The 69,272-nt window shown below is 60.2% G+C and overlaps 4 non-coding genes across 4 annotated transcripts; all 4 read left to right on the plus strand.

Annotated features, from left to right (window-relative positions):
• Positions 1-10,236: 10,236 nt before the first annotated feature.
• TRNAA-CGC (transfer RNA alanine (anticodon CGC)) lies at positions 10,237-10,308 on the plus strand. The gene has a single exon. It is a non-coding gene; the product is annotated as a tRNA-Ala (tRNA).
• Positions 10,309-24,426: 14,118 nt separating this feature from the next.
• TRNAA-CGC (transfer RNA alanine (anticodon CGC)) lies at positions 24,427-24,498 on the plus strand. The gene has a single exon. It is a non-coding gene; the product is annotated as a tRNA-Ala (tRNA).
• A 13,799-nt stretch (positions 24,499-38,297) lies between these two features.
• Positions 38,298-38,369, plus strand: TRNAA-CGC (transfer RNA alanine (anticodon CGC)). Its single transcript has one exon. It is a non-coding gene; the product is annotated as a tRNA-Ala (tRNA).
• Positions 38,370-52,181: 13,812 nt separating this feature from the next.
• On the plus strand, positions 52,182-52,253 carry TRNAA-CGC (transfer RNA alanine (anticodon CGC)). The gene has a single exon. It is a non-coding gene; the product is annotated as a tRNA-Ala (tRNA).
• Positions 52,254-69,272: the final 17,019 nt, after the last annotated feature.

Raw genomic sequence — 69,272 nt, forward strand, 5'->3', positions numbered from 1 at the left:
TGCACTGCTCAAGGAAACGTCCTCTCTCATCATTGCCTGCTCCCATCCCCTGCACCCTGCACGCAGATATTCCCCTGCACTGACCCAAACTGGTGGCCCAGGTGAGGCAGCTCCTTCTTGTGTCCCTGCAGCCCAGAAGCGGGAGGGCAGAGGGGTGGGGGTGGATGGGAGGCAGGAGGAGGGGGGGGGTCCCCGCGCTGCCCAGGGCCCTGCTGCCTCACAGCCCCTGCCGGGAAGGAGCCAGCTCTGGGCTGTGCCAGGAGTGCTCGGGGCTCTGTGAGTACCATGGCAGCCAGGAGCAGCCCCCAGGAAGGGGAGAGCCTGTGGAGGTGGAGGAGGGGAAATCCCAGGCCCTGCACCCGAGCAAGCTGCTCTGTGCCATGCACTGGGGCAGCAGGAAGCAGAGCTCCCTCCCAGCCACTCTGGGGAGGTGATCCCCAGGCAATGAGCCCCTCCCTCTGGGGCTGGCTGGGGTGTTCAGGGCCCTGCTCTCACCTCTGGCTCCCGCCTGTGCGACTACAGCCCAGGGCTAAACCTGTCACTGCACTTCTGCGGTGGTCTCTGTGCCTTGGGACCAGGGTGGCCCAGGCAGAGCCCCCGGGAAAGGAGCAAGCAGGGCCACTCCTAGGCTGTGGACGCTGGCCCTCCCTTCCCAGAGGGGCGTTACGGGACCCTACAGAGAGACCCATTTTGGCTGGAAACTGTGTGTGTGGTTTCCAGGATGGAAATGTCTCCGCCAGCAGGAATACTCTCCAGCTGGGCTGGTCACCAGTATCCCACTCCAGGGACCACGGACACTTGCAGGTGCCCAGCCTGTCCCCGAGCCTGCTGCTCCTGAGACGTGCCCCTTCCCCACTGCCGGGTCTTGGTGCTTTGCTCTCCCTGATCAGCCTCAGGGAGACACCCTGACCCCTGGGAAGGGAAGCACCACATCTGGCTCAAAACCCCAAAGGCTTTCATAAGAACAAATAGCAACGAGCAGTGTAAAAGTAGAGAATTAAAAATAGAGGGAACACAGAGCTCTTTCTGCTACCGCTGTGAGAAGGGAGACTGGTCTCTGGCACTGCAGACGGGCCCTGCAGATGCCCCCAGCAGGGGAGAGGGGTTTTGGAAGGGTCCATCGCCAGGGGGTGCTGCATGCTTTGTGGGTGTTGGTGCTGCACCTGGCTGTGGGCATGACAGGAGGAGCCATGGGGGACCCCAGAGGAGGAGACACCGAGGAACTTGTGGGGGGACCCAGAGGAAGCATCGTGCACCTCGCCAAGGACCCCATGCCCCAGAAGAGCTGTGGGGGACCCCTACGTCCTAGAGGAGGAGGAAGAGGAGGCACCGGTCTGGAGGCAACACTGCTGGAGACATCCAGAGCCCTGTATGGATTGTGGGTGTCTGGGGAGATGCTGGAGGTGCTGGGCATGGGACGCAGCGCCACATGCAGGATTGGGGAGCCCTGTGGCTCAGGGGCAACTGTATGGGGGAGGGGGGGGAGCAGGGCTTGAGGAGGCTCTGTGGGGATTCAGACCAGCCATTCTTGGGGTACTAAGGAGCGCCAAAAGGTGCACAGAGGGACCTGGGGCGTACCAAAAGGGGCACAGATGTGCCCTGATGGGACTGCAGGGCGACTCACATGCCTTCAGATGCCCCAGAGGTGGTGGTGAGTGCAGCAGCTTGCTTGCTTTGCCTTTGGGTTTGCCGCAGGGCCCCACAAGCACGCACACTCCCATGCCCTCCGTCCCCTCCTGCTCTCCAGCTGTATCCGCCTGCTCTCCATGGCATCTGTGCTCCTCCTCCCACACTCACCCTGCAGCCCTCACCAGCCCCATCTGCCCCAGCCTTCCAGGTGAGCACAAGACAAAGCTTTTTAATACGGGCATGGGCAAACACAGGAACAGGACTTCCCAGGCAGACTGTGGTGTCTTCATCCTTGTGCAAGCCCAGTGGGACGTGGCCCGGAGGCACCTGCTCTGCTGAATGTGCTCTGCACAGGGGGCGGGCTGGCAATTGGGGGACGCCGAATTATGGGATGCTCAGTCCGCGCCGGCCCCTGGGCCTGGGTGCCACCGCTGCCAGGCTCTCCGCAGACGGGCGCGCAGGGCTTGGAAGGGGAAGCCTGGTGGCGGTGCTTTCCTGGGCGCTCGGAGGACGAAGACTGTGGATATTGCCAGGCAGCGGACTGTGGGGCTGCTGTCCTTGTCCAAGCGCTGAAGGACTGAGATGGGAGGAAAGAGAGCAGCGATCAAGCCCTGTATCAGCAGAGACCCCAGGCCCCTCCTCAAGAGAGGGCCAAGAGAGAGCAGGGCACAAGGGGATCTGTCTGTGCTCAGTGATCCCCCAGATGCCCCCCAGATTCCCTTCAGGAAAGGTATGCAAGAGCCCTCCGGCCTGGCGCAGGCCATGGGTGCCCTCTGCATAGTCAAAAACACCGGCCCTCAAATACGCCGGACATTCCCTCCGTCTCCAGCCCCGGCCTCCTCCCGCCAGCCCCGGCCGACCCCGCGTGCCCTACGCACGGCTGCACATCTCCTCCAGCTCCTCTTCGCGCCAGTCCAGGAGCTGAGCAGCAAGCCCTAGGCACACACAGCCCATCACAAGGTGAGACCCAGCCAGGGGAGAGGGATTTGGGGCTGGGGAGAGAGACGTGGGCAGTGGGGAGACGGACCTGGGCACTGGGAGAGGAACCTAGCGCTGGGGAGAGAGACGTGGGCAGTGGGGAGATGGACCTGGGCACTGGGACAGGAACCTAGCGCTTGGGAGAGGGACTCAGGGGCAGTGGGGAGACGGATCTAGAGAGTGGGAAGAGGGTCCCACATGTTGGGGAGAAGGATCCAAGCATTAAGGAGTGGGTCCTGGGGGGTTGGGGAGGGGGAGCCAGGGGCTGGGGAGAGGGAGCCAGGGGCTGGGGAGAGGGACATGGGGCCTGAGGAGAAGGACCTTGGGGCTGGGGAGAGGGTTGTGGGTGTCCGGAGGGGTCTCACCGATGAAGCGCACAGCCTGCTCGCGCAGAGTGGCCCGGGGGTCCTCCAGGTACCGGCAGCTGCAGCTGACATACTCGCTGGCTATTGGCCCAGCCTTCCGCAGCTGCAGAGACCCCCCAGTACAGGTGTTGGCACTGCCAGGCCTGTCCCCCTCCCTGGGACACCCGCCCCCCTCTCTAGGACAGGCGTTGGCAACTTTGGGCCCATCCCCCCTCCCAGGACAGGCGCGGGCACAACCGGGACAGGGGCTAACACAGCTGGGACACGTGCTGTCACTGCTGGAAAAGGTGTTGGCACAGAAGGGACAGTGGCTGGCACCAGCAGCACTGCCAGGAGAGGTGCTGGCACCTCCAGGACATTCCCAGCGGGTACAGCTGGGAGAGAGGCTGGCTCCACCAGGAAAGATGCTGGCACGGGGGCTGGCTCCACCAGGAGAGGTGCTGGCACCGTTGGGACGGGGGCCAGCACCACCAGGTCAGGCCTGCCACTGCTTGGGCCTCCTCACCAGGCATTCGCCGATGTGCCAGGTCTGCACCGTCTTGGCCAGCTTCCGGAGCTGCTTCCAGCTGAGGAGCTTTGCGGCCTCCACGAGGGCTGTCTGGGCAGCCTGGGGAGGAGTGGGGAGATGGGCGATGGCACCGTGGCCAGGCCGGAGCCACCCCATGGCCACTGCCTGGGGTGCCTACCACGGTGGCCTCATGGCCCGCCACGGTGCCCTGTACCTGTGCCACACCGAGGTGTGGGTCACTCAGATGGAAGAAGAGGGGCAGCAGCCCCTGGCGTGCCAGCTGCTTCATCTGCTGCCTCTCGCTGCCTACTGTCCGGCCCAGCAGCTCCCCAAAGAGCCGCATGGCCAGTTCCCGCACCGTGCTGATCTCCTGCGGGGGCAAGCACAGCAACCTCAGCCGCGGTGGGCGGGGGGAGAACCACAAAGGGCCTCCTACCAGCTCCCCACCACCATCCTCACGTTGGGAAAGAGGGGCAGGAGGTCGTGGGCCAGCTGCACAGCCAGGGGGCTGATTTGCCGCGGCTCGGCGTGGTGCAGCACGTTGCGCAGCACGGCCAGGGCCTTGGCGTCCATCTCCCCATCGGCATCCTGCAGCCGCTCCACCACATCTGGGATCACCTTCAGCATCTTCCTTGCCTGCAGGGAGACATGCAGCATTTTCCTCATTCCACTGGTGGCAGAAGTGCTCGGGACACAGGCACCGGCGGCGAGAGCTCACTCACTGTGGAGGGTCTTCCAGAGAGGGTGAGGAGGCCACGGAGTGCCAGCCAGCGCATGACCTGGCGCTCATTGCCCAGCCGCACCTGGCAGAGGCTCAGCGCCACCTCATCGGCCAGCACACACAGATCGGGACACCGCAGCAGCTGCAACGGCAAAGGGCCGGGGTGGCACAGGGACTCATGGCCACCCCCAGGACTAGGACCCCAGTGCGTGATATGGCATCCCTGCTGCCACCTCCCACTTGGCCCAGCCCCAGCCCCAGCCCCAGCAGCAGCGCTGCATCCCCAGCCCCACGCCCTACCCCTTGTCCTCATCCTCACCCCCCGGCCCTAGCCCCGGCCCCACGTCCCCAGCCTGGGCCACAGCCCCTCTTCTCCAGCCCCATCTGAATCCCCTCAGCCATGACCCCCACCCCACCCCCCGTCCCTATCCCCACATCCTACCTCGATGAGGAAGGCCATAGAGGGGATCTCCAGGCACTTGTCCTTGTCCCTCAGAGCCAGGCTGAGGTTCAGGAAGATCTTGGCACGCTCCTCCAGAGGGTTCCCCTGCATCTGCCTGGCAATGGACAGGAGAGGCAGCATGGCAGCCAAGACAGATGGGCAAACTGCACCAGGAGCCCGTGGGGCCACCAGAGTGGGATGAGGGGCCAGGGAGGGCAGGGGGCTCACCTGGCCAGCAAGGCAACCCCTGTCAGGTGGGTCCCGGGCCGACTGATCATCTCCCAGCCGCCCTGCCCTTCCATGGCAGTGACCTGCTCCCCGTAGCCAGTGCAGCACAGCAGGGCCTGCATGGCTTGCACGGCCACCCTGCCCGGGGAAAAGAGCACTGGTTTATCACTCCGTACTCTGGCATGGGCAGCAGGGGACGGGCCTGGGGGACTGGGTACCTGACAGGCCTGGGAGGCATGAGTTTGCCCTCGTGGTTGAAGGCAGGGATGTCCTCTTGCGCCTCGATGAGGGCAAAGGACAGCTGGAAGAGGAGGGCCAGGAAGAGGCGGGGGAAGAGCGCCTTCACCTCCTGTTTGCAAGTGTGCTGCAGGAGGATGATGTTCAGTGCCCGGGTCACCTGCAAAAAAAAGTCAATGACAGCCCTTGCTAGTACCACAGCTACATGCACGACGAGGCCTCCCTCTGGGGCAACTCACAGTCAGCGGGAGGATGCGGGTGAGGTCCTGCGCGGTGGTGCCTGGCTTGCAGAGGGGCCGGTGCTGCAGCATGCAGAGCAGCTCCTGCAGCACCCTCTCAGCTGCCAGCGACTGGGAGACCATCAGCACCCACATGGCCACGGCAACACTGTGAACCCGAGCCAGAAAGGCTTGGCTCAGCATCCCACGATCCCGCTCACCCGTTCCGGGGCTGGCCGACCCGGTGGCTCTACGAGGCCTGGAGGGAGCCCAGCTCCAGCCCTGGGGCTGCTGCACTCAGGCTGGCAACGTGGCAGGCGTACCTGTCACAGGCTGGGGAGCAGCTCAGCAGGCCAGTGACCACTTCACTCGGGTAGCGGCATGCCAGGTGGAGAAGGAAGGGCTTGAGGATGTCCTGGGCTGCGGCCTCACGGATGCACGGCAGGTTCTCATAGATATGCACCACAGCCAGCTGCACCTGCAAGGGACACGGGTTGGCAGCAGCTTGCTGCCACAGGGAAACTGCTGCCAGATTCACGCTCTGCTTGAGAGCCCTGGGTTTGAGGACCATTGCCAGCGGGCTGGAGGCTTACGTGCTCTGGCTTGGCGGCGCAGTATCCCATCATATCCTCGAGCATACGGGTTGCCGCTGCGGTGTCATAGGCACTCGTGCTTTTCATGCCCTCGAGGGCCACGAGGACCGCATCTGTCTGCGAGGCCTCCTGCGAGGCCTCCGTGGAGCAGCTGCGGGGTCCGTCCTCCTTCTTGACCCAGGCCTCCATGGGGCGGCTGGGGGGACGGTCCTCATCCCCAGCCCATACCGCCGTGGGGCAGCGAGGGGGTCTCTGCACCATGCTGGGGCCGGGGCCCAGGCGAGACACAAAGACACAGTGGGGAAGGCGAGGTCCTTCACGGGGCCGTGGGGCCACGCCGGGGGGTGGCTGAGGGAGCTCCCTGGGGAGATCCCAGCCGTCTCCTCCCCACGCACTGAGGTGACACCGTGGGGCACCAGGTGACACCGTGGAGACCATGGGGGTCACAATGGGGGGGGGGTGGCAGGAGTCACAAAGGGCCCCGACATCACCCTTGGCTGGTCTCTGCTGCAGCTCCCGGCAGCAATGTGTCCCCAGGGGCTGGCTGGGGGGTGGGTTGGCGGCGGGGGCGGGCGCTGCTCGTTCGCTAATCACACAAGTGTCCCCTGTGAAGGGCCACCTCTGAGCCGCAGGTTGCCGTGTGGTTCTGAAAAGGGGAGGTTGGTGAGGGGTCCCCAGGTCCCCAGGGGCAGCCAGGGGGCTGGGGCACCTGAGGGCAGCTGGGGCAGGGGCAGCCATGGGGCAAACTGGCGGGGGGAGGAGGCCTAGGTGACCCTGACCCAGGGCAAGCAGGTGCCCCCCGTTGCTGCCCTAAAGCTCCCACTGACACCCCAAATAGCTCCAAACCATTCCCAAACCTTCCTAAAAGCCTCAAATACCCCCAGACTGCTCAAGTGCCCCCCCTCCAAGACCCAGAAAGACACACTGAAACCTGCCACAGAGGCTCCAAAATGCCTTCAGACTTTGCTTCCGAGGGCCAAAATCCGCCCAATAGCCCACACTGCTGCCTAAACACCCCCAAAACTTCCACAGGGCCCCCAGACATGCAAATCCTGCCCCGGGGCTGGTACTGGCAGCAGACAGGAGGGCTCCCCGCCACCTACTTCCCTCCAGGTCTTGCTGCCCTGAGAGGGAGACCACGATTGAGGGTTCCCCCCTTTCCCTAGCACTGGCAATTCCCCTCCATCCCTCCCTCCTCTTTTGCCCTTCTGCCCCTCTGCATGCCCCGTACCTCTCCATGCCTGCCCACCTCTCCGTCTGTCCCTGCCTTCAGCTACCACACTGCTCTTCCCCCCTCTCTTCACGTGGCCATCTCTCCCCCTCTTCATCACCCACCTCCATCCCTCTTCACCTTCCTCCATCCTACTGTTTGTGCATCCTGCCTGTCTGACTCTCCAGCCCTCTTCTCCTCTCTTCCACGCCCCATCCCTCTCTCTCCAGCCTCCATCCATCTCGTGGGCTCTCCAGCCTTCCAGTTCTCTTTCACACCCTCTGTCCAGTTCCCCCTCCTCTAGTCTTCTGGCCACCTCTACATCCCTCTTGTCCACCCTTCTGCTCCCCATTCCTCTGCCCAGCCCTCTGGCCCTCTCTTTCTGGCCTTCCGTCCTCCTCTCAAGCTCTCTTTCAACCTTTGCAGCCATCTGTCTGCCTCTCCATGCCCCTCTTTCCTCTTTTCTCTCTCTCTGTCCAACTCCCCCCTCCATCTTTTCTCTCTCTCTATTCCTCTGTCCACCTCTACATCCCTCTTCTCTTCTCTTCTGCTCCCCATTCTCTGTGCGGTCCTGCATCCTTCCCTCAGCTCCCCCTCTCCCTCTTTTTCTCTGGGCCTCCATCCTTCTCTTTCTTTCCCCATCCCTCCTCCCAGCTCTCTCTCCCTCTCCCTCTGTCCAGCTCTGGCAGGCCCTGGCACCATGGGGCACACACCCACCTCGGCTGGGATGGAGGAAGAGTCTGGGCAGGGTGAGTGGGGCCTTCAGCACTCACAAGGATATACCCTGTCTCTTCCTTTCTCTTCCTCTTGTAAAGCAGAGGAGCGGAGGTTGAACCTCGAGTATCATTACATGAAGAGCACACAACCAGCCTGCGCCTGTAGCCAAGCAGTACTTGAGATGCCCTACTCCAAGGCACTATTTCCCGTGAGATATTTACCTGGCAATTTAAAACGTTCAGCAGGACTACAAGTACATTTTTGGAAAGAGGGTCTCAAGTGAAAACATTTAAAATAAAGTTTGTTTCTTAGGATAATTCTGAACACAAATGTGAAGAACCACTTATGATTGGTTTGAATGTTATTGTTTTGATAATAGATTTTCCAGTGTTAATGGTTAGCATTGTTTTGGCGATGGTTGGTGTTTTGATGATGGTAAATTGCATCCGATGGTAGGTATAGTCCGAGCACTGAAGGCTTCTCTCAGTAAGCTCTGCATCTGAAAGACCAAAAGGAAGCAATGTCATTCCCTGTCATGATATGCAGCATAAAACTATCTGGCTGAGGGTTTGATTTCTAAGCAGCAAAGGCTTGAACCTCCAAGCACCTTGATCTGCTCGGTGTCTGCAGGGATGAACTGACTCGAGAGGAAGGCTTCCAAAAGCCTTCCCCTCACTGAAAACTGACTGCATTCCGGTCAGTGCACTGCACTGAGGATTACGGTAAAACTAGCTGCTTTGATAGCAGCACATGGTAGACCTTAGCTAAGTGAAATTTGGTGGAAGTTTTGCCTAGAGGCTAAACGTGATGGCACCCTTGTTTTACCAGTGATTTTGCAGTCCAGCTGAAAAGAGGGGGAGACATGAGAAACACCTAGTTAAGAATCATGGGGAAATGGTTGATTATGCTGTAATCCTTGCTAATTTGTAACCCTTCTCTTGATATTTATCTTTGGCCTTCTTCTCCTTCTTGACTTTCTTGTCTTTTTTTCATTTCTGATGACCTGAAAGCTCTTTGTCCCTCTTTCTGTGAGTTTTTCCCCTATTTGGCCAGATTTGTTTTCTTTTGCTGGGAGAGGACGGAGCTGTCCATCCAAGCAAAGTGTTTGTCTTACCGGCTTTGAGCATGAGCTTGAAAACGCTTGTCTGTAGGGACGCTGACTGCAGGACAGTCACTGCTCCAGAAGACTCCTTCCAGCCTGGTTTTGATCCAGGAGCAGGGAGAGTCTTGGACGAGGATGGGATTTGAGCCCATGTGCACAGCGTAGAATAGATTAGCAGTGCATCACGGTAACGTCTTGGCCACCTCTTTGCCAACAACTTTGTTGTTGTCAGTTTGTGCCTTTCAGCTTTGGATAAAACAAATCCAGCTAGGCTGTGTTCTTTGGGACTTGTGGTTTTGTTTTGGAGCATCAGGGCCGACCCTGCAGGGGTGGCTTCTCGACCGCAGGGGGAAGTCTGAATGACGTGTCCTGTGTTCTTGTAGGCAAGCACTGCATCACACAGACCCACGCGCTCTCGTCTGGTGTGGGGATGGGAATTTCCCCTTTTCCTCCTGGGTTTCCCAGATCAGTTTGTGCGAGTGGAAAAGAGCATTCCCTGGTGAGCAGGGCAGGCGCGGGAAGGCTCCCAGCACATCAAGGGGCTGGTGAAGACACGGCCACGAGATGCTTTTGGGAAAGCATTTGGGATTCATTTGTGACTGCTCATGCTTCCCTTCCTTCTCCTCTTTGGAGGATGACACAGGGCAGAATGGCATGCCTTCACTAAAGCCTGATTTGTTATGCTTTGGCTGTAATAAAGCGTGTGCCTTGTGCTTGGTGCTGATCCCTGTCCTGTTGATCCTCCTCCCCGTTCCCTCCCAGTGTAACACCCCTGAGCATGACCCATCTCTGCACACCCAGAGGTGTGAGCAGGAAGGGCAGTGGCAGCAGCCCCACGAGCGATGACCCCTCTTTTGTCACAGCCTCCCCAGTTGAGGAGACAGGTCCTTCCTTGTGTAATTGCCCAGCTGGAGTCACCCTGACGCTGTCTCCTGGGTGTCACCCTGGAGGGACAGGCACAGTGAGAGAAGCACAGGGTTTCCGCCGCTTTGTCCGTCATAGCTCATGGTGATTGTGAGCAAAGCCCAGGGTGCTGGGCAGCATAGTCCCCCTGGCCCGCTGCCAAGAGGACTCTGTTCCTGGGTGCACTGGAACCACCAACCTTACAGTTAACAGCCGAACACACTCCCTGCAATCCCAGCTTCCCCCAACCCAGCCTGCGGGCCAGCAGGAGGGTGTGAATGCTGCTTTCTGCTGAGGCTCCCAGGGCACCGGGGGACAACAGGGCTGTGCTTGGCAAGGACATGTCATGGGACGAGAGTCTGTCCCAGCCCTTGGCAGGCTCCGAGGGGATGTAGCTCAGTGGAAGAGCGCCTGCTCCGCATGCAGGAGGTCCTGGGCTCAATCCCCAGCATCTCCAGGGGTGCTTTTGTCCTAAATCTCCATCCCCCCGCAGGGGTGAGGGATGGGGAATGGAGGCATCGCCCCTCTCCACAAATGGTGGGCTCACCCTCTCATGGGATGTCCTACGGCATGTGCAGCTCCCCAGGTAGGAAGTGACCAACCGGCTCACTATCTGAAATGACATCCCTGGGCAAGGGAAGAGGGAGTTAACACTGACACTGCTGGGATATGGTTTTATATGTTGCTACTTTTGCAACAACTTGCTTAGCCAGCAACAGGGAAACAGGCAGGAGCTGCTAGGTCACTGAGTGCATCAAAAAGCCCTCTCAGGAGAGATCACAGCCCTGCGGGACAGGAGGGGCGGCATGTATGAAGGCAACAGGACTGGATGCTGGCTGAGAGGTGTTTTTTAGCTGCAGCAGCAGGATAGGCCTGGACAGGCAGGCAGGCAGGTAGGTGCTGTGAAGGCATCAGGTGCACCTGACCACAGGAGGTGGGAGCTCAGCAGGAGGGAGAGGGGAGGCAGGTGGAGGTGGCCCCTGGGACATTGCTGATGAATCACTTGTGTCCCAGCAGCATCTGGCCAGCAGCAGGTGAGCAGGCACTGGGGTCACCACAGGCAGTGGGAGCTGATTCAGCAGCTGGGGAGGTGGGAGCTGGAGCAGGAGAGGGAGAGGCAGGCAAAAGCACAATGGTGGTGTGTTGCTTGTGAGGACGCGTCCATTACGCTCACCCAAGTGGCCAGCAGTGGGCAGGCAGGCATTGTGAGGTCATCGATGGCATCACAGAGGCTGCCCGCCTCTTGGGAGGAGGCGAGAGGGAGGGACAGGTGAAGGTGACAGGTGACATTGGTGGGTTTGATTGTGAGGTTTCCCCTTTCGCAGCAGCTGATTGGTCAGCAGCAGGTGGGCAGGTATGTGAGCGCCTCAGAGACTTCATGAGGTGGACACGAGAGCCTAGAGGGAGGAATGAGGGAGAGGCAGGTAGCCATGACACTGCTGGCATAGTGACTGTGAAATCACCTCTAGGACGGCAACCTGATTGGCCAGCAGCAGGCAGGCACTGTGAGGTCATCAAGGGGAGGAGAAAGCCCTCAGGAGAGAGGAGAGCTCCTGAAGAGGGCAGAGGCAGGTGAAAGTGGCATGGGTGGGAGCTTGTTTGTGAGGTCACTTCTGTTGCAGCACTCTGACTGGGCAGCAGGCAGGCTGGTGCTGTGAGGTCCTGAGGCAGATCCGAAAACCTTCCCCATGGAGATGAGAGCTCAGGGGGAGGGGAAAGGGAGAGGCAGGTTAGAGGGACCTGTCTGGGATGTTGATTGTGAGGTCAATTCCTTACATCAGCTGCAGTGGCCGTTAGCATGTGGGGCAGCAGGGAGGTGTTGTGAGGTCATCAAGAGTGTTGGAAAACTCCCAGCAGCAGAGAGGAGAGCTCAGGTGGAAGAGAGAAGCGAAGCACAGGAAGGTGGGAGGAGGACAGTGCAGGGATGATGATGTTGCTTCCTTTGCCCTGTGGCAAGCTCTTTGGGATTGAAGCTGTAACGGTGCTACAAGGATGACGTTCAGATTTGTGCGATACGGTCCCTTGTCAACCGAAATGGATTATGTGTCCTCTGGAGCAGTCACATAGGACCACGGGCCAGCTGGATAGGAAGGATTCCCTGGCACAACCCCATTCAGGGACTCTCATCCAACCCAGCTGAAGGTGCTGTTGCAAGGACACCTGTGGTGGAGGCTACCATCAACAGCCAGACAGCAGCCAACTATCCTGTTCCAGAGGTTTGGATTCCCCACATGAGCCTTACCCTAAGCAGAAGATCCCAGTGAATTAGATTTTTGTTTTAAAACAAACACTCTGTCCATGACTGTCTGTGAAGCAAATACCTCACTGTGATGCATCACCTTCTGGCACTGGACTCAGGCACTTGCGTGTTGCCCCTCTGCTCCTGCTGTGGGCTCTGCATGGAGCTTCAGAGCAGGCATGCTGTCTCCTACAGCCAAGGCCAGAGATTTGGCTTTGAGTCTGCCTGGCAGGCTTTGGCCTGGCAAATGTCTCCTGGGGATCCCAGAGCCGTCATCCTGGCGATGGAACAGGGCCACGTCTTCATTTTGTCCCTCTTTGTCTGTTTCTGGCCCACGTCCGGGTGTGTGTGCGTAGTGCCATTTCTGCAGCTGAGCAGAGGGGTCCTTGTGCGAGTGCTTGGGGAGAGCATGACCTTGGGTGGGGGCTGAGCCAAGGCTTGCATCTCCCTGTGGGGTGGGGCAGGGCAGGGGCTGGTGCAGCCCCAGGGCTGGCTGAGTGGGTGCTCACCCCAGAGCAGAGGGGTCGACGGGGCAGAGCAGGGAGCCCGTGTTGCTCTTCTCCACCCTTACTGTGAGAAGCCCACGGGAGAAGAGCGTTCCCAGAGTGAGATTCCACGGAGGTGGGTAATGCACATGGGCACTCTAACCACAACCCCCGTCCCCATGAGAAATCCCCTCTTCTACTGGGCTCAGGCTCCAGCCCTGCATGTCCCACAGGGGGAGATGGGCCAGGACTGGGCAGGAAGGGGGATGTCTCGGTGCAGGGGCTGCAAGCAGGGAGGCTCCAACTCCCAGGGCCAGAGGTGGTGTTTGAGCCCCAGCTCCTCCCAGAGCCCCCATGGTCACCCCACCCCTGCCCTGCCACCCTGGGGATGTGCTTGTGATAGCACGGGTGTCCCCTGGCAGAGAGCAGCGCACGTGCGGCCAGAGCCAGGCAGAGCAGGGCTGCGTCCCCAGGAAGGGCCAGGCAGAGCAGGGCAGACCCTGAGCAGGACCAGTGCAGCCCAGCTCTCCTGCAGCGCAGCCAAGGGCTGGACACGGCCCCAAGTCCTGCGCTCCCCGCAGCCATGCAAGTCCCAGAGCCCAGGCTTGTGCAGGGCCCCTGAGCAGCTCCAAGGGGAGAGCCTGGGAGCACTGAGGGGAAGAGCAAGAGCTGGCCCTTGGCCACACTGTGCTGTGGCCCTGAGGTGTAAATGTCAGCCTCTTCCACAGCTCGGTGGGTGCAGAGCTTCAGGACAGAAGAGGCTGGTGCAGGACCAGGTGCCTGCAGAGCAGGTGCTCCAGCAAGGAGGTGTGTGCCCCAGAGCAAGAGCCCCTCTGCGCCCTCGGGTCCCCCTGCCCTGGCTCACGCAGCCCTGCTGGGACTGAGCCCTGAGGCCAGTGGGACAGAGAAAGGAAAGAGAAAAAGGCAAAGTAAAAAAAAGGGGAGCATAACAACTGCAGTGTAAGGAAGGAAAACTAAAGCCAGGAAAAATTCTGCTCTCAGAACCTGCAAGTCTAGACACAGACTCCCAGACTCTTTTGCATATTGCTTTAGATAGATAGGAATATAGATATACATAACAGCCACAGATATAGATGCATTTGGTGACTCTTTCCCCCATTCCAGGACATCTCTCCGAGTAGCTCAGGTGTCAGCTCAATGAGGGAAAGGAAATGAGCCAGGGCGAAAGAGGAGGGTGTTTCTGTGTGTTTGGCCTCAGTTCCACTGCCTGTCAGTGTGTGGCAAGGGCAACCCATCAGGAAGAGCCAGCAGGGTGCGGAGAGCCCCCGGATGGAGGAGGGAACGCAGTTTGGGTGCCAGATGCTGCACAGCCGTGGAACCCTTTTCCCTGCTCAAGTCCTGTGTGAGAGGTTGCTTGCCTGTGGGCACCAGGGTGCAGCTGGTTAAAAACCTGGCCTAGGAACAGGCTCAGCTCCCATTGGCGCCCGCTTTAGGAACAGACATGAAATCTTCTCACCGTGGACATGTGCCCCTGTGAACATCCTTGGGGCTGGGCCTGTGCCAAGGCTGAGGGCTGAACCATGACTTTGGGCTGGAGCCTGCATGGTGTTGTGATCCCTTCTCCAGCCCACTGCCCTCTCCCTCCTCTGCCTCCTGCACTGCTCAAGGAAACGTCCTCTCTCATCATTGCCTGCTCCCATCCCCTGCACCCTGCACGCAGATATTCCCCTGCACTGACCCAAACTGGTGGCCCAGGTGAGGCAGCTCCTTCTTGTGTCCCTGCAGCCCAGAAGCGGGAGGGCAGAGGGGTGGGGGTGGATGGGAGGCAGGAGGAGGGGGGGGGTCCCCGCGCTGCCCAGGGCCCTGCTGCCTCACAGCCCCTGCCGGGAAGGAGCCAGCTCTGGGCTGTGCCAGGAGTGCTCGGGGCTCTGTGAGTACCATGGCAGCCAGGAGCAGCCCCCAGGAAGGGGAGAGCCTGTGGAGGTGGAGGAGGGGAAATCCCAGGCCCTGCACCCGAGCAAGCTGCTCTGTGCCATGCACTGGGGCAGCAGGAAGCAGAGCTCCCTCCCAGCCACTCTGGGGAGGTGATCCCCAGGCAATGAGCCCCTCCCTCTGGGGCTGGCTGGGGTGTTCAGGGCCCTGCTCTCACCTCTGGCTCCCGCCTGTGCGACTACAGCCCAGGGCTAAACCTGTCACTGCACTTCTGCGGTGGTCTCTGTGCCTTGGGACCAGGGTGGCCCAGGCAGAGCCCCCGGGAAAGGAGCAAGCAGGGCCACTCCTAGGCTGTGGACGCTGGCCCTCCCTTCCCAGAGGGGCGTTACGGGACCCTACAGAGAGACCCATTTTGGCTGGAAACTGTGTGTGTGGTTTCCAGGATGGAAATGTCTCCGCCAGCAGGAATACTCTCCAGCTGGGCTGGTCACCAGTATCCCACTCCAGGGACCACGGACACTTGCAGGTGCCCAGCCTGTCCCCGAGCCTGCTGCTCCTGAGACGTGCCCCTTCCCCACTGCCGGGTCTTGGTGCTTTGCTCTCCCTGATCAGCCTCAGGGAGACACCCTGACCCCTGGGAAGGGAAGCACCACATCTGGCTCAAAACCCCAAAGGCTTTCATAAGAACAAATAGCAACGAGCAGTGTAAAAGTAGAGAATTAAAAATAGAGGGAACACAGAGCTCTTTCTGCTACCGCTGTGAGAAGGGAGACTGGTCTCTGGCACTGCAGACGGGCCCTGCAGATGCCCCCAGCAGGGGAGAGGGGTTTTGGAAGGGTCCATCGCCAGGGGGTGCTGCATGCTTTGTGGGTGTTGGTGCTGCACCTGGCTGTGGGCATGACAGGAGGAGCCATGGGGGACCCCAGAGGAGGAGACACCGAGGAACTTGTGGGGGGACCCAGAGGAAGCATCGTGCACCTCGCCAAGGACCCCATGCCCCAGAAGAGCTGTGGGGGACCCCTACGTCCTAGAGGAGGAGGAAGAGGAGGCACCGGTCTGGAGGCAACACTGCTGGAGACATCCAGAGCCCTGTATGGATTGTGGGTGTCTGGGGAGATGCTGGAGGTGCTGGGCATGGGACGCAGCGCCACATGCAGGATTGGGGAGCCCTGTGGCTCAGGGGCAACTGTATGGGGGAGGGGGGGGAGCAGGGCTTGAGGAGGCTCTGTGGGGATTCAGACCGGCCATTCTTGGGGTACTAAGGAGCGCCAAAAGGTGCACAGAGGGACCTGGGGCGTACCGAAAGGGGCACAGATGTGCCCTGATGGGACTGCAGGGCGACTCACATGCCTTCAGATGCCCCAGAGGTGGTGGTGAGTGCAGCAGCTTGCTTGCTTTGCCTTTGGGTTTGCCGCAGGGCCCCACAAGCACGCACACTCCCATGCCCTCCGTCCCCTCCTGCTCTCCAGCTGTATCCGCCTGCTCTCCATGGCATCTGTGCTCCTCCTCCCACACTCACCCTGCAGCCCTCACCAGCCCCATCTGCCCCAGCCTTCCAGGTGAGCACAAGACAAAGCTTTTTAATACGGGCATGGGCAAACACAGGAACAGGACTTCCCAGGCAGACTGTGGTGTCTTCATCCTTGTGCAAGCCCAGTGGGACGTGGCCCGGAGGCACCTGCTCTGCTGAATGTGCTCTGCACAGGGGGCGGGCTGGCAATTGGGGGACGCCGAATTATGGGATGCTCAGTCCGCGCCGGCCCCTGGGCCTGGGTGCCACCGCTGCCAGGCTCTCCGCAGACGGGCGCGCAGGGCTTGGAAGGGGAAGCCTGGTGGCGGTGCTTTCCTGGGCGCTCGGAGGACGAAGACTGTGGATATTGCCAGGCAGCGGACTGTGGGGCTGCTGTCCTTGTCCAAGCGCTGAAGGACTGAGATGGGAGGAAAGAGAGCAGCGATCAAGCCCTGTATCAGCAGAGACCCCAGGCCCCTCCTCAAGAGAGGGCCAAGAGAGAGCAGGGCACAAGGGGATCTGTCTGTGCTCAGTGATCCCCCAGATGCCCCCCAGATTCCCTTCAGGAAAGGTATGCAAGAGCCCTCCGGCCTGGCGCAGGCCATGGGTGCCCTCTGCATAGTCAAAAACACCGGCCCTCAAATACGCCGGACATTCCCTCCGTCTCCAGCCCCGGCCTCCTCCCGCCAGCCCCGGCCGACCCCGCGTGCCCTACGCACGGCTGCACATCTCCTCCAGCTCCTCTTCGCGCCAGTCCAGGAGCTGAGCAGCAAGCCCTAGGCACACACAGCCCATCACAAGGTGAGACCCAGCCAGGGGAGAGGGATTTGGGGCTGGGGAGAGAGACGTGGGCAGTGGGGAGACGGACCTGGGCACTGGGAGAGGAACCTAGCGCTGGGGAGAGAGACGTGGGCAGTGGGGAGATGGACCTGGGCACTGGGACAGGAACCTAGCGCTTGGGAGAGGGACTCAGGGGCAGTGGGGAGACGGATCTAGAGAGTGGGAAGAGGGTCCCACATGTTGGGGAGAAGGATCCAAGCATTAAGGAGTGGGTCCTGGGGGGTTGGGGAGGGGGAGCCAGGGGCTGGGGAGAGGGAGCCAGGGGCTGGGGAGAGGGACATGGGGCCTGAGGAGAAGGACCTTGGGGCTGGGGAGAGGGTTGTGGGTGTCCGGAGGGGTCTCACCGATGAAGCGCACAGCCTGCTCGCGCAGAGTGGCCCGGGGGTCCTCCAGGTACCGGCAGCTGCAGCTGACATACTCGCTGGCTATTGGCCCAGCCTTCCGCAGCTGCAGAGACCCCCCAGTACAGGTGTTGGCACTGCCAGGCCTGTCCCCCTCCCTGGGACACCCGCCCCCCTCTCTAGGACAGGCGTTGGCAACTTTGGGCCCATCCCCCCTCCCAGGACAGGCGCGGGCACAACCGGGACAGGGGCTAACACAGCTGGGACACGTGCTGTCACTGCTGGAAAAGGTGTTGGCACAGAAGGGACAGTGGCTGGCACCAGCAGCACTGCCAGGAGAGGTGCTGGCACCTCCAGGACATTCCCAGCGGGTACAGCTGGGAGAGAGGCTGGCTCCACCAGGAAAGATGCTGGCACGGGGGCTGGCTCCACCAGGAGAGGTGCTGGCACCGTTGGGACGGGGGCCAGCACCACCAGGTCAGGCCTGCCACTGCTTGGGCCTCCTCACCAGGCATTCGCCGATGTGCCAGGTCTGCACCGTCTTGGCCAGCTTCCGGAGCTGCTTCCAGCTGAGGAGCTTTGCGGCCTCCACGAGGGCTGTCTGGGCAGCCTGGGGAGGAGTGGGGAGATGGGCGATGGCACCGTGGCCAGGCCGGAGCCACCCCATGGCCACTGCCTGGGGTGCCTACCACGGTGGCCTCATGGCCCGCCACGGTGCCCTGTACCTGTGCCACACCGAGGTGTGGGTCACTCAGATGGAAGAAGAGGGGCAGCAGCCCCTGGCGTGCCAGCTGCTTCATCTGCTGCCTCTCGCTGCCTACTGTCCGGCCCAGCAGCTCCCCAAAGAGCCGCATGGCCAGTTCCCGCACCGTGCTGATCTCCTGCGGGGGCAAGCACAGCAACCTCAGCCGCGGTGGGCGGGGGGAGAACCACAAAGGGCCTCCTACCAGCTCCCCACCACCATCCTCACGTTGGGAAAGAGGGGCAGGAGGTCGTGGGCCAGCTGCACAGCCAGGGGGCTGATTTGCCGCGGCTCGGCGTGGTGCAGCACGTTGCGCAGCACGGCCAGGGCCTTGGCGTCCATCTCCCCATCGGCATCCTGCAGCCGCTCCACCACATCTGGGATCACCTTCAGCATCTTCCTTGCCTGCAGGGAGACATGCAGCATTTTCCTCATTCCACTGGTGGCAGAAGTGCTCGGGACACAGGCACCGGCGGCGAGAGCTCACTCACTGTGGAGGGTCTTCCAGAGAGGGTGAGGAGGCCACGGAGTGCCAGCCAGCGCATGACCTGGCGCTCATTGCCCAGCCGCACCTGGCAGAGGCTCAGCGCCACCTCATCGGCCAGCACACACAGATCGGGACACCGCAGCAGCTGCAACGGCAAAGGGCCGGGGTGGCACAGGGACTCATGGCCACCCCCAGGACTAGGACCCCAGTGCGTGATATGGCATCCCTGCTGCCACCTCCCACTTGGCCCAGCCCCAGCCCCAGCCCCAGCAGCAGCGCTGCATCCCCAGCCCCACGCCCTACCCCTTGTCCTCATCCTCACCCCCCGGCCCTAGCCCCGGCCCCACGTCCCCAGCCTGGGCCACAGCCCCTCTTCTCCAGCCCCATCTGAATCCCCTCAGCCATGACCCCCACCCCACCCCCCGTCCCTATCCCCACATCCTACCTCGATGAGGAAGGCCATAGAGGGGATCTCCAGGCACTTGTCCTTGTCCCTCAGAGCCAGGCTGAGGTTCAGGAAGATCTTGGCACGCTCCTCCAGAGGGTTCCCCTGCATCTGCCTGGCAATGGACAGGAGAGGCAGCATGGCAGCCAAGACAGATGGGCAAACTGCACCAGGAGCCCGTGGGGCCACCAGAGTGGGATGAGGGGCCAGGGAGGGCAGGGGGCTCACCTGGCCAGCAAGGCAACCCCTGTCAGGTGGGTCCCGGGCCGACTGATCATCTCCCAGCCGCCCTGCCCTTCCATGGCAGTGACCTGCTCCCCGTAGCCAGTGCAGCACAGCAGGGCCTGCATGGCTTGCACGGCCACCCTGCCCGGGGAAAAGAGCACTGGTTTATCACTCCGTACTCTGGCATGGGCAGCAGGGGACGGGCCTGGGGGACTGGGTACCTGACAGGCCTGGGAGGCATGAGTTTGCCCTCGTGGTTGAAGGCAGGGATGTCCTCTTGCGCCTCGATGAGGGCAAAGGACAGCTGGAAGAGGAGGGCCAGGAAGAGGCGGGGGAAGAGCGCCTTCACCTCCTGTTTGCAAGTGTGCTGCAGGAGGATGATGTTCAGTGCCCGGGTCACCTGCAAAAAAAAGTCAATGACAGCCCTTGCTAGTACCACAGCTACATGCACGACGAGGCCTCCCTCTGGGGCAACTCACAGTCAGCGGGAGGATGCGGGTGAGGTCCTGCGCGGTGGTGCCTGGCTTGCAGAGGGGCCGGTGCTGCAGCATGCAGAGCAGCTCCTGCAGCACCCTCTCAGCTGCCAGCGACTGGGAGACCATCAGCACCCACATGGCCACGGCAACACTGTGAACCCGAGCCAGAAAGGCTTGGCTCAGCATCCCACGATCCCGCTCACCCGTTCCGGGGCTGGCCGACCCGGTGGCTCTACGAGGCCTGGAGGGAGCCCAGCTCCAGCCCTGGGGCTGCTGCACTCAGGCTGGCAACGTGGCAGGCGTACCTGTCACAGGCTGGGGAGCAGCTCAGCAGGCCAGTGACCACTTCACTCGGGTAGCGGCATGCCAGGTGGAGAAGGAAGGGCTTGAGGATGTCCTGGGCTGCGGCCTCACGGATGCACGGCAGGTTCTCATAGATATGCACCACAGCCAGCTGCACCTGCAAGGGACACGGGTTGGCAGCAGCTTGCTGCCACAGGGAAACTGCTGCCAGATTCACGCTCTGCTTGAGAGCCCTGGGTTTGAGGACCATTGCCAGCGGGCTGGAGGCTTACGTGCTCTGGCTTGGCGGCGCAGTATCCCATCATATCCTCGAGCATACGGGTTGCCGCTGCGGTGTCATAGGCACTCGTGCTTTTCATGCCCTCGAGGGCCACGAGGACCGCATCTGTCTGCGAGGCCTCCTGCGAGGCCTCCGTGGAGCAGCTGCGGGGTCCGTCCTCCTTCTTGACCCAGGCCTCCATGGGGCGGCTGGGGGGACGGTCCTCATCCCCAGCCCATACCGCCGTGGGGCAGCGAGGGGGTCTCTGCACCATGCTGGGGCCGGGGCCCAGGCGAGACACAAAGACACAGTGGGGAAGGCGAGGTCCTTCACGGGGCCGTGGGGCCACGCCGGGGGGTGGCTGAGGGAGCTCCCTGGGGAGATCCCAGCCGTCTCCTCCCCACGCACTGAGGTGACACCGTGGGGCACCAGGTGACACCGTGGAGACCATGGGGGTCACAATGGGGGGGGGGTGGCAGGAGTCACAAAGGGCCCCGACATCACCCTTGGCTGGTCTCTGCTGCAGCTCCCGGCAGCAATGTGTCCCCAGGGGCTGGCTGGGGGGTGGGTTGGCGGCGGGGGCGGGCGCTGCTCGTTCGCTAATCACACAAGTGTCCCCTGTGAAGGGCCACCTCTGAGCCGCAGGTTGCCGTGTGGTTCTGAAAAGGGGAGGTTGGTGAGGGGTCCCCAGGTCCCCAGGGGCAGCCAGGGGGCTGGGGCACCTGAGGGCAGCTGGGGCAGGGGCAGCCATGGGGCAAACTGGCGGGGGGAGGAGGCCTAGGTGACCCTGACCCAGGGCAAGCAGGTGCCCCCCGTTGCTGCCCTAAAGCTCCCACTGACACCCCAAATAGCTCCAAACCATTCCCAAACCTTCCTAAAAGCCTCAAATACCCCCAGACTGCTCAAGTGCCCCCCCTCCAAGACCCAGAAAGACACACTGAAACCTGCCACAGAGGCTCCAAAATGCCTTCAGACTTTGCTTCCGAGGGCCAAAATCCGCCCAATAGCCCACACTGCTGCCTAAACACCCCCAAAACTTCCACAGGGCCCCCAGACATGCAAATCCTGCCCCGGGGCTGGTACTGGCAGCAGACAGGAGGGCTCCCCGCCACCTACTTCCCTCCAGGTCTTGCTGCCCTGAGAGGGAGACCACGATTGAGGGTTCCCCCCTTTCCCTAGCACTGGCAATTCCCCTCCATCCCTCCCTCCTCTTTTGCCCTTCTGCCCCTCTGCATGCCCCGTACCTCTCCATGCCTGCCCACCTCTCCGTCTGTCCCTGCCTTCAGCTACCACACTGCTCTTCCCCCCTCTCTTCACGTGGCCATCTCTCCCCCTCTTCATCACCCACCTCCATCCCTCTTCACCTTCCTCCATCCTACTGTTTGTGCATCCTGCCTGTCTGACTCTCCAGCCCTCTTCTCCTCTCTTCCACGCCCCATCCCTCTCTCTCCAGCCTCCATCCATCTCGTGGGCTCTCCAGCCTTCCAGTTCTCTTTCACACCCTCTGTCCAGTTCCCCCTCCTCTAGTCTTCTGGCCACCTCTACATCCCTCTTGTCCACCCTTCTGCTCCCCATTCCTCTGCCCAGCCCTCTGGCCCTCTCTTTCTGGCCTTCCGTCCTCCTCTCAAGCTCTCTTTCAACCTTTGCAGCCATCTGTCTGCCTCTCCATGCCCCTCTTTCCTCTTTTCTCTCTCTCTGTCCAACTCCCCCCTCCATCTTTTCTCTCTCTCTATTCCTCTGTCCACCTCTACATCCCTCTTCTCTTCTCTTCTGCTCCCCATTCTCTGTGCGGTCCTGCATCCTTCCCTCAGCTCCCCCTCTCCCTCTTTTTCTCTGGGCCTCCATCCTTCTCTTTCTTTCCCCATCCCTCCTCCCAGCTCTCTCTCCCTCTCCCTCTGTCCAGCTCTGGCAGGCCCTGGCACCATGGGGCACACACCCACCTCGGCTGGGATGGAGGAAGAGTCTGGGCAGGGTGAGTGGGGCCTTCAGCACTCACAAGGATATACCCTGTCTCTTCCTTTCTCTTCCTCTTGTAAAGCAGAGGAGCGGAGGTTGAACCTCGAGTATCATTACATGAAGAGCACACAACCAGCCTGCGCCTGTAGCCAAGCAGTACTTGAGATGCCCTACTCCAAGGCACTATTTCCCGTGAGATATTTACCTGGCAATTTAAAACGTTCAGCAGGACTACAAGTACATTTTTGGAAAGAGGGTCTCAAGTGAAAACATTTAAAATAAAGTTTGTTTCTTAGGATAATTCTGAACACAAATGTGAAGAACCACTTATGATTGGTTTGAATGTTATTGTTTTGATAATAGATTTTCCAGTGTTAATGGTTAGCATTGTTTTGGCGATGGTTGGTGTTTTGATGATGGTAAATTGCATCCGATGGTAGGTATAGTCCGAGCACTGAAGGCTTCTCTCAGTAAGCTCTGCATCTGAAAGACCAAAAGGAAGCAATGTCATTCCCTGTCATGATATGCAGCATAAAACTATCTGGCTGAGGGTTTGATTTCTAAGCAGCAAAGGCTTGAACCTCCAAGCACCTTGATCTGCTCGGTGTCTGCAGGGATGAACTGACTCGAGAGGAAGGCTTCCAAAAGCCTTCCCCTCACTGAAAACTGACTGCATTCCGGTCAGTGCACTGCACTGAGGATTACGGTAAAACTAGCTGCTTTGATAGCAGCACATGGTAGACCTTAGCTAAGTGAAATTTGGTGGAAGTTTTGCCTAGAGGCTAAACGTGATGGCACCCTTGTTTTACCAGTGATTTTGCAGTCCAGCTGAAAAGAGGGGGAGACATGAGAAACACCTAGTTAAGAATCATGGGGAAATGGTTGATTATGCTGTAATCCTTGCTAATTTGTAACCCTTCTCTTGATATTTATCTTTGGCCTTCTTCTCCTTCTTGACTTTCTTGTCTTTTTTTCATTTCTGATGACCTGAAAGCTCTTTGTCCCTCTTTCTGTGAGTTTTTCCCCTATTTGGCCAGATTTGTTTTCTTTTGCTGGGAGAGGACGGAGCTGTCCATCCAAGCAAAGTGTTTGTCTTACCGGCTTTGAGCATGAGCTTGAAAACGCTTGTCTGTAGGGACGCTGACTGCAGGACAGTCACTGCTCCAGAAGACTCCTTCCAGCCTGGTTTTGATCCAGGAGCAGGGAGAGTCTTGGACGAGGATGGGATTTGAGCCCATGTGCACAGCGTAGAATAGATTAGCAGTGCATCACGGTAACGTCTTGGCCACCTCTTTGCCAACAACTTTGTTGTTGTCAGTTTGTGCCTTTCAGCTTTGGATAAAACAAATCCAGCTAGGCTGTGTTCTTTGGGACTTGTGGTTTTGTTTTGGAGCATCAGGGCCGACCCTGCAGGGGTGGCTTCTCGACCGCAGGGGGAAGTCTGAATGACGTGTCCTGTGTTCTTGTAGGCAAGCACTGCATCACACAGACCCACGCGCTCTCGTCTGGTGTGGGGATGGGAATTTCCCCTTTTCCTCCTGGGTTTCCCAGATCAGTTTGTGCGAGTGGAAAAGAGCATTCCCTGGTGAGCAGGGCAGGCGCGGGAAGGCTCCCAGCACATCAAGGGGCTGGTGAAGACACGGCCACGAGATGCTTTTGGGAAAGCATTTGGGATTCATTTGTGACTGCTCATGCTTCCCTTCCTTCTCCTCTTTGGAGGATGACACAGGGCAGAATGGCATGCCTTCACTAAAGCCTGATTTGTTATGCTTTGGCTGTAATAAAGCGTGTGCCTTGTGCTTGGTGCTGATCCCTGTCCTGTTGATCCTCCTCCCCGTTCCCTCCCAGTGTAACACCCCTGAGCATGACCCATCTCTGCACACCCAGAGGTGTGAGCAGGAAGGGCAGTGGCAGCAGCCCCACGAGCGATGACCCCTCTTTTGTCACAGCCTCCCCAGTTGAGGAGACAGGTCCTTCCTTGTGTAATTGCCCAGCTGGAGTCACCCTGACGCTGTCTCCTGGGTGTCACCCTGGAGGGACAGGCACAGTGAGAGAAGCACAGGGTTTCCGCCGCTTTGTCCGTCATAGCTCATGGTGATTGTGAGCAAAGCCCAGGGTGCTGGGCAGCATAGTCCCCCTGGCCCGCTGCCAAGAGGACTCTGTTCCTGGGTGCACTGGAACCACCAACCTTACAGTTAACAGCCGAACACACTCCCTGCAATCCCAGCTTCCCCCAACCCAGCCTGCGGGCCAGCAGGAGGGTGTGAATGCTGCTTTCTGCTGAGGCTCCCAGGGCACCGGGGGACAACAGGGCTGTGCTTGGCAAGGACATGTCATGGGACGAGAGTCTGTCCCAGCCCTTGGCAGGCTCCGAGGGGATGTAGCTCAGTGGAAGAGCGCCTGCTCCGCATGCAGGAGGTCCTGGGCTCAATCCCCAGCATCTCCAGGGGTGCTTTTGTCCTAAATCTCCATCCCCCCGCAGGGGTGAGGGATGGGGAATGGAGGCATCGCCCCTCTCCACAAATGGTGGGCTCACCCTCTCATGGGATGTCCTACGGCATGTGCAGCTCCCCAGGTAGGAAGTGACCAACCGGCTCACTATCTGAAATGACATCCCTGGGCAAGGGAAGAGGGAGTTAACACTGACACTGCTGGGATATGGTTTTATATGTTGCTACTTTTGCAACAACTTGCTTAGCCAGCAACAGGGAAACAGGCAGGAGCTGCTAGGTCACTGAGTGCATCAAAAAGCCCTCTCAGGAGAGATCACAGCCCTGCGGGACAGGAGGGGCGGCATGTATGAAGGCAACAGGACTGGATGCTGGCTGAGAGGTGTTTTTTAGCTGCAGCAGCAGGATAGGCCTGGACAGGCAGGCAGGCAGGTAGGTGCTGTGAAGGCATCAGGTGCACCTGACCACAGGAGGTGGGAGCTCAGCAGGAGGGAGAGGGGAGGCAGGTGGAGGTGGCCCCTGGGACATTGCTGATGAATCACTTGTGTCCCAGCAGCACCTGGCCAGCAGCAGGTGAGCAGGCACTGGGGTCACCACAGGCAGTGGGAGCTGATTCAGCAGCTGGGGAGGTGGGAGCTGGAGCAGGAGAGGGAGAGGCAGGCAAAAGCACAATGGTGGTGTGTTGCTTGTGAGGACGCGTCCATTACGCTCACCCAAGTGGCCAGCAGTGGGCAGGCAGGCATTGTGAGGTCATCGATGGCATCACAGAGGCTGCCCGCCTCTTGGGAGGAGGCGAGAGGGAGGGACAGGTGAAGGTGACAGGTGACATTGGTGGGTTTGATTGTGAGGTTTCCCCTTTCGCAGCAGCTGATTGGTCAGCAGCAGGTGGGCAGGTATGTGAGCGCCTCAGAGACTTCATGAGGTGGACACGAGAGCCTAGAGGGAGGAATGAGGGAGAGGCAGGTAGCCATGACACTGCTGGCATAGTGACTGTGAAATCACCTCTAGGACGGCAACCTGATTGGCCAGCAGCAGGCAGGCACTGTGAGGTCATCAAGGGGAGGAGAAAGCCCTCAGGAGAGAGGAGAGCTCCTGAAGAGGGCAGAGGCAGGTGAAAGTGGCATGGGTGGGAGCTTGTTTGTGAGGTCACTTCTGTTGCAGCACTCTGACTGGGCAGCAGGCAGGCTGGTGCTGTGAGGTCCTGAGGCAGATCCGAAAACCTTCCCCATGGAGATGAGAGCTCAGGGGGAGGGGAAAGGGAGAGGCAGGTTAGAGGGACCTGTCTGGGATGTTGATTGTGAGGTCAATTCCTTACATCAGCTGCAGTGGCCATTAGCATGTGGGGCAGCAGGGAGGTGTTGTGAGGTCATCAAGAGTGTTGGAAAACTCCCAGCAGCAGAGAGGAGAGCTCAGGTGGAAGAGAGAAGCGAAGCACAGGAAGGTGGGAGGAGGACAGTGCAGGGATGATGATGTTGCTTCCTTTGCCCTGTGGCAAGCTCTTTGGGATTGAAGCTGTAACGGTGCTACAAGGATGACGTTCAGATTTGTGCGATACGGTCCCTTGTCAACCGAAATGGATTATGTGTCCTCTGGAGCAGTCACATAGGACCATGGGCCAGCTGGATAGGAAGGATTCCCTGGCACAACCCCATTCAGGGACTCTCATCCAACCCAGCTGAAGGTGCTGTTGCAAGGACACCTGTGGTGGAGGCTACCATCAACAGCCAGACAGCAGCCAACTATCCTGTTCCAGAGGTTTGGATTCCCCACATGAGCCTTACCCTAAGCAGAAGATCCCAGTGAATTAGATTTTTGTTTTAAAACAAACACTCTGTCCATGACTGTCTGTGAAGCAAATACCTCACTGTGATGCATCACCTTCTGGCACTGGACTCAGGCACTTGCGTGTTGCCCCTCTGCTCCTGCTGTGGGCTCTGCATGGAGCTTCAGAGCAGGCATGCTGTCTCCTACAGCCAAGGCCAGAGATTTGGCTTTGAGTCTGCCTGGCAGGCTTTGGCCTGGCAAATGTCTCCTGGGGATCCCAGAGCCGTCATCCTGGCGATGGAACAGGGCCACGTCTTCATTTTGTCCCTCTTTGTCTGTTTCTGGCCCACGTCCGGGTGTGTGTGCGTAGTGCCATTTCTGCAGCTGAGCAGAGGGGTCCTTGTGCGAGTGCTTGGGGAGAGCATGACCTTGGGTGGGGGCTGAGCCAAGGCTTGCATCTCCCTGTGGGGTGGGGCAGGGCAGGGGCTGGTGCAGCCCCAGGGCTGGCTGAGTGGGTGCTCACCCCAGAGCAGAGGGGTCGACGGGGCAGAGCAGGGAGCCCGTGTTGCTCTTCTCCACCCTTACTGTGAGAAGCCCACGGGAGAAGAGCGTTCCCAGAGTGAGATTCCACGGAGGTGGGTAATGCACGTGGGCACTCTAACCACAACCCCCGTCCCCATGAGAAATCCCCTCTTCTACTGGGCTCAGGCTCCAGCCCTGCATGTCCCACAGGGGGAGATGGGCCAGGACTGGGCAGGAAGGGGGATGTCTCGGTGCAGGGGCTGCAAGCAGGGAGGCTCCAACTCCCAGGGCCAGAGGTGGTGTTTGAGCCCCAGCTCCTCCCAGAGCCCCCATGGTCACCCCACCCCTGCCCTGCCACCCTGGGGATGTGCTTGTGATAGCACGGGTGTCCCCTGGCAGAGAGCAGCGCACGTGCGGCCAGAGCCAGGCAGAGCAGGGCTGCGTCCCCAGGAAGGGCCAGGCAGAGCAGGGCAGACCCTGAGCAGGACCAGTGCAGCCCAGCTCTCCTGCAGCGCAGCCAAGGGCTGGACACGGCCCCAAGTCCTGCGCTCCCCGCAGCCATGCAAGTCCCAGAGCCCAGGCTTGTGCAGGGCCCCTGAGCAGCTCCAAGGGGAGAGCCTGGGAGCACTGAGGGGAAGAGCAAGAGCTGGCCCTTGGCCACACTGTGCTGTGGCCCTGAGGTGTAAATGTCAGCCTCTTCCACAGCTCGGTGGGTGCAGAGCTTCAGGACAGAAGAGGCTGGTGCAGGACCAGGTGCCTGCAGAGCAGGTGCTCCAGCAAGGAGGTGTGTGCCCCAGAGCAAGAGCCCCTCTGCGCCCTCGGGTCCCCCTGCCCTGGCTCACGCAGCCCTGCTGGGACTGAGCCCTGAGGCCAGTGGGACAGAGAAAGGAAAGAGAAAAAGGCAAAGTAAAAAAAAGGGGAGCATAACAACTGCAGTGTAAGGAAGGAAAACTAAAGCCAGGAAAAATTCTGCTCTCAGAACCTGCAAGTCTAGACACAGACTCCCAGACTCTTTTGCATATTGCTTTAGATAGATAGGAATATAGATATACATAACAGCCACAGATATAGATGCATTTGGTGACTCTTTCCCCCATTCCAGGACATCTCTCCGAGTAGCTCAGGTGTCAGCTCAATGAGGGAAAGGAAATGAGCCAGGGCGAAAGAGGAGGGTGTTTCTGTGTGTTTGGCCTCAGTTCCACTGCCTGTCAGTGTGTGGCAAGGGCAACCCATCAGGAAGAGCCAGCAGGGTGCGGAGAGCCCCCGGATGGAGGAGGGAACGCAGTTTGGGTGCCAGATGCTGCACAGCCGTGGAACCCTTTTCCCTGCTCAAGTCCTGTGTGAGAGGTTGCTTGCCTGTGGGCACCAGGGTGCAGCTGGTTAAAAACCTGGCCTAGGAACAGGCTCAGCTCCCATTGGCGCCCGCTTTAGGAACAGACATGAAATCTTCTCACCGTGGACATGTGCCCCTGTGAACATCCTTGGGGCTGGGCCTGTGCCAAGGCTGAGGGCTGAACCATGACTTTGGGCTGGAGCCTGCATGGTGTTGTGATCCCTTCTCCAGCCCACTGCCCTCTCCCTCCTCTGCCTCCTGCACTGCTCAAGGAAACGTCCTCTCTCATCATTGCCTGCTCCCATCCCCTGCACCCTGCACGCAGATATTCCCCTGCACTGACCCAAACTGGTGGCCCAGGTGAGGCAGCTCCTTCTTGTGTCCCTGCAGCCCAGAAGCGGGAGGGCAGAGGGGTGGGGGTGGATGGGAGGCAGGAGGAGGGGGGGGGTCCCCGCGCTGCCCAGGGCCCTGCTGCCTCACAGCCCCTGCCGGGAAGGAGCCAGCTCTGGGCTGTGCCAGGAGTGCTCGGGGCTCTGTGAGTACCATGGCAGCCAGGAGCAGCCCCCAGGAAGGGGAGAGCCTGTGGAGGTGGAGGAGGGGAAATCCCAGGCCCTGCACCCGAGCAAGCTGCTCTGTGCCATGCACTGGGGCAGCAGGAAGCAGAGCTCCCTCCCAGCCACTCTGGGGAGGTGATCCCCAGGCAATGAGCCCCTCCCTCTGGGGCTGGCTGGGGTGTTCAGGGCCCTGCTCTCACCTCTGGCTCCCGCCTGTGCGACTACAGCCCAGGGCTAAACCTGTCACTGCACTTCTGCGGTGGTCTCTGTGCCTTGGGACCAGGGTGGCCCAGGCAGAGCCCCCGGGAAAGGAGCAAGCAGGGCCACTCCTAGGCTGTGGACGCTGGCCCTCCCTTCCCAGAGGGGCGTTACGGGACCCTACAGAGAGACCCATTTTGGCTGGAAACTGTGTGTGTGGTTTCCAGGATGGAAATGTCTCCGCCAGCAGGAATACTCTCCAGCTGGGCTGGTCACCAGTATCCCACTCCAGGGACCACGGACACTTGCAGGTGCCCAGCCTGTCCCCGAGCCTGCTGCTCCTGAGACGTGCCCCTTCCCCACTGCCGGGTCTTGGTGCTTTGCTCTCCCTGATCAGCCTCAGGGAGACACCCTGACCCCTGGGAAGGGAAGCACCACATCTGGCTCAAAACCCCAAAGGCTTTCATAAGAACAAATAGCAACGAGCAGTGTAAAAGTAGAGAATTAAAAATAGAGGGAACACAGAGCTCTTTCTGCTACCGCTGTGAGAAGGGAGACTGGTCTCTGGCACTGCAGACGGGCCCTGCAGATGCCCCCAGCAGGGGAGAGGGGTTTTGGAAGGGTCCATCGCCAGGGGGTGCTGCATGCTTTGTGGGTGTTGGTGCTGCACCTGGCTGTGGGCATGACAGGAGGAGCCATGGGGGACCCCAGAGGAGGAGACACCGAGGAACTTGTGGGGGGACCCAGAGGAAGCATCGTGCACCTCGCCAAGGACCCCATGCCCCAGAAGAGCTGTGGGGGACCCCTACGTCCTAGAGGAGGAGGAAGAGGAGGCACCGGTCTGGAGGCAACACTGCTGGAGACATCCAGAGCCCTGTATGGATTGTGGGTGTCTGGGGAGATGCTGGAGGTGCTGGGCATGGGACGCAGCGCCACATGCAGGATTGGGGAGCCCTGTGGCTCAGGGGCAACTGTATGGGGGAGGGGGGGAGCAGGGCTTGAGGAGGCTCTGTGGGGATTCAGACCGGCCATTCTTGGGGTACTAAGGAGCGCCAAAAGGTGCACAGAGGGACCTGGGGCGTACCGAAAGGGGCACAGATGTGCCCTGATGGGACTGCAGGGCGACTCACATGCCTTCAGATGCCCCAGAGGTGGTGGTGAGTGCAGCAGCTTGCTTGCTTTGCCTTTGGGTTTGCCGCAGGGCCCCACAAGCACGCACACTCCCATGCCCTCCGTCCCCTCCTGCTCTCCAGCTGTATCCGCCTGCTCTCCATGGCATCTGTGCTCCTCCTCCCACACTCACCCTGCAGCCCTCACCAGCCCCATCTGCCCCAGCCTTCCAGGTGAGCACAAGACAAAGCTTTTTAATACGGGCATGGGCAAACACAGGAACAGGACTTCCCAGGCAGACTGTGGTGTCTTCATCCTTGTGCAAGCCCAGTGGGACGTGGCCCGGAGGCACCTGCTCTGCTGAATGTGCTCTGCACAGGGGGCGGGCTGGCAGTTGGGGGACGCCGAATTATGGGATGCTCAGTCCGCGCCGGCCCCTGGGCCTGGGTGCCACCGCTGCCAGGCTCTCCGCAGACGGGCGCGCAGGGCTTGGAAGGGGAAGCCTGGTGGCGGTGCTTTCCTGGGCGCTCGGAGGACGAAGACTGTGGATATTGCCAGGCAGCGGACTGTGGGGCTGCTGTCCTTGTCCAAGCGCTGAAGGACTGAGATGGGAGGAAAGAGAGCAGCGATCAAGCCCTGTATCAGCAGAGACCCCAGGCCCCTCCTCAAGAGAGGGCCAAGAGAGAGCAGGGCACAAGGGGATCTGTCTGTGCTCAGTGATCCCCCAGATGCCCCCCAGATTCCCTTCAGGAAAGGTATGCAAGAGCCCTCCGGCCTGGCGCAGGCCATGGGTGCCCTCTGCATAGTCAAAAACACCGGCCCTCAAATACGCCGGACATTCCCTCCGTCTCCAGCCCCGGCCTCCTCCCGCCAGCCCCGGCCGACCCCGCGTGCCCTACGCACGGCTGCACATCTCCTCCAGCTCCTCTTCGCGCCAGTCCAGGAGCTGAGCAGCAAGCCCTAGGCACACACAGCCCATCACAAGGTGAGACCCAGCCAGGGGAGAGGGATTTGGGGCTGGGGAGAGAGACGTGGGCAGTGGGGAGACGGACCTGGGCACTGGGAGAGGAACCTAGCGCTGGGGAGAGAGACGTGGGCAGTGGGGAGACGGACCTGGGCACTGGGACAGGAACCTAGCGCTTGGGAGAGGGACTCAGGGGCAGTGGGGAGACGGATCTAGAGAGTGGGAAGAGGGTCCCACATGTTGGGGAGAAGGATCCAAGCATTAAGGAGTGGGTCCTGGGGGGTTGGGGAGGGGGAGCCAGGGGCTGGGGAGAGGGAGCCAGGGGCTGGGGAGAGGGACATGGGCACTTGGGAGAGGGACATGGGGCCTGAGGAGAAGGACCTTGGGGCTGGGGAGTGGGTTGTGGGTGTCCGGAGGGGTCTCACCGATGAAGCGCACAGCCTGCTCGCGCAGAGTGGCCCGGGGGTCCTCCAGGTACCGGCAGCTGCAGCTGACATACTCGCTGGCTATTGGCCCAGCCTTCCGCAGCTGCAGAGACCCCCCAGTACAGGTGTTGGCACTGCCAGGCCTGTCCCCCTCCCTGGGACACCCGCCCCCCTCTCTAGGACAGGCGTTGGCAACTTTGGGCCCATCCCCCCTCCCAGGACAGGCGCGGGCACAACCGGGACAGGGGCTAACACAGCTGGGACACGTGCTGTCACTGCTGGAAAAGGTGTTGGCACAGAAGGGACAGTGGCTGGCACCAGCAGCACTGCCAGGAGAGGTGCTGGCACCTCCAGGACATTCCCAGCGGGTACAGCTGGGAGAGAGGCTGGCTCCACCAGGAAAGATGCTGGCACGGGGGCTGGCTCCACCAGGAGAGGTGCTGGCACCGTTGGGACGGGGGCCAGCACCACCAGGTCAGGCCTGCCACTGCTTGGGCCTCCTCACCAGGCATTCGCCGATGTGCCAGGTCTGCACCGTCTTGGCCAGCTTCCGGAGCTGCTTCCAGCTGAGGAGCTTTGCGGCCTCCACGAGGGCTGTCTGGGCAGCCTGGGGAGGAGTGGGGAGATGGGCGATGGCACCGTGGCCAGGCCGGAGCCACCCCATGGCCACTGCCTGGGGTGCCTACCACGGTGGCCTCATGGCCCGCCACGGTGCCCTGTACCTGTGCCACACCGAGGTGTGGGTCACTCAGATGGAAGAAGAGGGGCAGCAGCCCCTGGCGTGCCAGCTGCTTCATCTGCTGCCTCTCGCTGCCTACTGTCCGGCCCAGCAGCTCCCCAAAGAGCCGCATGGCCAGTTCCCGCACCGTGCTGACCTCCTGCGGGGGCAAGCACAGCAACCTCAGCCGCGGTGGGCGGGGGGAGAACCACAAAGGGCCTCCTACCAGCTCCCCACCACCATCCTCACGTTGGGAAAGAGGGGCAGGAGGTCGTGGGCCAGCTGCACAGCCAGGGGGCTGATTTGCCGCGGCTCGGCGTGGTGCAGCACGTTGCGCAGCACGGCCAGGGCCTTGGCGTCCATCTCCCCATCGGCATCCTGCAGCCGCTCCACCACATCTGGGATCACCTTCAGCATCTTCCTTGCCTGCAGGGAGACATGCAGCATTTTCCTCATTCCACTGGTGGCAGAAGTGCTCGGGACACAGGCACCGGCGGCGAGAGCTCACTCACTGTGGAGGGTCTTCCAGAGAGGGTGAGGAGGCCACGGAGTGCCAGCCAGCGCATGACCTGGCGCTCATTGCCCAGCCGCACCTGGCAGAGGCTCAGCGCCACCTCATCGGCCAGCACACACAGATCGGGACACCGCAGCAGCTGCAACGGCAAAGGGCCGGGGTGGCACAGGGACTCATGGCCACCCCCAGGACTAGGACCCCAGTGCGTGATATGGCATCCCTGCTGCCACCTCCCACTTGGCCCAGCCCCAGCCCCAGCCCCAGCAGCAGCGCTGCATCCCCAGCCCCACGCCCTACCCCTTGTCCTCATCCTCACCCCCCGGCCCTAGCCCCGGCCCCACGTCCCCAGCCTGGGCCACAGCCCCTCTTCTCCAGCCCCATCTGAATCCCCTCAGCCATGACCCCCACCCCACCCCCCGTCCCTATCCCCACATCCTACCTCGATGAGGAAGGCCATAGAGGGGATCTCCAGGCACTTGTCCTTGTCCCTCAGGGCCAGGCTGAGGTTCAGGAAGATCTTGGCACGCTCCTCCAGAGGGTTCCCCTGCATCTGCCTGGCAATGGACAGGAGAGGCAGCATGGCAGCCAAGACAGATGGGCAAACTGCACCAGGAGCCCGTGGGGCCACCAGAGTGGGATGAGGGGCCAGGGAGGGCAGGGGGCTCACCTGGCCAGCAAGGCAACCCCTGTCAGGTGGGTCCCGGGCCGACTGATCATCTCCCAGCCGCCCTGCCCTTCCATGGCAGTGACCTGCTCCCCGTAGCCAGTGCAGCACAGCAGGGCCTGCATGGCTTGCACGGCCACCCTGCCCGGGGAAAAGAGCACTGGTTTATCACTCCGTACTCTGGCATGGGCAGCAGGGGACGGGCCTGGGGGACTGGGTACCTGACAGGCCTGGGAGGCATGAGTTTGCCCTCGTGGTTGAAGGCAGGGATGTCCTCTTGCGCCTCGATGAGGGCAAAGGACAGCTGGAAGAGGAGGGCCAGGAAGAGGCGGGGGAAGAGCGCCTTCACCTCCTGTTTGCAAGTGTGCTGCAGGAGGATGATGTTCAGTGCCCGGGTCACCTGCAAAAAAAAGTCAATGACAGCCCTTGCTAGTACCACAGCTACATGCACGACGAGGCCTCCCTCTGGGGCAACTCACAGTCAGCGGGAGGATGCAGGTGAGGTCCTGCGCGGTGGTGCCTGGCTTGCAGAGGGGCCGGTGCTGCAGCATGCAGAGCAGCTCCTGCAGCACCCTCTCAGCTGCCAGCGACTGGGAGACCATCAGCACCCACATGGCCACGGCAACACTGTGAACCCGAGCCAGAAAGGCTTGGCTCAGCATCCCATGATCCCGCTCACCCGTTCCGGGGCTGGCCGACCCGGTGGCTCTACGAGGCCTGGAGGGAGCCCAGCTCCAGCCCTGGGGCTGCTGCACTCAGGCTGGCAACGTGGCAGGCGTACCTGTCACAGGCTGGGGAGCAGCTCAGCAGGCCAGTGACCACTTCACTCGGGTAGCGGCATGCCAGGTGGAGAAGGAAGGGCTTGAGGATGTCCTGGGCTGCGGCCTCACGGATGCACGGCAGGTTCTCATAGATATGCACCACAGCCAGCTGCACCTGCAAGGGACACGGGTTGGCAGCAGCTTGCTGCCACAGGGAAACCGCTGCCAGATTCACACTCTGCTTGAGAGCCCTGGGTTTGAGGACCATTGCCAGCGGGCTGGAGGCTTACGTGCTCTGGCTTGGCGGCGCAGTATCCCATCATATCCTCGAGCATACGGGTTGCCGCTGCGGTGTCATAGGCACTCGTGCTTTTCATGCCCTCGAGGGCCACGAGGACCGCATCTGTCTGCGAGGCCTCCTGCGAGGCCTCCGTGGAGCAGCTGCGGGGTCCGTCCTCCTTCTTGACCCAGGCCTCCATGGGGCGGCTGGGGGGACGGTCCTCATCCCCAGCCCATACCGCCGTGGGGCAGCGAGGGGGTCTCTGCACCATGCTGGGGCCGGGGCCCAGGCGAGACACAAAGACACAGTGGGGAAGGCGAGGTCCTTCACGGGGCCGTGGGGCCACGCCGGGGGGTGGCTGAGGGAGCTCCCTGGGGAGATCCCAGCCGTCTCCTCCCCACGCACTGAGGTGACACCGTGGGGCACCAGGTGACACCGTGGAGACCATGGGGGTCACAATGGGGGGGGTGGCAGGAGTCACAAAGGGCCCCGACATCACCCTTGGCTGGTCTCTGCTGCAGCTCCCGGCAGCAATGTGTCCCCAGGGGCTGGCTGGGGGGTGGGTTGGCGGCGGGGGCGGGCGCTGCTCGTTCGCTAATCACACAAGTGTCCCCTGTGAAGGGCCACCTCTGAGCCGCAGGTTGCCGTGTGGTTCTGAAAAGGGGAGGTTGGTGAGGGGTCCCCAGGTCCCCAGGGGCAGCCAGGGGGCTGGGGCACCTGAGGGCAGCTGGGGCAGGGGCAGCCATGGGGCAAACTGGCGGGGGGAGGAGGCCTAGGTGACCCTGACCCAGGGCAAGCAGGTGCCCCCCGTTGCTGCCCTAAAGCTCCCACTGACACCCCAAATAGCTCCAAACCATTCCCAAACCTTCCTAAAAGCCTCAAATACCCCCAGACTGCTCAAGTGCCCCCCCTCCAAGACCCAGAAAGACACACTGAAACCTGCCACAGAGGCTCCAAAATGCCTTCAGACTTTGCTTCCGAGGGCCAAAATCCGCCCAATAGCCCACACTGCTGCCTAAACACCCCCAAAACTTCCACAGGGCCCCCAGACATGCAAATCCTGCCCCGGGGCTGGTACTGGCAGCAGACAGGAGGGCTCCCCGCCACCTACTTCCCTCCAGGTCTTGCTGCCCTGAGAGGGAGACCACGATTGAGGGTTCCCCCCTTTCCCTAGCACTGGCAATTCCCCTCCATCCCTCCCTCCTCTTTTGCCCTTCTGCCCCTCTGCATGCCCCGTACCTCTCCATGCCTGCCCACCTCTCCGTCTGTCCCTGCCTCCAGCTACCACACTGCTCTTCCCCCATCTGTCTGCCTCTGTCTGCCTCTCCATGCCCCTCTTTCCTCTTTTCTCTCTCTCTGTCCAACTCCCCCCTCCATCTTTTCTCTCTCTCTATTCCTCTGTCCACCTCTACATCCCTCTTCTCTTCTCTTCTGCTCCCCATTCTCTGTGCGGTCCTGCATCCTTCCCTCAGCTCCCCCTCTCCCTCTTTTTCTCTGGGCCTCCATCCTTCTCTTTCTTTCCCCATCCCTCCTCCCAGCTCTCTCTCCCTCTCCCTCTGTCCAGCTCTGGCAGGCCCTGGCACCATGGGGCACACACCCACCTCGGCTGGGATGGAGGAAGAGTCTGGGCAGGGTGAGTGGGGCCTTCAGCACTCACAAGGATATACCCTGTCTCTTCCTTTCTCTTCCTCTTGTAAAGCAGAGGAGCGGAGGTTGAACCTCGAGTATCATTACATGAAGAGCACACAACCAGCCTGCGCCTGTAGCCAAGCAGTACTTGAGATGCCCTACTCCAAGGCACTATTTCCCGTGAGATATTTACCTGGCAATTTAAAACGTTCAGCAGGACTACAAGTACATTTTTGGAAAGAGGGTCTCAAGTGAAAACATTTAAAAGTTTGTTTCTTAGGATAATTCTGAACACAAATGTGAAGAACCACTTATGATTGGTTTGAATGTTATTGTTTTGATAATAGATTTTCCAGTGTTAATGGTTAGCATTGTTTTGGCGATGGTTGGTGTTTTGATGATGGTAAATTGCATCCGATGGTAGGTATAGTCCGAGCACTGAAGGCTTCTCTCAGTAAGCTCTGCATCTGAAAGACCAAAAGGAAGCAATGTCATTCCCTGTCATGATATGCAGCATAAAACTATCTGGTTGAGGGTTTGATTTCTAAGCAGCAAAGGCTTGAACCTCCAAGCACCTTGATCTGCTCGGTGTCTGCAGGGATGAACTGACTCGAGAGGAAGGCTTCCAAAAGCCTTCCCCTCACTGAAAACTGACTGCATTCCGGTCAGTGCACTGCACTGAGGATTACGGTAAAACTAGCTGCTTTGATAGCAGCACATGGTAGACCTTAGCTAAGTGAAATTTGGTGGAAGTTTTGCCTAGAGGCTAAACATGATGGCACCCTTGTTTTACCAGTGATTTTGCAGTCCAGCTGAAAAGAGGGGGAGACATGAGAAACACCTAGTTAAGAATCATGGGGAAATGGTTGATTATGCTGTAATCCTTGCTAATTTGTAACCCTTCTCTTGATATTTATCTTTGGCCTTCTTCTCCTTCTTGACTTTCTTGTCTTTTTTTCATTTCTGATGACCTGAAAGCTCTTTGTCCCTCTTTCTGTGAGTTTTTCCCCTATTTGGCCAGATTTGTTTTCTTTTGCTGGGAGAGGACGGAGCTGTCCATCCAAGCAAAGTGTTTGTCTTACCGGCTTTGAGCATGAGCTTGAAAACGCTTGTCTGTAGGGACGCTGACTGCAGGACAGTCACTGCTCCAGAAGACTCCTTCCAGCCTGGTTTTGATCCAGGAGCAGGGAGAGTCTTGGACGAGGATGGGATTTGAGCCCATGTGCACAGCGTAGAATAGATTAGCAGTGCATCACGGTAACGTCTTGGCCACCTCTTTGCCAACAACTTTGTTGTTGTCAGTTTGTGCCTTTCAGCTTTGGATAAAACAAATCCAGCTAGGCTGTGTTCTTTGGGACTTGTGGTTTTGTTTTGGAGCATCAGGGCCGACCCTGCAGGGGTGGCTTCTCGACCGCAGGGAGAAGTCTGAACGACGTGCCCTGTGTTCTTGTAGGCAAGCACTGCATCACACAGACCCCACGCGCTCTCGTCTGGTGTGGGGATGGGAATTTCCCCTTTTCCTCCTGGGTTTCCCAGATCAGTTTGTGCGAGTGGAAAAGAGCATTCCCTGGTGAGCAGGGCAGGCGCGGGAAGGCTCCCAGCACATCAAGGGGCTGGTGAAGACACGGCCACGAGATGCTTTTGGGAAAGCATTTGGGATTCATTTGTGACTGCTCATGCTTCCCTTCCTTCTCCTCTTTGGAGGATGACACAGGGCAGAATGGCATGCCTTCACTAAAGCCTGATTTGTTATGCTTTGGCTGTAATAAAGCGTGTGCCTTGTGCTTGGTGCTGATCCCTGTCCTGTTGATCCTCCTCCCCGTTCCCTCCCAGTGTAACACCCCTGAGCATGACCCATCTCTGCACACCCAGAGGTGTGAGCAGGAAGGGCAGTGGCAGCAGCCCCACGAGCGATGACCCCTCTTTTGTCACAGCCTCCCCAGTTGAGGAGACAGGTCCTTCCTTGTGTAATTGCCCAGCTGGAGTCACCCTGACGCTGTCTCCTGGGTGTCACCCTGGAAGGACAGGCACAGTGAGAGAAGCACAGGGTTTCCGCCGCTTTGTCCGTCATAGCTCATGGTGATTGTGAGCAAAGCCCAGGGTGCTGGGCAGCATAGTCCCCCTGGCCCGCTGCCAAGAGGACTCTGTTCCTGGGTGCACTGGAACCACCAACCTTACAGTTAACAGCCGAACACACTCCCTGCAATCCCAGCTTCCCCCAACCCAGCCTGCGGGCCAGCAGGAGGGTGTGAATGCTGCTTTCTGCTGAGGCTCCCAGGGCACCGGGGGACAACAGGGCTGTGCTTGGCAAGGACATGTCATGGGACGAGAGTCTGTCCCAGCCCTTGGCAGGCTCCGAGGGGATGTAGCTCAGTGGAAGAGCGCCTGCTCCGCATGCAGGAGGTCCTGGGCTCAATCCCCAGCATCTCCAGGGGTGCTTTTGTCCTAAATCTCCATCCCCCCGCAGGGGTGAGGGATGGGGAATGGAGGCATCGCCCCTCTCCACAAATGGTGGGCTCACCCTCTCATGGGATGTCCTACGGCATGTGCAGCTCCCCAGGTAGGAAGTGACCAACCGGCTCACTATCTGAAATGACATCCCTGGGCAAGGGAAGAGGGAGTTAACACTGACACTGCTGGGATATGGTTTTATATGTTGCTACTTTTGCAACAACTTGCTTAGCCAGCAACAGGGAAACAGGCAGGAGCTGCTAGGTCACTGAGTGCATCAAAAAGCCCTCTCAGGAGAGATCACAGCCCTGCGGGACAGGAGGGGCGGCATGTATGAAGGCAACAGGACTGGATGCTGGCTGAGAGGTGTTTTTTAGCTGCAGCAGCAGGATAGGCCTGGACAGGCAGGCAGGCAGGTAGGTGCTGTGAAGGCATCAGGTGCACCTGACCACAGGAGGTGGGAGCTCAGCAGGAGGGAGAGGGGAGGCAGGTGGAGGTGGCCCCTGGGACATTGCTGATGAATCACTTGTGTCCCAGCAGCACCTGGCCAGCAGCAGGTGAGCAGGCACTGGGGTCACCACAGGCAGTGGGAGCTGATTCAGCAGCTGGGGAGGTGGGAGCTGGAGCAGGAGAGGGAGAGGCAGGCAAAAGCACAATGGTGGTGTGTTGCTTGTGAGGACGCGTCCATTACGCTCACCCAAGTGGCCAGCAGTGGGCAGGCAGGCATTGTGAGGTCATCGATGGCATCACAGAGGCTGCCCGCCTCTTGGGAGGAGGCGAGAGGGAGGGACAGGTGAAGGTGACAGGTGACATTGGTGGGTTTGATTGTGAGGTTTCCCCTTTCGCAGCAGCTGATTGGTCAGCAGCAGGTGGGCAGGTATGTGAGCGCCTCAGAGACTTCATGAGGTGGACACGAGAGCCTAGAGGGAGGAATGAGGGAGAGGCAGGTAGCCATGACACTGCTGGCATAGTGACTGTGAAATCACCTCTAGGACGGCAACCTGATTGGCCAGCAGCAGGCAGGCAGGCAGGCACTGTGAGGTCATCAAGGGGAGGAGAAAGCCCTCAGGAGAGAGGAGAGCTCCTGAAGAGGGCAGAGGCAGGTGAAAGTGGCATGGGTGGGAGCTTGTTTGTGAGGTCACTTCTGTTGCAGCACTCTGACTGGGCAGCAGGCAGGCTGGTGCTGTGAGGTCCTGAGGCAGATCCGAAAACCTTCCCCATGGAGATGAGAGCTCAGGGGGAGGGGAAAGGGAGAGGCAGGTTAGAGGGACCTGTCTGGGATGTTGATTGTGAGGTCAATTCCTTACATCAGCTGCAGTGGCCGTTAGCATGTGGGGCAGCAGGGAGGTGTTGTGAGGTCATCAAGAGTGTTGGAAAACTCCCAGCAGCAGAGAGGAGAGCTCAGGTGGAAGAGAGAAGCGAAGCACAGGAAGGTGGGAGGAGGACAGTGCAGGGATGATGATGTTGCTTCCTTTGCCCTGTGGCAAGCTCTTTGGGATTGAAGCTGTAACGGTGCTACAAGGATGACGTTCAGATTTGTGCGATACGGTCCCTTGTCAACCGAAATGGATTATGTGTCCTCTGGAGCAGTCACATAGGACCACGGGCCAGCTGGATAGGAAGGATTCCCTGGCACAACCCCATTCAGGGACTCTCATCCAACCCAGCTGAAGGTGCTGTTGCAAGGACACCTGTGGTGGAGGCTACCATCAACAGCCAGACAGCAGCCAACTATCCTGTTCCAGAGGTTTGGATTCCCCACATGAGCCTTACCCTAAGCAGAAGATCCCAGTGAATTAGATTTTTGTTTTAAAACAAACACTCTGTCCATGACTGTCTGTGAAGCAAATACCTCACTGTGATGCATCACCTTCTGGCACTGGACTCAGGCACTTGCGTGTTGCCCCTCTGCTCCTGCTGTGGGCTCTGCATGGAGCTTCAGAGCAGGCATGCTGTCTCCTACAGCCAAGGCCAGAGATTTGGCTTTGAGTCTGCCTGGCAGGCTTTGGCCTGGCAAATGTCTCCTGGGGATCCCAGAGCCGTCATCCTGGCGATGGAACAGGGCCACGTCTTCATTTTGTCCCTCTTTGTCTGTTTCTGGCCCACGTCCGGGTGTGTGTGCGTAGTGCCATTTCTGCAGCTGAGCAGAGGGGTCCTTGTGCGAGTGCTTGGGGAGAGCATGACCTTGGGTGGGGGCTGAGCCAAGGCTTGCATCTCCCTGTGGGGTGGGGCAGGGCAGGGGCTGGTGCAGCCCCAGGGCTGGCTGAGTGGGTGCTCACCCCAGAGCAGAGGGGTCGACGGGGCAGAGCAGGGAGCCCGTGTTGCTCTTCTCCACCCTTACTGTGAGAAGCCCACGGGAGAAGAGCGTTCCCAGAGTGAGATTCCACGGAGGTGGGTAATGCACGTGGGCACTCTAACCACAACCCCCGTCCCCATGAGAAATCCCCTCTTCTACTGGGCTCAGGCTCCAGCCCTGCATGTCCCACAGGGGGAGATGGGCCAGGACTGGGCAGGAAGGGGGATGTCTCGGTGCAGGGGCTGCAAGCAGGGAGGCTCCAACTCCCAGGGCCAGAGGTGGTGTTTGAGCCCCAGCTCCTCCCAGAGCCCCCATGGTCACCCCACCCCTGCCCTGCCACCCTGGGGATGTGCTTGTGATAGCACGGGTGTCCCCTGGCAGAGAGCAGCGCACGTGCGGCCAGAGCCAGGCAGAGCAGGGCTGCGTCCCCAGGAAGGGCCAGGCAGAGCAGGGCAGACCCTGAGCAGGACCAGTGCAGCCCAGCTCTCCTGCAGCGCAGCCAAGGGCTGGACACGGCCCCAAGTCCTGCGCTCCCCGCAGCCATGCAAGTCCCAGAGCCCAGGCTTGTGCAGGGCCCCTGAGCAGCTCCAAGGGGAGAGCCTGGGAGCACTGAGGGGAAGAGCAAGAGCTGGCCCTTGGCCACACTGTGCTGTGGCCCTGAGGTGTAAATGTCAGCCTCTTCCACAGCTCGGTGGGTGCAGAGCTTCAGGACAGAAGAGGCTGGTGCAGGACCAGGTGCCTGCAGAGCAGGTGCTCCAGCAAGGAGGTGTGTGCCCCAGAGCAAGAGCCCCTCTGCGCCCTCGGGTCCCCCTGCCCTGGCTCACGCAGCCCTGCTGGGACTGAGCCCTGAGGCCAGTGGGACAGAGAAAGGAAAGAGAAAAAGGCAAAGTAAAAAAAAGGGGAGCATAACAACTGCAGTGTAAGGAAGGAAAACTAAAGCCAGGAAAAATTCTGCTCTCAGAACCTGCAAGTCTAGACACAGACTCCCAGACTCTTTTGCATATTGCTTTAGATAGATAGGAATATAGATATACATAACAGCCACAGATATAGATGCATTTGGTGACTCTTTCCCCCATTCCAGGACATCTCTCCGAGTAGCTCAGGTGTCAGCTCAATGAGGGAAAGGAAATGAGCCAGGGCGAAAGAGGAGGGTGTTTCTGTGTGTTTGGCCTCAGTTCCACTGCCTGTCAGTGTGTGGCAAGGGCAACCCATCAGGAAGAGCCAGCAGGGTGCGGAGAGCCCCCGGATGGAGGAGGGAACGCAGTTTGGGTGCCAGATGCTGCACAGCCGTGGAACCCTTTTCCCTGCTCAAGTCCTGTGTGAGAGGTTGCTTGCCTGTGGGCACCAGGGTGCAGCTGGTTAAAAACCTGGCCTAGGAACAGGCTCAGCTCCCATTGGCGCCCGCTTTAGGAACAGACATGAAATCTTCTCACCGTGGACATGTGCCCCTGTGAACATCCTTGGGGCTGGGCCTGTGCCAAGGCTGAGGGCTGAACCATGACTTTGGGCTGGAGCCTGCATGGTGTTGTGATCCCTTCTCCAGCCCACTGCCCTCTCCCTCCTCTGCCTCCTGCACTGCTCAAGGAAACGTCCTCTCTCATCATTGCCTGCTCCCATCCCCTGCACCCTGCACGCAGATATTCCCCTGCACTGACCCAAACTGGTGGCCCAGGTGAGGCAGCTCCTTCTTGTGTCCCTGCAGCCCAGAAGCGGGAGGGCAGAGGGGTGGGGGTGGATGGGAGGCAGGAGGAGGGGGGGGGTCCCCGCGCTGCCCAGGGCCCTGCTGCCTCACAGCCCCTGCCGGGAAGGAGCCAGCTCTGGGCTGTGCCAGGAGTGCTCGGGGCTCTGTGAGTACCATGGCAGCCAGGAGCAGCCCCCAGGAAGGGGAGAGCCTGTGGAAGTGGAGGAGGGGAAATCCCAGGCCCTGCACCCGAGCAAGCTGCTCTGTGCCATGCACTGGGGCAGCAGGAAGCAGAGCTCCCTCCCAGCCACTCTGGGGAGGTGATCCCCAGGCAATGAGCCCCTCCCTCTGGGGCTGGCTGGGGTGTTCAGGGCCCTGCTCTCACCTCTGGCTCCCGCCTGTGCGACTACAGCCCAGGGCTAAACCTGTCACTGCACTTCTGCGGTGGTCTCTGTGCCTTGGGACCAGGGTGGCCCAGGCAGAGCCCCCGGGAAAGCAGCAAGCAGGGCCACTCCTAGGCTGTGGACGCTGGCCCTCCCTTCCCAGAGGGGCGTTACGGGACCCTACAGAGAGACCCATTTTGGCTGGAAACTGTGTGTGTGGTTTCCAGGATGGAAATGTCTCCGCCAGCAGGAATACTCTCCAGCTGGGCTGGTCACCAGTATCCCACTCCAGGGACCACGGACACTTGCAGGTGCCCAGCCTGTCCCCGAGCCTGCTGCTCCTGAGACGTGCCCCTTCCCCACTGCTGGGTCTTGGTGCTTTGCTCTCCCTGATCAGCCTCAGGGAGACACCCTGGCCCCTGGGAAGGGAAGCACCACATCTGGCTCAAAACCCCAAAGGCTTTCATAAGAACAAATAGCAACGAGCAGTGTAAAAGTAGAGAATTAAAAATAGAGGGAACACAGAGCTCTTTCTGCTACCGCTGTGAGAAGGGAGACTGGTCTCTGGCACTGCAGACGGGCCCTGCAGATGCCCCCAGCAGGGGAGAGGGGTTTTGGAAGGGTCCATCGCCAGGGGGTGCTGCATGCTTTGTGGGTGTTGGTGCTGCACCTGGCTGTGGGCATGACAGGAGGAGCCATGGGGGACCCCAGAGGAGGAGACACCGAGGAACTTGTGGGGGGACCCAGAGGAAGCATCGTGCACCTCGCCAAGGACCCCATGCCCCAGAAGAGCTGTGGGGGACCCCTACGTCCTAGAGGAGGAGGAAGAGGAGGCACCGGTCTGGAGGCAACACTGCTGGAGACATCCAGAGCCCTGTATGGATTGTGGGTGTCTGGGGAGATGCTGGAGGTGCTGGGCATGGGACGCAGCGCCACATGCAGGATTGGGGAGCCCTGTGGCTCAGGGGCAACTGTATGGGGGAGGGGGGGAGCAGGGCTTGAGGAGGCTCTGTGGGGATTCAGACCGGCCATTCTTGGGGTACTAAGGAGCGCCAAAAGGTGCACAGAGGGACCTGGGGCGTACCGAAAGGGGCACAGATGTGCCCTGATGGGACTGCAGGGCGACTCACATGCCTTCAGATGCCCCAGAGGTGGTGGTGAGTGCAGCAGCTTGCTTGCTTTGCCTTTGGGTTTGCCGCAGGGCCCCACAAGCACGCACACTCCCATGCCCTCCGTCCCCTCCTGCTCTCCAGCTGTATCCGCCTGCTCTCCATGGCATCTGTGCTCCTCCTCCCACACTCACCCTGCAGCCCTCACCAGCCCCATCTGCCCCAGCCTTCCAGGTGAGCACAAGACAAAGCTTTTTAATACGGGCATGGGCAAACACAGGAACAGGACTTCCCAGGCAGACTGTGGTGTCTTCATCCTTGTGCAAGCCCAGTGGGACGTGGCCCGGAGGCACCTGCTCTGCTGAATGTGCTCTGCACAGGGGGCGGGCTGGCAATTGGGGGACGCCGAATTATGGGATGCTCAGTCCGCGCCGGCCCCTGGGCCTGGGTGCCACCGCTGCCAGGCTCTCCGCAGACGGGCGCGCAGGGCTTGGAAGGGGAAGCCTGGTGGCGGTGCTTTCCTGGGCGCTCGGAGGACGAAGACTGTGGATATTGCCAGGCAGCGGACTGTGGGGCTGCTGTCCTTGTCCAAGCGCTGAAGGACTGAGATGGGAGGAAAGAGAGCAGCGATCAAGCCCTGTATCAGCAGAGACCCCAGGCCCCTCCTCAAGAGAGGGCCAAGAGAGAGCAGGGCACAAGGGGATCTGTCTGTGCTCAGTGATCCCCCAGATGCCCCCCAGATTCCCTTCAGGAAAGGTATGCAAGAGCCCTCCGGCCTGGCGCAGGCCATGGGTGCCCTCTGCATAGTCAAAAACACCGGCCCTCAAATACGCCGGACATTCCCTCCGTCTCCAGCCCCGGCCTCCTCCCGCCAGCCCCGGCCGACCCCGCGTGCCCTACGCACGGCTGCACATCTCCTCCAGCTCCTCTTCGCGCCAGTCCAGGAGCTGAGCAGCAAGCCCTAGGCACACACAGCCCATCACAAGGTGAGACCCAGCCAGGGGAGAGGGATTTGGGGCTGGGGAGAGAGACGTGGGCAGTGGGGAGACGGACCTGGGCACTGGGAGAGGAACCTAGCGCTGGGGAGAGAGACGTGGGCAGTGGGGAGACGGACCTGGGCACTGGGACAGGAACCTAGCGCTTGGGAGAGGGACTCAGGGGCAGTGGGGAGACGGATCTAGAGAGTGGGAAGAGGGTCCCACATGTTGGGGAGAAGGATCCAAGCATTAAGGAGTGGGTCCTGGGGGGTTGGGGAGGGGGAGCCAGGGGCTGGGGAGAGGGAGCCAGGGGCTGGGGAGAGGGACATGGGCACTTGGGAGAGGGACATGGGGCCTGAGGAGAAGGACCTTGGGGCTGGGGAGTGGGTTGTGGGTGTCCGGAGGGGTCTCACCGATGAAGCGCACAGCCTGCTCGCGCAGAGTGGCCCGGGGGTCCTCCAGGTACCGGCAGCTGCAGCTGACATACTCGCTGGCTATTGGCCCAGCCTTCCGCAGCTGCAGAGACCCCCCAGTACAGGTGTTGGCACTGCCAGGCCTGTCCCCCTCCCTGGGACACCCGCCCCCCTCTCTAGGACAGGCGTTGGCAACTTTGGGCCCATCCCCCCTCCCAGGACAGGCGCGGGCACAACCGGGACAGGGGCTAACACAGCTGGGACACGTGCTGTCACTGCTGGAAAAGGTGTTGGCACAGAAGGGACAGTGGCTGGCACCAGCAGCACTGCCAGGAGAGGTGCTGGCACCTCCAGGACATTCCCAGCGGGTACAGCTGGGAGAGAGGCTGGCTCCACCAGGAAAGATGCTGGCACGGGGGCTGGCTCCACCAGGAGAGGTGCTGGCACCGTTGGGACGGGGGCCAGCACCACCAGGTCAGGCCTGCCACTGCTTGGGCCTCCTCACCAGGCATTCGCCGATGTGCCAGGTCTGCACCGTCTTGGCCAGCTTCCGGAGCTGCTTCCAGCTGAGGAGCTTTGCGGCCTCCATGAGGGCTGTCTGGGCAGCCTGGGGAGGAGTGGGGAGATGGGCGATGGCACCGTGGCCAGGCCGGAGCCACCCCATGGCCACTGCCTGGGGTGCCTACCACGGTGGCCTCATGGCCCGCCACGGTGCCCTGTACCTGTGCCACACCGAGGTGTGGGTCACTCAGATGGAAGAAGAGGGGCAGCAGCCCCTGGCGTGCCAGCTGCTTCATCTGCTGCCTCTCGCTGCCTACTGTCCGGCCCAGCAGCTCCCCAAAGAGCCGCATGGCCAGTTCCCGCACCGTGCTGACCTCCTGCGGGGGCAAGCACAGCAACCTCAGCCGCGGTGGGCGGGGGGAGAACCACAAAGGGCCTCCTACCAGCTCCCCACCACCATCCTCACGTTGGGAAAGAGGGGCAGGAGGTCGTGGGCCAGCTGCACAGCCAGGGGGCTGATTTGCCGCGGCTCGGCGTGGTGCAGCACGTTGCGCAGCACGGCCAGGGCCTTGGCGTCCATCTCCCCATCGGCATCCTGCAGCCGCTCCACCACATCTGGGATCACCTTCAGCATCTTCCTTGCCTGCAGGGAGACATGCAGCATTTTCCTCATTCCACTGGTGGCAGAAGTGCTCGGGACACAGGCACCGGCGGCGAGAGCTCACTCACTGTGGAGGGTCTTCCAGAGAGGGTGAGGAGGCCACGGAGTGCCAGCCAGCGCATGACCTGGCGCTCATTGCCCAGCCGCACCTGGCAGAGGCTCAGCGCCACCTCATCGGCCAGCACACACAGATCGGGACACCGCAGCAGCTGCAACGGCAAAGGGCCGGGGTGGCACAGGGACTCATGGCCACCCCCAGGACTAGGACCCCAGTGCGTGATATGGCATCCCTGCTGCCACCTCCCACTTGGCCCAGCCCCAGCCCCAGCCCCAGCAGCAGCGCTGCATCCCCAGCCCCACGCCCTACCCCTTGTCCTCATCCTCATCCTCACCCCCGGCCCTAGCCCCGGCCCCACGTCCCCAGCCTGGGCCACAGCCCCTCTTCTCCAGCCCCATCTGAATCCCCTCAGCCATGACCCCCACCCCACCCCCCGTCCCTATCCCCACATCCTACCTCGATGAGGAAGGCCATAGAGGGGATCTCCAGGCACTTGTCCTTGTCCCTCAGGGCCAGGCTGAGGTTCAGGAAGATCTTGGCACGCTCCTCCAGAGGGTTCCCCTGCATCTGCCTGGCAATGGACAGGAGAGGCAGCATGGCAGCCAAGACAGATGGGCAAACTGCACCAGGAGCCCGTGGGGCCACCAGAGTGGGATGAGGGGCCAGGGAGGGCAGGGGGCTCACCTGGCCAGCAAGGCAACCCCTGTCAGGTGGGTCCCGGGCCGACTGATCATCTCCCAGCCGCCCTGCCCTTCCATGGCAGTGACCTGCTCCCCGTAGCCAGTGCAGCACAGCAGGGCCTGCATGGCTTGCACGGCCACCCTGCCCGGGGAAAAGAGCACTGGTTTATCACTCCGTACTCTGGCATGGGCAGCAGGGGACGGGCCTGGGGGACTGGGTACCTGACAGGCCTGGGAGGCATGAGTTTGCCCTCGTGGTTGAAGGCAGGGATGTCCTCTTGCGCCTCGATGAGGGCAAAGGACAGCTGGAAGAGGAGGGCCAGGAAGAGGCGGGGGAAGAGCGCCTTCACCTCCTGTTTGCAAGCGTGCTGCAGGAGGATGATGTTCAGTGCCCGGGTCACCTGCAAAAAAAAGTCAATGACAGCCCTTACTAGTACCACAGCTACATGCACGACGAGGCCTCCCTCTGGGGCAACTCACAGTCAGCGGGAGGATGCAGGTGAGGTCCTGCGCGGTGGTGCCTGGCTTGCAGAGGGGCCGGTGCTGCAGCATGCAGAGCAGCTCCTGCAGCACCCTCTCAGCTGCCAGCGACTGGGAGACCATCAGCACCCACATGGCCACGGCAACACTGTGAACCCGAGCCAGAAAGGCTTGGCTCAGCATCCCATGATCCCGCTCACCCGTTCCGGGGCTGGCCGACCCGGTGGCTCTACGAGGCCTGGAGGGAGCCCAGCTCCAGCCCTGGGGCTGCTGCACTCAGGCTGGCAACGTGGCAGGCGTACCTGTCACAGGCTGGGGAGCAGCTCAGCAGGCCAGTGACCACTTCACTCGGGTAGCGGCATGCCAGGTGGAGAAGGAAGGGCTTGAGGATGTCCTGGGCTGCGGCCTCACGGATGCACGGCAGGTTCTCATAGATATGCACCACAGCCAGCTGCACCTGCAAGGGACACGGGTTGGCAGCAGCTTGCTGCCACAGGGAAACTGCTGCCAGATTCACGCTCTGCTTGAGAGCCCTGGGTTTGAGGACCATTGCCAGCGGGCTGGAGGCTTACGTGCTCTGGCTTGGCGGCGCAGTATCCCATCATATCCTCGAGCATACGGGTTGCCGCTGCGGTGTCATAGGCACTCGTGCTTTTCATGCCCTCGAGGGCCACGAGGACCGCATCTGTCTGCGAGGCCTCCTGCGAGGCCTCCGTGGAGCAGCTGCGGGGTCCGTCCTCCTTCTTGACCCAGGCCTCCATGGGGCGGCTGGGGGGACGGTCCTCATCCCCAGCCCATACCGCCGTGGGGCAGCGAGGGGGTCTCTGCACCATGCTGGGGCCGGGGCCCAGGCGAGACACAAAGACACAGTGGGGAAGGCGAGGTCCTTCACGGGGCCGTGGGGCCACGCCGGGGGGTGGCTGAGGGAGCTCCCTGGGGAGATCCCAGCCGTCTCCTCCCCACGCACTGAGGTGACACCGTGGGGCACCAGGTGACACCGTGGAGACCATGGGGGTCACAATGGGGGGGGTGGCAGGAGTCACAAAGGGCCCCGACATCACCCTTGGCTGGTCTCTGCTGCAGCTCCCGGCAGCAATGTGTCCCCAGGGGCTGGCTGGGGGGTGGGTTGGCGGCGGGGGCGGGCGCTGCTCGTTCGCTAATCACACAAGTGTCCCCTGTGAAGGGCCACCTCTGAGCCGCAGGTTGCCGTGTGGTTCTGAAAAGGGGAGGTTGGTGAGGGGTCCCCAGGTCCCCAGGGGCAGCCAGGGGGCTGGGGCACCTGAGGGCAGCTGGGGCAGGGGCAGCCATGGGGCAAACTGGCGGGGGGAGGAGGCCTAGGTGACCCTGACCCAGGGCAAGCAGGTGCCCCCCGTTGCTGCCCTAAAGCTCCCACTGACACCCCAAATAGCTCCAAACCATTCCCAAACCTTCCTAAAAGCCTCAAATACCCCCAGACTGCTCAAGTGCCCCCCCCCCAAGACCCAGAAAGACACACTGAAACCTGCCACAGAGGCTCCAAAATGCCTTCAGACTTTGCTTCCGAGGGCCAAAATCCGCCCAATAGCCCACACTGCTGCCTAAACACCCCCAAAACTTCCACAGGGCCCCCAGACATGCAAATCCTGCCCCGGGGCTGGTACTGGCAGCAGACAGGAGGGCTCCCCGCCACCTACTTCCCTCCAGGTCTTGCTGCCCTGAGAGGGAGACCACGATTGAGGGTTCCCCCCTTTCCCTAGCACTGGCAATTCCCCTCCATCCCTCCCTCCTCTTTTGCCCTTCTGCCCCTCTGCATGCCCCGTACCTCTCCATGCCTGCCCACCTCTCCGTCTGTCCCTGCCTCCAGCTACCACACTGCTCTTCCCCCATCTGTCTGCCTCTGTCTGCCTCTCCATGCCCCTCTTTCCTCTTTTCTCTCTCTCTGTCCAACTCCCCCCTCCATCTTTTCTCTCTCTCTATTCCTCTGTCCACCTCTACATCCCTCTTCTCTTCTCTTCTGCTCCCCATTCTCTCTCCGGTCCTGCATCCTTCCCTCAGCTCCCCCTCTCCCTCTTTTTCTCTGGGCCTCCATCCTTCTCTTTCTTTCCCCATCCCTCCTCCCAGCTCTCTCTCCCTCTCCCTCTGTCCAGCTCTGGCAGGCCCTGGCACCATGGGGCACACACCCACCTCGGCTGGGATGGAGGAAGAGTCTGGGCAGGGTGAGTGGGGCCTTCAGCACTCACAAGGATATACCCTGTCTCTTCCTTTCTCTTCCTCTTGTAAAGCAGAGGAGCGGAGGTTGAACCTCGAGTATCATTACATGAAGAGCACACAACCAGCCTGCGCCTGTAGCCAAGCAGTACTTGAGATGCCCTACTCCAAGGCACTATTTCCCGTGAGATATTTACCTGGCAATTTAAAACGTTCAGCAGGACTACAAGTACATTTTTGGAAAGAGGGTCTCAAGTGAAAACATTTAAAAGTTTGTTTCTTAGGATAATTCTGAACACAAATGTGAAGAACCACTTATGATTGGTTTGAATGTTATTGTTTTGATAATAGATTTTCCAGTGTTAATGGTTAGCATTGTTTTGGCGATGGTTGGTGTTTTGATGATGGTAAATTGCATCCGATGGTAGGTATAGTCCGAGCACTGAAGGCTTCTCTCAGTAAGCTCTGCATCTGAAAGACCAAAAGGAAGCAATGTCATTCCCTGTCATGATATGCAGCATAAAACTATCTGGTTGAGGGTTTGATTTCTAAGCAGCAAAGGCTTGAACCTCCAAGCACCTTGATCTGCTCGGTGTCTGCAGGGATGAACTGACTCGAGAGGAAGGCTTCCAAAAGCCTTCCCCTCACTGAAAACTGACTGCATTCCGGTCAGTGCACTGCACTGAGGATTACGGTAAAACTAGCTGCTTTGATAGCAGCACATGGTAGACCTTAGCTAAGTGAAATTTGGTGGAAGTTTTGCCTAGAGGCTAAACATGATGGCACCCTTGTTTTACCAGTGATTTTGCAGTCCAGCTGAAAAGAGGGGGAGACATGAGAAACACCTAGTTAAGAATCATGGGGAAATGGTTGATTATGCTGTAATCCTTGCTAATTTGTAACCCTTCTCTTGATATTTATCTTTGGCCTTCTTCTCCTTCTTGACTTTCTTGTCTTTTTTTCATTTCTGATGACCTGAAAGCTCTTTGTCCCTCTTTCTGTGAGTTTTTCCCCTATTTGGCCAGATTTGTTTTCTTTTGCTGGGAGAGGACGGAGCTGTCCATCCAAGCAAAGTGTTTGTCTTACCGGCTTTGAGCATGAGCTTGAAAACGCTTGTCTGTAGGGACGCTGACTGCAGGACAGTCACTGCTCCAGAAGACTCCTTCCAGCCTGGTTTTGATCCAGGAGCAGGGAGAGTCTTGGACGAGGATGGGATTTGAGCCCATGTGCACAGCGTAGAATAGATTAGCAGTGCATCACGGTAACGTCTTGGCCACCTCTTTGCCAACAACTTTGTTGTTGTCAGTTTGTGCCTTTCAGCTTTGGATAAAACAAATCCAGCTAGGCTGTGTTCTTTGGGACTTGTGGTTTTGTTTTGGAGCATCAGGGCCGACCCTGCAGGGGTGGCTTCTCGACCGCAGGGAGAAGTCTGAACGACGTGCCCTGTGTTCTTGTAGGCAAGCACTGCATCACACAGACCCCACGCGCTCTCGTCTGGTGTGGGGATGGGAATTTCCCCTTTTCCTCCTGGGTTTCCCAGATCAGTTTGTGCGAGTGGAAAAGAGCATTCCCTGGTGAGCAGGGCAGGCGCGGGAAGGCTCCCAGCACATCAAGGGGCTGGTGAAGACACGGCCACGAGATGCTTTTGGGAAAGCATTTGGGATTCATTTGTGACTGCTCATGCTTCCCTTCCTTCTCCTCTTTGGAGGATGACACAGGGCAGAATGGCATGCCTTCACTAAAGCCTGATTTGTTATGCTTTGGCTGTAATAAAGCGTGTGCCTTGTGCTTGGTGCTGATCCCTGTCCTGTTGATCCTCCTCCCCGTTCCCTCCCAGTGTAACACCCCTGAGCATGACCCATCTCTGCACACCCAGAGGTGTGAGCAGGAAGGGCAGTGGCAGCAGCCCCACGAGCGATGACCCCTCTTTTGTCACAGCCTCCCCAGTTGAGGAGACAGGTCCTTCCTTGTGTAATTGCCCAGCTGGAGTCACCCTGACGCTGTCTCCTGGGTGTCACCCTGGAAGGACAGGCACAGTGAGAGAAGCACAGGGTTTCCGCCGCTTTGTCCGTCATAGCTCATGGTGATTGTGAGCAAAGCCCAGGGTGCTGGGCAGCATAGTCCCCCTGGCCCGCTGCCAAGAGGACTCTGTTCCTGGGTGCACTGGAACCACCAACCTTACAGTTAACAGCCGAACACACTCCCTGCAATCCCAGCTTCCCCCAACCCAGCCTGCGGGCCAGCAGGAGGGTGTGAATGCTGCTTTCTGCTGAGGCTCCCAGGGCACCGGGGGACAACAGGGCTGTGCTTGGCAAGGACATGTCATGGGACGAGAGTCTGTCCCAGCCCTTGGCAGGCTCCGAGGGGATGTAGCTCAGTGGAAGAGCGCCTGCTCCGCATGCAGGAGGTCCTGGGCTCAATCCCCAGCATCTCCAGGGGTGCTTTTGTCCTAAATCTCCATCCCCCCGCAGGGGTGAGGGATGGGGAATGGAGGCATCGCCCCTCTCCACAAATGGTGGGCTCACCCTCTCATGGGATGTCCTACGGCATGTGCAGCTCCCCAGGTAGGAAGTGACCAACCGGCTCACTATCTGAAATGACATCCCTGGGCAAGGGAAGAGGGAGTTAACACTGACACTGCTGGGATATGGTTTTATATGTTGCTACTTTTGCAACAACTTGCTTAGCCAGCAACAGGGAAACAGGCAGGAGCTGCTAGGTCACTGAGTGCATCAAAAAGCCCTCTCAGGAGAGATCACAGCCCTGCGGGACAGGAGGGGCGGCATGTATGAAGGCAACAGGACTGGATGCTGGCTGAGAGGTGTTTTTTAGCTGCAGCAGCAGGATAGGCCTGGACAGGCAGGCAGGCAGGTAGGTGCTGTGAAGGCATCAGGTGCACCTGACCACAGGAGGTGGGAGCTCAGCAGGAGGGAGAGGGGAGGCAGGTGGAGGTGGCCCCTGGGACATTGCTGATGAATCACTTGTGTCCCAGCAGCACCTGGCCAGCAGCAGGTGAGCAGGCACTGGGGTCACCACAGGCAGTGGGAGCTGATTCAGCAGCTGGGGAGGTGGGAGCTGGAGCAGGAGAGGGAGAGGCAGGCAAAAGCACAATGGTGGTGTGTTGCTTGTGAGGACGCGTCCATTACGCTCACCCAAGTGGCCAGCAGTGGGCAGGCAGGCATTGTGAGGTCATCGATGGCATCACAGAGGCTGCCCGCCTCTTGGGAGGAGGCGAGAGGGAGGGACAGGTGAAGGTGACAGGTGACATTGGTGGGTTTGATTGTGAGGTTTCCCCTTTCGCAGCAGCTGATTGGTCAGCAGCAGGTGGGCAGGTATGTGAGCACCTCAGAGACTTCATGAGGTGGACACGAGAGCCTAGAGGGAGGAATGAGGGAGAGGCAGGTAGCCATGACACTGCTGGCATAGTGACTGTGAAATCACCTCTAGGACGGCAACCTGATTGGCCAGCAGCAGGCAGGCAGGCAGGCACTGTGAGGTCATCAAGGGGAGGAGAAAGCCCTCAGGAGAGAGGAGAGCTCCTGAAGAGGGCAGAGGCAGGTGAAAGTGGCATGGGTGGGAGCTTGTTTGTGAGGTCACTTCTGTTGCAGCACTCTGACTGGGCAGCAGGCAGGCTGGTGCTGTGAGGTCCTGAGGCAGATCCGAAAACCTTCCCCATGGAGATGAGAGCTCAGGGGGAGGGGAAAGGGAGAGGCAGGTTAGAGGGACCTGTCTGGGATGTTGATTGTGAGGTCAATTCCTTACATCAGCTGCAGTGGCCGTTAGCATGTGGGGCAGCAGGGAGGTGTTGTGAGGTCATCAAGAGTGTTGGAAAACTCCCAGCAGCAGAGAGGAGAGCTCAGGTGGAAGAGAGAAGCGAAGCACAGGAAGGTGGGAGGAGGACAGTGCAGGGATGATGATGTTGCTTCCTTTGCCCTGTGGCAAGCTCTTTGGGATTGAAGCTGTAACGGTGCTACAAGGATGACGTTCAGATTTGTGCGATACGGTCCCTTGTCAACCGAAATGGATTATGTGTCCTCTGGAGCAGTCACATAGGACCACGGGCCAGCTGGATAGGAAGGATTCCCTGGCACAACCCCATTCAGGGACTCTCATCCAACCCAGCTGAAGGTGCTGTTGCAAGGACACCTGTGGTGGAGGCTACCATCAACAGCCAGACAGCAGCCAACTATCCTGTTCCAGAGGTTTGGATTCCCCACATGAGCCTTACCCTAAGCAGAAGATCCCAGTGAATTAGATTTTTGTTTTAAAACAAACACTCTGTCCATGACTGTCTGTGAAGCAAATACCTCACTGTGATGCATCACCTTCTGGCACTGGACTCAGGCACTTGCGTGTTGCCCCTCTGCTCCTGCTGTGGGCTCTGCATGGAGCTTCAGAGCAGGCATGCTGTCTCCTACAGCCAAGGCCAGAGATTTGGCTTTGAGTCTGCCTGGCAGGCTTTGGCCTGGCAAATGTCTCCTGGGGATCCCAGAGCCGTCATCCTGGCGATGGAACAGGGCCACGTCTTCATTTTGTCCCTCTTTGTCTGTTTCTGGCCCACGTCCGGGTGTGTGTGCGTAGTGCCATTTCTGCAGCTGAGCAGAGGGGTCCTTGTGCGAGTGCTTGGGGAGAGCATGACCTTGGGTGGGGGCTGAGCCAAGGCTTGCATCTCCCTGTGGGGTGGGGCAGGGCAGGGGCTGGTGCAGCCCCAGGGCTGGCTGAGTGGGTGCTCACCCCAGAGCAGAGGGGTCGACGGGGCAGAGCAGGGAGCCCGTGTTGCTCTTCTCCACCCTTACTGTGAGAAGCCCACGGGAGAAGAGCGTTCCCAGAGTGAGATTCCACGGAGGTGGGTAATGCACGTGGGCACTCTAACCACAACCCCCGTCCCCATGAGAAATCCCCTCTTCTACTGGGCTCAGGCTCCAGCCCTGCATGTCCCACAGGGGGAGATGGGCCAGGACTGGGCAGGAAGGGGGATGTCTCGGTGCAGGGGCTGCAAGCAGGGAGGCTCCAACTCCCAGGGCCAGAGGTGGTGTTTGAGCCCCAGCTCCTCCCAGAGCCCCCATGGTCACCCCACCCCTGCCCTGCCACCCTGGGGATGTGCTTGTGATAGCACGGGTGTCCCCTGGCAGAGAGCAGCGCACGTGCGGCCAGAGCCAGGCAGAGCAGGGCTGCGTCCCCAGGAAGGGCCAGGCAGAGCAGGGCAGACCCTGAGCAGGACCAGTGCAGCCCAGCTCTCCTGCAGCGCAGCCAAGGGCTGGACACGGCCCCAAGTCCTGCGCTCCCCGCAGCCATGCAAGTCCCAGAGCCCAGGCTTGTGCAGGGCCCCTGAGCAGCTCCAAGGGGAGAGCCTGGGAGCACTGAGGGGAAGAGCAAGAGCTGGCCCTTGGCCACACTGTGCTGTGGCCCTGAGGTGTAAATGTCAGCCTCTTCCACAGCTCGGTGGGTGCAGAGCTTCAGGACAGAAGAGGCTGGTGCAGGACCAGGTGCCTGCAGAGCAGGTGCTCCAGCAAGGAGGTGTGTGCCCCAGAGCAAGAGCCCCTCTGCGCCCTCGGGTCCCCCTGCCCTGGCTCACGCAGCCCTGCTGGGACTGAGCCCTGAGGCCAGTGGGACAGAGAAAGGAAAGAGAAAAAGGCAAAGTAAAAAAAAGGGGAGCATAACAACTGCAGTGTAAGGAAGGAAAACTAAAGCCAGGAAAAATTCTGCTCTCAGAACCTGCAAGTCTAGACACAGACTCCCAGACTCTTTTGCATATTGCTTTAGATAGATAGGAATATAGATATACATAACAGCCACAGATATAGATGCATTTGGTGACTCTTTCCCCCATTCCAGGACATCTCTCCGAGTAGCTCAGGTGTCAGCTCAATGAGGGAAAGGAAATGAGCCAGGGCGAAAGAGGAGGGTGTTTCTGTGTGTTTGGCCTCAGTTCCACTGCCTGTCAGTGTGTGGCAAGGGCAACCCATCAGGAAGAGCCAGCAGGGTGCGGAGAGCCCCCGGATGGAGGAGGGAACGCAGTTTGGGTGCCAGATGCTGCACAGCCGTGGAACCCTTTTCCCTGCTCAAGTCCTGTGTGAGAGGTTGCTTGCCTGTGGGCACCAGGGTGCAGCTGGTTAAAAACCTGGCCTAGGAACAGGCTCAGCTCCCATTGGCGCCCGCTTTAGGAACAGACATGAAATCTTCTCACCGTGGACATGTGCCCCTGTGAACATCCTTGGGGCTGGGCCTGTGCCAAGGCTGAGGGCTGAACCATGACTTTGGGCTGGAGCCTGCATGGTGTTGTGATCCCTTCTCCAGCCCACTGCCCTCTCCCTCCTCTGCCTCCTGCACTGCTCAAGGAAACGTCCTCTCTCATCATTGCCTGCTCCCATCCCCTGCACCCTGCACGCAGATATTCCCCTGCACTGACCCAAACTGGTGGCCCAGGTGAGGCAGCTCCTTCTTGTGTCCCTGCAGCCCAGAAGCGGGAGGGCAGAGGGGTGGGGGTGGATGGGAGGCAGGAGGAGGGGGGGGGTCCCCGCGCTGCCCAGGGCCCTGCTGCCTCACAGCCCCTGCCGGGAAGGAGCCAGCTCTGGGCTGTGCCAGGAGTGCTCGGGGCTCTGTGAGTACCATGGCAGCCAGGAGCAGCCCCCAGGAAGGGGAGAGCCTGTGGAGGTGGAGGAGGGGAAATCCCAGGCCCTGCACCCGAGCAAGCTGCTCTGTGCCATGCACTGGGGCAGCAGGAAGCAGAGCTCCCTCCCAGCCACTCTGGGGAGGTGATCCCCAGGCAATGAGCCCCTCCCTCTGGGGCTGGCTGGGGTGTTCAGGGCCCTGCTCTCACCTCTGGCTCCCGCCTGTGCGACTACAGCCCAGGGCTAAACCTGTCACTGCACTTCTGCGGTGGTCTCTGTGCCTTGGGACCAGGGTGGCCCAGGCAGAGCCCCCGGGAAAGCAGCAAGCAGGGCCACTCCTAGGCTGTGGACGCTGGCCCTCCCTTCCCAGAGGGGCGTTACGGGACCCTACAGAGAGACCCATTTTGGCTGGAAACTGTGTGTGTGGTTTCCAGGATGGAAATGTCTCCGCCAGCAGGAATACTCTCCAGCTGGGCTGGTCACCAGTATCCCACTCCAGGGACCACGGACACTTGCAGGTGCCCAGCCTGTCCCCGAGCCTGCTGCTCCTGAGACGTGCCCCTTCCCCACTGCCGGGTCTTGGTGCTTTGCTCTCCCTGATCAGCCTCAGGGAGACACCCTGGCCCCTGGGAAGGGAAGCACCACATCTGGCTCAAAACCCCAAAGGCTTTCATAAGAACAAATAGCAACGAGCAGTGTAAAAGTAGAGAATTAAAAATAGAGGGAACACAGAGCTCTTTCTGCTACCGCTGTGAGAAGGGAGACTGGTCTCTGGCACTGCAGACGGGCCCTGCAGATGCCCCCAGCAGGGGAGAGGGGTTTTGGAAGGGTCCATCGCCAGGGGGTGCTGCATGCTTTGTGGGTGTTGGTGCTGCACCTGGCTGTGGGCATGACAGGAGGAGCCATGGGGGACCCCAGAGGAGGAGACACCGAGGAACTTGTGGGGGGACCCAGAGGAAGCATCGTGCACCTCGCCAAGGACCCCATGCCCCAGAAGAGCTGTGGGGGACCCCTACGTCCTAGAGGAGGAGGAAGAGGAGGCACCGGTCTGGAGGCAACACTGCTGGAGACATCCAGAGCCCTGTATGGATTGTGGGTGTCTGGGGAGATGCTGGAGGTGCTGGGCATGGGACGCAGCGCCACATGCAGGATTGGGGAGCCCTGTGGCTCAGGGGCAACTGTATGGGGGAGGGGGGGAGCAGGGCTTGAGGAGGCTCTGTGGGGATTCAGACCGGCCATTCTTGGGGTACTAAGGAGCGCCAAAAGGTGCACAGAGGGACCTGGGGCGTACCGAAAGGGGCACAGATGTGCCCTGATGGGACTGCAGGGCGACTCACATGCCTTCAGATGCCCCAGAGGTGGTGGTGAGTGCAGCAGCTTGCTTGCTTTGCCTTTGGGTTTGCCGCAGGGCCCCACAAGCACGCACACTCCCATGCCCTCCGTCCCCTCCTGCTCTCCAGCTGTATCCGCCTGCTCTCCATGGCATCTGTGCTCCTCCTCCCACACTCACCCTGCAGCCCTCACCAGCCCCATCTGCCCCAGCCTTCCAGGTGAGCACAAGACAAAGCTTTTTAATACGGGCATGGGCAAACACAGGAACAGGACTTCCCAGGCAGACTGTGGTGTCTTCATCCTTGTGCAAGCCCAGTGGGACGTGGCCCGGAGGCACCTGCTCTGCTGAATGTGCTCTGCACAGGGGGCGGGCTGGCAATTGGGGGACGCCGAATTATGGGATGCTCAGTCCGCGCCGGCCCCTGGGCCTGGGTGCCACCGCTGCCAGGCTCTCCGCAGACGGGCGCGCAGGGCTTGGAAGGGGAAGCCTGGTGGCGGTGCTTTCCTGGGCGCTCGGAGGACGAAGACTGTGGATATTGCCAGGCAGCGGACTGTGGGGCTGCTGTCCTTGTCCAAGCGCTGAAGGACTGAGATGGGAGGAAAGAGAGCAGCGATCAAGCCCTGTATCAGCAGAGACCCCAGGCCCCTCCTCAAGAGAGGGCCAAGAGAGAGCAGGGCACAAGGGGATCTGTCTGTGCTCAGTGATCCCCCAGATGCCCCCCAGATTCCCTTCAGGAAAGGTATGCAAGAGCCCTCCGGCCTGGCGCAGGCCATGGGTGCCCTCTGCATAGTCAAAAACACCGGCCCTCAAATACGCCGGACATTCCCTCCGTCTCCAGCCCCGGCCTCCTCCCGCCAGCCCCGGCCGACCCCGCGTGCCCTACGCACGGCTGCACATCTCCTCCAGCTCCTCTTCGCGCCAGTCCAGGAGCTGAGCAGCAAGCCCTAGGCACACACAGCCCATCACAAGGTGAGACCCAGCCAGGGGAGAGGGATTTGGGGCTGGGGAGAGAGACGTGGGCAGTGGGGAGACGGACCTGGGCACTGGGAGAGGAACCTAGCGCTGGGGAGAGAGACGTGGGCAGTGGGGAGATGGACCTGGGCACTGGGACAGGAACCTAGCGCTTGGGAGAGGGACTCAGGGGCAGTGGGGAGACGGATCTAGAGAGTGGGAAGAGGGTCCCACATGTTGGGGAGAAGGATCCAAGCATTAAGGAGTGGGTCCTGGGGGGTTGGGGAGGGGGAGCCAGGGGCTGGGGAGAGGGAGCCAGGGGCTGGGGAGAGGGACATGGGGCCTGAGGAGAAGGACCTTGGGGCTGGGGAGAGGGTTGTGGGTGTCCGGAGGGGTCTCACCGATGAAGCGCACAGCCTGCTCGCGCAGAGTGGCCCGGGGGTCCTCCAGGTACCGGCAGCTGCAGCTGACATACTCGCTGGCTACGGGCCCAGCCTTCCGCAGCTGCAGAGACCCCCCAGTACAGGTGTTGGCACTGCCAGGCCTGTCCCCCTCCCTGGGACACCCGCCCCCCTCTCTAGGACAGGCGTTGGCAACTTTGGGCCCATCCCCCCTCCCAGGACAGGCGCGGGCACAACCGGGACAGGGGCTAACACAGCTGGGACACGTGCTGTCACTGCTGGAAAAGGTGTTGGCACAGAAGGGACAGTGGCTGGCACCAGCAGCACTGCCAGGAGAGGTGCTGGCACCTCCAGGACATTCCCAGCGGGTACAGCTGGGAGAGAGGCTGGCTCCACCAGGAAAGATGCTGGCACGGGGGCTGGCTCCACCAGGAGAGGTGCTGGCACCGTTGGGACGGGGGCCAGCACCACCAGGTCAGGCCTGCCACTGCTTGGGCCTCCTCACCAGGCATTCGCCGATGTGCCAGGTCTGCACCGTCTTGGCCAGCTTCCGGAGCTGCTTCCAGCTGAGGAGCTTTGCGGCCTCCATGAGGGCTGTCTGGGCAGCCTGGGGAGGAGTGGGGAGATGGGCGATGGCACCGTGGCCAGGCCGGAGCCACCCCATGGCCACTGCCTGGGGTGCCTACCACGGTGGCCTCATGGCCCGCCACGGTGCCCTGTACCTGTGCCACACCGAGGTGTGGGTCACTCAGATGGAAGAAGAGGGGCAGCAGCCCCTGGCGTGCCAGCTGCTTCATCTGCTGCCTCTCGCTGCCTACTGTCCGGCCCAGCAGCTCCCCAAAGAGCTGCATGGCCAGTTCCCGCACCGTGCTGACCTCCTGCGGGGGCAAGCACAGCAACCTCAGCCGCGGTGGGCGGGGGGAGAACCACAAAGGGCCTCCTACCAGCTCCCCACCACCATCCTCACGTTGGGAAAGAGGGGCAGGAGGTCGTGGGCCAGCTGCACAGTCAGGGGGCTGATTTGCCGCGGCTCGGCGTGGTGCAGCACGTTGCGCAGCACGGCCAGGGCCTTGGCGTCCATCTCCCCATCGGCATCCTGCAGCCGCTCCACCACATCTGGGATCACCTTCAGCATCTTCCTTGCCTGCAGGGAGACATGCAGCATTTTCCTCATTCCACTGGTGGCAGAAGTGCTCGGGACACAGGCACCGGCGGCGAGAGCTCACTCACTGTGGAGGGTCTTCCAGAGAGGGTGAGGAGGCCACGGAGTGCCAGCCAGCGCATGACCTGGCGCTCATTGCCCAGCCGCACCTGGCAGAGGCTCAGCGCCACCTCATCGGCCAGCACACACAGATCGGGACACCGCAGCAGCTGCAACGGCAAAGGGCCGGGGTGGCACAGGGACTCATGGCCACCCCCAGGACTAGGACCCCAGTGCGTGATATGGCATCCCTGCTGCCACCTCCCACTTGGCCCAGCCCCAGCCCCAGCCCCAGCAGCAGCGCTGCATCCCCAGCCCCACGCCCTACCCCTTGTCCTCATCCTCACCCCCCAGCCCTAGCCCCGGCCCCACGTCCCCAGCCTGGGCCACAGCCCCTCTTCTCCAGCCCCATCTGAATCCCCTCAGCCATGACCCCCACCCCACCCCCCGTCCCTATCCCCACATCCTACCTCGATGAGGAAGGCCATAGAGGGGATCTCCAGGCACTTGTCCTTGTCCCTCAGGGCCAGGCTGAGGTTCAGGAAGATCTTGGCACGCTCCTCCAGAGGGTTCCCCTGCATCTGCCTGGCAATGGACAGGAGAGGCAGCATGGCAGCCAAGACAGATGGGCAAACTGCACCAGGAGCCCGTGGGGCCGCCAGAGTGGGATGAGGGGCCAGGGAGGGCAGGGGGCTCACCTGGCCAGCAAGGCAACCCCTGTCAGGTGGGTCCCGGGCCGACTGATCATCTCCCAGCCGCCCTGCCCTTCCATGGCAGTGACCTGCTCCCCGTAGCCAGTGCAGCACAGCAGGGCCTGCATGGCTTGCACGGCCACCCTGCCCGGGGAAAAGAGCACTGGTTTATCACTCCGTACTCTGGCATGGGCAGCAGGGGACGGGCCTGGGGGACTGGGTACCTGACAGGCCTGGGAGGCATGAGTTTGCCCTCGTGGTTGAAGGCAGGGATGTCCTCTTGCGCCTCGATGAGGGCAAAGGACAGCTGGAAGAGGAGGGCCAGGAAGAGGCGGGGGAAGAGCGCCTTCACCTCCTGTTTGCAAGTGTGCTGCAGGAGGATGATGTTCAGTGCCCGGGTCACCTGCAAAAAAAAGTCAATGACAGCCCTTGCTAGTACCACAGCTACATGCACGACGAGGCCTCCCTCTGGGGCAACTCACAGTCAGCGGGAGGATGCGGGTGAGGTCCTGCGCGGTGGTGCCTGGCTTGCAGAGGGGCCGGTGCTGCAGCATGCAGAGCAGCTCCTGCAGCACCCTCTCAGCTGCCAGCGACTGGGAGACCATCAGCACCCACATGGCCACGGCAACACTGTGAACCCGAGCCAGAAAGGCTTGGCTCAGCATCCCACGATCCCGCTCACCCGTTCCGGGGCTGGCCGACCCGGTGGCTCTACGAGGCCTGGAGGGAGCCCAGCTCCAGCCCTGGGGCTGCTGCACTCAGGCTGGCAACGTGGCAGGCGTACCTGTCACAGGCTGGGGAGCAGCTCAGCAGGCCAGTGACCACTTCACTCGGGTAGCGGCATGCCAGGTGGAGAAGGAAGGGCTTGAGGATGTCCTGGGCTGCGGCCTCACGGATGCACGGCAGGTTCTCATAGATATGCACCACAGCCAGCTGCACCTGCAAGGGACACGGGTTGGCAGCAGCTTGCTGCCACAGGGAAACTGCTGCCAGATTCACGCTCTGCTTGAGAGCCCTGGGTTTGAGGACCATTGCCAGCGGGCTGGAGGCTTACGTGCTCTGGCTTGGCGGCGCAGTATCCCATCATATCCTCGAGCATACGGGTTGCCGCTGCGGTGTCATAGGCACTCGTGCTTTTCATGCCCTCGAGGGCCACGAGGACCGCATCTGTCTGCGAGGCCTCCTGCGAGGCCTCCGTGGAGCAGCTGCGGGGTCCGTCCTCCTTCTTGACCCAGGCCTCCATGGGGCGGCTGGGGGGACGGTCCTCATCCCCAGCCCATACCGCCGTGGGGCAGCGAGGGGGTCTCTGCACCATGCTGGGGCCGGGGCCCAGGCGAGACACAAAGACACAGTGGGGAAGGCGAGGTCCTTCACGGGGCCGTGGGGCCACGCCGGGGGGTGGCTGAGGGAGCTCCCTGGGGAGATCCCAGCCGTCTCCTCCCCACGCACTGAGGTGACACCGTGGGGCACCAGGTGACACCGTGGAGACCATGGGGGTCACAATGGGGGGGGTGGCAGGAGTCACAAAGGGCCCCGACATCACCCTTGGCTGGTCTCTGCTGCAGCTCCCGGCAGCAATGTGTCCCCAGGGGCTGGCTGGGGGGTGGGTTGGCGGCGGGGGCGGGCGCTGCTCGTTCGCTAATCACACAAGTGTCCCCTGTGAAGGGCCACCTCTGAGCCGCAGGTTGCCGTGTGGTTCTGAAAAGGGGAGGTTGGTGAGGGGTCCCCAGGTCCCCAGGGGCAGCCAGGGGGCTGGGGCACCTGAGGGCAGCTGGGGCAGGGGCAGCCATGGGGCAAACTGGCGGGGGGAGGAGGCCTAGGTGACCCTGACCCAGGGCAAGCAGGTGCCCCCCGTTGCTGCCCTAAAGCTCCCACTGACACCCCAAATAGCTCCAAACCATTCCCAAACCTTCCTAAAAGCCTCAAATACCCCCAGACTGCTCAAGTGCCCCCCCCCCAAGACCCAGAAAGACACACTGAAACCTGCCACAGAGGCTCCAAAATGCCTTCAGACTTTGCTTCCGAGGGCCAAAATCCGCCCAATAGCCCACACTGCTGCCTAAACACCCCCAAAACTTCCACAGGGCCCCCAGACATGCAAATCCTGCCCCGGGGCTGGTACTGGCAGCAGACAGGAGGGCTCCCCGCCACCTACTTCCCTCCAGGTCTTGCTGCCCTGAGAGGGAGACCACGATTGAGGGTTCCCCCCTTTCCCTAGCACTGGCAATTCCCCTCCATCCCTCCCTCCTCTTTTGCCCTTCTGCCCCTCTGCATGCCCCGTACCTCTCCATGCCTGCCCACCTCTCCGTCTGTCCCTGCCTCCAGCTACCACACTGCTCTTCCCCCATCTGTCTGCCTCTGTCTGCCTCTCCATGCCCCTCTTTCCTCTTTTCTCTCTCTCTGTCCAACTCCCCCCTCCATCTTTTCTCTCTCTCTATTCCTCTGTCCACCTCTACATCCCTCTTCTCTTCTCTTCTGCTCCCCATTCTCTGTGCGGTCCTGCATCCTTCCCTCAGCTCCCCCTCTCCCTCTTTTTCTCTGGGCCTCCATCCTTCTCTTTCTTTCCCCATCCCTCCTCCCAGCTCTCTCTCCCTCTCCCTCTGTCCAGCTCTGGCAGGCCCTGGCACCATGGGGCACACACCCACCTCGGCTGGGATGGAGGAAGAGTCTGGGCAGGGTGAGTGGGGCCTTCAGCACTCACAAGGATATACCCTGTCTCTTCCTTTCTCTTCCTCTTGTAAAGCAGAGGAGCGGAGGTTGAACCTCGAGTATCATTACATGAAGAGCACACAACCAGCCTGCGCCTGTAGCCAAGCAGTACTTGAGATGCCCTACTCCAAGGCACTATTTCCCGTGAGATATTTACCTGGCAATTTAAAACGTTCAGCAGGACTACAAGTACATTTTTGGAAAGAGGGTCTCAAGTGAAAACATTTAAAAGTTTGTTTCTTAGGATAATTCTGAACACAAATGTGAAGAACCACTTATGATTGGTTTGAATGTTATTGTTTTGATAATAGATTTTCCAGTGTTAATGGTTAGCATTGTTTTGGCGATGGTTGGTGTTTTGATGATGGTAAATTGCATCCGATGGTAGGTATAGTCCGAGCACTGAAGGCTTCTCTCAGTAAGCTCTGCATCTGAAAGACCAAAAGGAAGCAATGTCATTCCCTGTCATGATATGCAGCATAAAACTATCTGGCTGAGGGTTTGATTTCTAAGCAGCAAAGGCTTGAACCTCCAAGCACCTTGATCTGCTCGGTGTCTGCAGGGATGAACTGACTCGAGAGGAAGGCTTCCAAAAGCCTTCCCCTCACTGAAAACTGACTGCATTCCGGTCAGTGCACTGCACTGAGGATTACGGTAAAACTAGCTGCTTTGATAGCAGCACATGGTAGACCTTAGCTAAGTGAAATTTGGTGGAAGTTTTGCCTAGAGGCTAAACATGATGGCACCCTTGTTTTACCAGTGATTTTGCAGTCCAGCTGAAAAGAGGGGGAGACATGAGAAACACCTAGTTAAGAATCATGGGGAAATGGTTGATTATGCTGTAATCCTTGCTAATTTGTAACCCTTCTCTTGATATTTATCTTTGGCCTTCTTCTCCTTCTTGACTTTCTTGTCTTTTTTTCATTTCTGATGACCTGAAAGCTCTTTGTCCCTCTTTCTGTGAGTTTTTCCCCTATTTGGCCAGATTTGTTTTCTTTTGCTGGGAGAGGACGGAGCTGTCCATCCAAGCAAAGTGTTTGTCTTACCGGCTTTGAGCATGAGCTTGAAAACGCTTGTCTGTAGGGACGCTGACTGCAGGACAGTCACTGCTCCAGAAGACTCCTTCCAGCCTGGTTTTGATCCAGGAGCAGGGAGAGTCTTGGACGAGGATGGGATTTGAGCCCATGTGCACAGCGTAGAATAGATTAGCAGTGCATCACGGTAACGTCTTGGCCACCTCTTTGCCAACAACTTTGTTGTTGTCAGTTTGTGCCTTTCAGCTTTGGATAAAACAAATCCAGCTAGGCTGTGTTCTTTGGGACTTGTGGTTTTGTTTTGGAGCATCAGGGCCGACCCTGCAGGGGTGGCTTCTCGACCGCAGGGAGAAGTCTGAACGACGTGCCCTGTGTTCTTGTAGGCAAGCACTGCATCACACAGACCCCACGCGCTCTCGTCTGGTGTGGGGATGGGAATTTCCCCTTTTCCTCCTGGGTTTCCCAGATCAGTTTGTGCGAGTGGAAAAGAGCATTCCCTGGTGAGCAGGGCAGGCGCGGGAAGGCTCCCAGCACATCAAGGGGCTGGTGAAGACACGGCCACGAGATGCTTTTGGGAAAGCATTTGGGATTCATTTGTGACTGCTCATGCTTCCCTTCCTTCTCCTCTTTGGAGGATGACACAGGGCAGAATGGCATGCCTTCACTAAAGCCTGATTTGTTATGCTTTGGCTGTAATAAAGCGTGTGCCTTGTGCTTGGTGCTGATCCCTGTCCTGTTGATCCTCCTCCCCGTTCCCTCCCAGTGTAACACCCCTGAGCATGACCCATCTCTGCACACCCAGAGGTGTGAGCAGGAAGGGCAGTGGCAGCAGCCCCACGAGCGATGACCCCTCTTTTGTCACAGCCTCCCCAGTTGAGGAGACAGGTCCTTCCTTGTGTAATTGCCCAGCTGGAGTCACCCTGACGCTGTCTCCTGGGTGTCACCCTGGAAGGACAGGCACAGTGAGAGAAGCACAGGGTTTCCGCCGCTTTGTCCGTCATAGCTCATGGTGATTGTGAGCAAAGCCCAGGGTGCTGGGCAGCATAGTCCCCCTGGCCCGCTGCCAAGAGGACTCTGTTCCTGGGTGCACTGGAACCACCAACCTTACAGTTAACAGCCGAACACACTCCCTGCAATCCCAGCTTCCCCCAACCCAGCCTGCGGGCCAGCAGGCAGGATGGGTTGAGGCGCCGAAGCTGGGATTGCAGGGAGTAGTGTTCGGCTGTTACTGCTAAGGGTCTGGGGTTCCAGTGCACCCAGGAACAGCCAGTCCTCTTGGCAGCGGGCCAGGGGATGTAGCATCAGTGGAAGAGCGCCTGCTCCGCATGCAGGAGGTCCTGGCTCAATCCCCAGCATCTCCAGGGGTGCTTTTGTCCTAAATCTCCATCCCCCCGCAGGGGTGAGGGATGGGGAATGGAGGCATCGCCCCTCTCCACAAATGGTGGGCTCACCCTCTCATGGGATGTCCTACGGCATGTGCAGCTCCCCAGGTAGGAAGTGACCAACCGGCTCACTATCTGAAATGACATCCCTGGGCAAGGGAAGAGGGAGTTAACACTGACACTGCTGGGATATGGTTTTATATGTTGCTACTTTTGCAACAACTTGCTTAGCCAGCAACAGGGAAACAGGCAGGAGCTGCTAGGTCACTGAGTGCATCAAAAAGCCCTCTCAGGAGAGATCACAGCCCTGCGGGACAGGAGGGGCGGCATGTATGAAGGCAACAGGACTGGATGCTGGCTGAGAGGTGTTTTTTAGCTGCAGCAGCAGGATAGGCCTGGACAGGCAGGCAGGCAGGTAGGTGCTGTGAAGGCATCAGGTGCACCTGACCACAGGAGGTGGGAGCTCAGCAGGAGGGAGAGGGGAGGCAGGTGGAGGTGGCCCCTGGGACATTGCTGATGAATCACTTGTGTCCCAGCAGCACCTGGCCAGCAGCAGGTGAGCAGGCACTGGGGTCACCACAGGCAGTGGGAGCTGATTCAGCAGCTGGGGAGGTGGGAGCTGGAGCAGGAGAGGGAGAGGCAGGCAAAAGCACAATGGTGGTGTGTTGCTTGTGAGGACGCGTCCATTACGCTCACCCAAGTGGCCAGCAGTGGGCAGGCAGGCATTGTGAGGTCATCGATGGCATCACAGAGGCTGCCCGCCTCTTGGGAGGAGGCGAGAGGGAGGGACAGGTGAAGGTGACAGGTGACATTGGTGGGTTTGATTGTGAGGTTTCCCCTTTCGCAGCAGCTGATTGGTCAGCAGCAGGTGGGCAGGTATGTGAGCGCCTCAGAGACTTCATGAGGTGGACACGAGAGCCTAGAGGGAGGAATGAGGGAGAGGCAGGTAGCCATGACACTGCTGGCATAGTGACTGTGAAATCACCTCTAGGACGGCAACCTGATTGGCCAGCAGCAGGCAGGCAGGCAGGCACTGTGAGGTCATCAAGGGGAGGAGAAAGCCCTCAGGAGAGAGGAGAGCTCCTGAAGAGGGCAGAGGCAGGTGAAAGTGGCATGGGTGGGAGCTTGTTTGTGAGGTCACTTCTGTTGCAGCACTCTGACTGGGCAGCAGGCAGGCTGGTGCTGTGAGGTCCTGAGGCAGATCCGAAAACCTTCCCCATGGAGATGAGAGCTCAGGGGGAGGGGAAAGGGAGAGGCAGGTTAGAGGGACCTGTCTGGGATGTTGATTGTGAGGTCAATTCCTTACATCAGCTGCAGTGGCCGTTAGCATGTGGGGCAGCAGGGAGGTGTTGTGAGGTCATCAAGAGTATTGGAAAACTCCCAGCAGCAGAGAGGAGAGCTCAGGTGGAAGAGAGAAGCGAAGCACAGGAAGGTGGGAGGAGGACAGTGCAGGGATGATGATGTTGCTTCCTTTGCCCTGTGGCAAGCTCTTTGGGATTGAAGCTGTAACGGCGCTACAAGGATGACGTTCAGATTTGTGCGATACGGTCCCTTGTCAACCGAAATGGATTATGTGTCCTCTGGAGCAGTCACATAGGACCACGGGCCAGCTGGATAGGAGGGATTCCCTGGCACAACCCCATTCAGGGACTCTCATCCAACCCAGCTGAAGGTGCTGTTGCAAGGACACCTGTGGTGGAGGCTACCATCAACAGCCAGACAGCAGCCAACTATCCTGTTCCAGAGGTTTGGATTCCCCACATGAGCCTTACCCTAAGCAGAAGATCCCAGTGAATTAGATTTTTGTTTTAAAACAAACACTCTGTCCATGACTGTCTGTGAAGCAAATACCTCACTGTGATGCATCACCTTCTGGCACTGGACTCAGGCACTTGCGTGTTGCCCCTCTGCTCCTGCTGTGGGCTCTGCATGGAGCTTCAGAGCAGGCATGCTGTCTCCTACAGCCAAGGCCAGAGATTTGGCTTTGAGTCTGCCTGGCAGGCTTTGGCCTGGCAAATGTCTCCTGGGGATCCCAGAGCCGTCATCCTGGCGATGGAACAGGGCCACGTCTTCATTTTGTCCCTCTTTGTCTGTTTCTGGCCCACGTCCGGGTGTGTGTGCGTAGTGCCATTTCTGCAGCTGAGCAGAGGGGTCCTTGTGCGAGTGCTTGGGGAGAGCATGACCTTGGGTGGGGGCTGAGCCAAGGCTTGCATCTCCCTGTGGGGTGGGGCAGGGCAGGGGCTGGTGCAGCCCCAGGGCTGGCTGAGTGGGTGCTCACCCCAGAGCAGAGGGGTCGACGGGGCAGAGCAGGGAGCCCGTGTTGCTCTTCTCCACCCTTACTGTGAGAAGCCCACGGGAGAAGAGCGTTCCCAGAGTGAGATTCCACGGAGGTGGGTAATGCACGTGGGCACTCTAACCACAACCCCCGTCCCCATGAGAAATCCCCTCTTCTACTGGGCTCAGGCTCCAGCCCTGCATGTCCCACAGGGGGAGATGGGCCAGGACTGGGCAGGAAGGGGGATGTCTCGGTGCAGGGGCTGCAAGCAGGGAGGCTCCAACTCCCAGGGCCAGAGGTGGTGTTTGAGCCCCAGCTCCTCCCAGAGCCCCCATGGTCACCCCACCCCTGCCCTGCCACCCTGGGGATGTGCTTGTGATAGCACGGGTGTCCCCTGGCAGAGAGCAGCGCACGTGCGGCCAGAGCCAGGCAGAGCAGGGCTGCGTCCCCAGGAAGGGCCAGGCAGAGCAGGGCAGACCCTGAGCAGGACCAGTGCAGCCCAGCTCTCCTGCAGCGCAGCCAAGGGCTGGACACGGCCCCAAGTCCTGCGCTCCCCGCAGCCATGCAAGTCCCAGAGCCCAGGCTTGTGCAGGGCCCCTGAGCAGCTCCAAGGGGAGAGCCTGGGAGCACTGAGGGGAAGAGCAAGAGCTGGCCCTTGGCCACACTGTGCTGTGGCCCTGAGGTGTAAATGTCAGCCTCTTCCACAGCTCGGTGGGTGCAGAGCTTCAGGACAGAAGAGGCTGGTGCAGGACCAGGTGCCTGCAGAGCAGGTGCTCCAGCAAGGAGGTGTGTGCCCCAGAGCAAGAGCCCCTCTGCGCCCTCGGGTCCCCCTGCCCTGGCTCACGCAGCCCTGCTGGGACTGAGC

This window comes from Struthio camelus, chromosome 22 (genome assembly GCF_040807025.1).
Source record: "Struthio camelus isolate bStrCam1 chromosome 22, bStrCam1.hap1, whole genome shotgun sequence".
Lineage (NCBI taxonomy): Eukaryota > Metazoa > Chordata > Aves > Struthioniformes > Struthionidae > Struthio > Struthio camelus.